Raw genomic sequence first — 72,089 nt, forward strand, 5'->3', positions numbered from 1 at the left:
TGAAATATGTGTAGTATGTACTGTACATACCTATTAATCTATTGCTTCATGAAATGTCTGTGTCTGCTCATTCAGACTCAAGGTTTGATTCACAGAAATACTAAGCATTTGATGAAGTAAAACAGTACATGATCAGTAGTTTCAGTTTGACTGATGCTAATTGAAACAGAATATGTACACAAAAGAAGTTTCGTCTTTCACTACATTCTGATTTCTGTCATCTGAACCACTCAGTCAAGAGGGAGACAATTCCTTATATTACAAGACTGAATTGCCTCAAGCCCAGAAGATTTGATTCTGAATCAAGTTTAGTATCCATACTCACTGAATGGTAATAAATGGAGTACCTCCAGGTTAGGTGCTGGGACCAGTTCTTTTCAATATCTTCGTCAGTAATATTGTGGGTGGGGCTAGAAGGTAAAGTTTGCCTTTTTGCAGATGACATTAAGATTTGTAACAGAGTGAACATGCCTGAAGGAGTAGAGAGAATGAAAAGCAATCTAAAAAAAGTTTGAGGAGTGTTCAAAGATTTGGCAGCTAGGATTCAATGCCAAGATGTGCAGAGTCATGCAGTTGCAGTGCAGTAATCCAAAGAAGCTGCACGTGATGGGGTTGGGGGAAGGCCAAAGATTGATGTTCATGGACTGGGAGAAAGACCTTGGGCTGATAGTCTGATGGTCTGAAAGGAGTGAAGCAATGTGACAAGGGAGAGACATAACAAGCAGGAAAAAGGAGGTGGTGATGCCCCTGTACAGGTCACTGGTGAGGTCCCAAGAAACAAAAAGGTAGGCGATCTAGAAAAGCCATTAGGTCAACAAAGGAGGTAGATGCCAAGATCTTTTTCAATTCTTTATTGAAGTGGAGACATATTTAAAATATTGCAGCCCGACTCTGGCCGAGTTTCGCGGTTCACACAACGGCTGCCTCAGGGGCTTAGATATGTATATTTCGTTTGGACTCAGGGTTGCTGAGCAAGCTGTGGACTTGCATATCAATAAGATCTGTGCATACGTAATCCGCAATGGCATTGAATCTTATCTCTTTTAAAAGTGAATCATAATCTTGTAGATACGATTCTTCTATTGGCTCCTTGAACGTCACTACCGGATCATGGTCTCCACTCCACCCCTTTCAGAAACTATGTTTATTCTTTGCAGTACCAGAGGGGAAGCTCCTGTTTCCTACGTATTGATCTATACACAATCATTTAGAAGTCAGGAATCTACCCATGCAAGACAGTGAAAAAGATATATTTCCTGGCCAACAGTCCTGCTGGATGCAAAAGACGCCTTGATTTCTGCTACCTAGCCACACCTAAGAAGAAGACACAAAGCGCAACAAGACTTAGAGCAAAGTTATAAACTATGTAGTACAGATCAAAAAATGATTAGGGGAGAGGCAACCCAAGATTTGGGGAAGCTCAGATTATTGAAATGAATGAAGGTACCACCTTATGTTCTTAAACTGAAAGAGCTTGCTTAAGGGTTAATCCAAACTTGGAACAATAGAACACATAAGCATCCATCATCGATTTTTTTTTCCAAAACATGAAGGTAAAGCGAAAATATCAACCAAGAATGAAAAGTGAAGATGAGGGTCATTTTTAAGAAAAAAGGAATACAACTTATTTGGAATGCATTTTTCCAGATGAACCTTTTCACCAGAGTTAAGAAATGTTCATGTGGTATTTCTCTTTTTCTATCTCAACATTTAGGTCTGATGTTGGGAAAGATGCAAAGATCCAGCAACCAGCTTCCTGCAATAGATCTTTTTAAATTGTACAGATGAGCATAAAAAAAAAAAAAAGAAACGCTTCCTTTCATGCTCCTCTCCTTAGCCATTCCGTTCCTTGGCTAATGGTCTGCAAACTATCCCAACAAGAAACATTTCAGGAGAGATACACAGTGCAATTCTTTCCACAACAGCCAAGAGAACACAACACATTCCTTAGCAAAGCTCAGGTTTGTTCTCCTTCCAGTTGCCTAGACTGATCCAGGTTTTAATTTATTCCTGCTAAGGTTTCTATAAGGAAAAGGATTAAATGTCTGCTTATTGGTGGCATAGTCTGTTAGGTGTCTGTTAGGTGCTGAGAGCTTGCCCTCTGCTCCTAGGGGAATTCTGCCCCCCAAAAAATAAATTCTGTACATTATATTTTTCACAATATAATCACTGTCTTTGAGTAGTAATTAATTTAAATTCAGGACAGAAAAATGTTGTTACTCAAACACCCAAAATGTTTACATTGTTGATGCAGAATTCCCTCAGGAGGGTGTAGTTTTTCAGACACTCCTGAATAGGAAGGGCCTGAAGTTTGGGTAAAACTCAAAGCACAGATGTTCCTGGGCTCAGTTTGGTACTGACTCTCTGGGATTCATGCATTTAGTCCCTGGATCTCCTGAGATGAAGTAAGTGCTTGGAGCAGATGTGAGGGGTTCTACTTTGGAATCTGGTGTAGATTCCAAATAACAGGTGAATATTTTACAAACTCCTTGTTCCAGTGGATTCTGCTCACCAGTTTGTTTAAGAGGAGTGGAGATTCATTCCACAAGAAGACAAGCTCCAGGGTGTATATCTGCTAGGGATGTGAATCGTTTTTCAACGATTAAAATTATCGTCCGATAATTTTAATATCGTCTTAAATCGTTATAGAACACAATACAATAGAAATTCTAACGATTTATCGTTAAAAATCGTTAAATCGTGTTAGTGCGCACTAACGGGAGTTAGAAAATGATACAAATTGACACTTTCCAGGTCAGTAAAGGTCAGTTAGGAATGAATATGTATTCCTATTGGCTGGCTGCCCTCTTATCTATTGATGTTACCAAGGTTCCCACTGAGGTGATGGTTGGGGGGATGGGAAATGGAAACTGTTGGTAGTTGACAAAAAAAGTAATGTGATCAGTCAATATGACTAGAACTTGAGCCCTATTCCTGATACCAGGGGTGTTGTGATCTTCCTGCACTCAGTGCCCTATCCCTGATACCAGGGGTGTTGTGATCTTCCTGCACACAGTGCCCTAACCCTGACACCAGGGGTGTTGTGATCTTCCTGCACACAGTGCCCTATCCCTATTAATACCAGGAGTGTTGTGATCTTCCTGCACACAGTGCCCTAACCCTGATACCAGGGGTGTTGTGATCTTCCTGCACACAGTGCCCTACCCTGATACCAGGGGTGTTGTGATCTTCCTGCACACAGTGCCCTAACCCTGACACCAGGGGTGTTGTGATCTTCCTGCACACAGTGCCCTAACCCTGACACCAGGGGTGTTGTGATCTTCCTGCACACAGTGCCCTAACCCTATTAATACCAGGAGTGTTGTGATCTTCCTGCACACAGTGCCCTAACCCTGATACCAGGGGTGTTGTGATCTTCCTGCATGCAGTGCCCTATCCCGCCTGCATTACTAGTGAGAGGCTGGCTTCACAGACAGGGGGGAGCTGCCTGACCCTCACTCCTGACTTCCCCCATGTCCCAGCCGGTGAATGGTGTGTGGGTGAGGGGGGGGGGGGGGGAGGATGGTGAAGTCTGAGACAGCTCCCTCCCTGCATTACTAGTGAGAGGCTGGCTTCACAGACAGGGGGGAGCTGCCTGACCCTCACTCCTCCCCTCCCCCATGTCCCAGCCAGTGAATGGTGTGTGGGTGAGGGGGGGGAGGATGGTGAAGGCTGAGACAGCTCCCTCCCTGCATTACTAGTGAGAGGCTGGCTTCACAGACAGGGGGGAGTCAGTACCAGAGAGACAGTCCGAGGGTACTACCTGGGTAGACAGGACAGACAGATGCTGGAACAGAAGGACGCTGGAACAGGAGGACGCTGGGCAAGGCTGGAACAAGACTGTGAACACGGAGGCAAACTAGTACACTTACAGTGCCGACCCGATTGCCAAGGCAATGAAGAGCAGGCAGGAACTTCCTTATATCGTACGTTCAATTAGGACGCGCCGTGGAGCTAGGACCTGCCCCTGGCCCTACAAGAGGCCGGGCGTTCCGTGCATGTGTAGGGGCGTGGCCAACGCCACTAAGACGCCAAACTTCAGCATGAGGCCTGGTGCGCAGTGGAAGGCCCGGCGACCGCTGCCATGGGACGCCGAGGCCTGGAGGAGCTCGCGACTGCTGCTGGGGAGGCCGACCCATGACCTGCAGAGGAGCTAGCGAGGTGAGCAGGCCCATGCGCGGGCCAGGCACAGACGGGGCACACAACAGGAGGGAATTTGTTTTGCTGTTATTGAAGTGACTCCAGAATTTGAATAATTTTTTTGCATGTTGGGTTGTAATATGAACTGTCTTAGTTCTGTTCTGCACATGTTGCAAATCTTAAGTTCTTATTAGAGATGTGAATCGGAACCGGAATCGGTTCGGATTCCGGTTCCAATTCACATGTGGGTTTTTTTTCATCGGGCCCGATCACGGTTTTGTTTATCGGCTGCGCCCGAGCCGATAAACAAAAAACCCACCCCGACCCTTTAAAACTAATACCTTAGCTTTCCCCCTCCCTCCCGACCCCCTAAAAAACTTTTTACAGGTACCTGGTGGTCCAGTGGGGGTCCCTGGAGCGATCTCCGTCTCCCGGGCCATCGGCTGCCACTAATCAAAATAGCGCCGATAGCCTTTGCCCTTACTATGTCACAGGGGCTACCAGTGCCATTGGTCAGCCCCTGTCACATGGTAGGAGCACAAGATGGCGCGGGCCATCTAGTGCTCCTACCATGTGACAGGGTCCGGCCAATGGCATGGATACCCTGTCACATGGTAAGGGCAAAGGGCCATCGGCGCCATTTTGATTAGTGGCAGCCGACGGCCCGAGAGCAGGAGATCGCTCCAGGGACCCCCATTGGACCACCAGGTACCTGTAAAAAGTTTTTCGGTGGGTCGGGAGGGTGGGGGAAGCTAAGGGATTAGTTTTAAAGGGTCAGGGTGGGTTTAGGGGTTATTTTTGTGTGCTGTTTTTCCCGTCCTCCCCCAAAACGATAAGAGAACCCCCACGATCAATATCGTGGGGTTTTCCTATCGTTTTGGGGGAGCCCCCGATTTCTGACGATTTTGAAAATATTGTCTGATATTTTCAATCGTCCGAAGCCCGATTCACATCCCTAGTTCTTATGATTATTATGATTATTGCTATTTTATTGTAGTTATGATGTTCTCTGCCTTTTTGAAAAGAGGATTCATAAAAGAATACATTGATATTTATTTTACTACATGATTGATTGGATCTGATGTTTCTGTTAAATGTTCTTTGCTTACTTTTTGTATGATATTTTGTATTTATAAATTGAAATAACAGAGTTAAAATATTTTAAAGTGTCACTTATAATGCATGACAGCTGATGCAGACTTTTCAAAAATCCATTGTCAGGTGTATTCTAAGGCATTATTTTTTGATAAGAATACAACTAATAGGGCTTAGATGATCAGCAAACTGTCCTTTGGAAGTAGCTGTTCTAGACAGCGGTTGTTTCAAAATGAGATTTGCAACTCTAGTAAGAAGAGAGAATTAAAGAGTCATGCAGCAACTTTGAACTTCACGTTTTGGTGAAAGAATACAGAGGACTCATTACCGCCTCTGGATGTGACTATCTTTGGAGTGCCAGCTTCTAGGGTGCAATGTGTACATTATAATTTTGATGTCTTGACTCTCTTTGCATAAGGAGACTGTAAGTGCTAACAGACACATTCAGCAGAGTGAGGTAAAGGAACAGGGTCTGTGTTCTCCTTCAGCTGGAGCCCCCAGGTGATGGAAGCTATTTGGTGAATGCAGCCTCCAGTAAGGATGGGAGTGGATCCGGCATGAAACTTTCAATTGCCTGCCAGTTTCCATGGAAACTAATTAGGTCTAGGACATAAAGCAGCTGCTGAGACAGAAAAAGAAATCGCTTATAAATCTATACTTGGCAGATAATTTTGTCTTTCTCATCAGGATGGTTTTCTCTCCTTGTGTTCAAGTCAGTGCTAAATTAAAGCAGAGATTTGAGCCCCTGCAGTCAACCAGAACCCCAAAGCAGCATTTCAGCATTCACTCACAAAATAATCAGTCAATATGCTTAATCATGGGTGAATGAAGACCTGCCAAGTGGCTCAGTCTCCTTAAGGAGGCTTTGGGCCAGTTTAGACTTTCTTATGCTCCTTCTGCATATTTTGGTACCTTGAGTGTTGATCTCAAATGGAAGCTGAGACTACAAACATCATGATGTACTGGGATGCGAATTCACAAACTAAACTCTGGGCCACTTGACAGCTTTGTAATGCAGATCACGGCAAGTTCAGGATTGGCACCTGATCTAGGTCAACTCCTTACATGATGATCCAGTTATGGCCATTGTATTTCTGGACCTATAATCTTTCCTTTCCTAGATAAATTGGAACTACAGGTCCATAGAACTTAATCAGCTTGTCAGAGTTGATTTGGGTCAGATGGCAACCTCACTAATATTGGTTTGAAGGTGGGGGGGGGGGGGGGGTGCAGGATGCTCTAGGTCATAGAGCTAGAGTTATGGAAAGATTATAGGGAAGTTCAAAAGGAAGAGAATGACTGGGAACAACGTGGGACCTGGAAACAGCAAAAAGATATATAATGGTTTGAAAAATTGAGAGGGAGAATGGAAAAAGTAAATGAGAGTAAAAAGGGCTACACTGTGTGGCAGGGGCATCATTAACCCTGGGCACATGGGGCCCATGCCCCGATTCCAAACATCAGTGCCCTGAGTCTCAGCTGTGGCTACCACTAATTTTTTTTTTTTCAGGAGACTACTGATTCAACGAGGCTCACATGGCCCTTGGAGGCTGTATCTGTTTTGGCTGGCTCACATGGGAAAGGAGGAGCAGCAGCTGGGTCAGCCGGGCCTGCATGGGGAAAGGAGGAGGCTGCAGCTCTTTCAGCAGGGCCCTCCCAGTGGACAAAAAGTAGGCTCCTGTGTCAGCTGAGCCTGTGTGGCCTGAAGAGGAGTCTGCTGCATCAGTGGAACCACTTGACTGAAGAAAGAAGGCTGCTGCTGTCTGCACCCTTTACGTTCTGGTGAGAGAGAGAGAATGTGTGTATATGAGACAGCATATGTAGGTATGTGTCTATATATGAGACAGCCAGTAAGCACGTATATGTAAGAGTGTGTGTGTGTGTGTACGTGTGAGAGAGAGAGAGAGAGACAGCTATGTGTGTGTGTATGTGAGAGAGCGAGCAAAAACAAAAACAAAGAAGAAGAATGAAGGGGATAACAAAAGTCAGCTGAATAAGGCAAAAACCAAGTCTAAGAAAAGCAGTAAACAGAAGGAATGAAACTGGAGAGCTATGATCACAAATGCTTGTAGTTTGGGCAATAAAATCCCTGACCTGCAAGGCTTAATGGTGAAAGCAGACTTGGATGTTGTTGCTGTTACGGAGACATGGTTCATGGAATCTCATGATTGGGATATGGCCATACCGGGTTATAACTTGTTAAGGAAAAACAGAGAGAACAGAAAAGGGGACAGATTAGCTGTTTATGTCAAAAACAATATCCAAGCAACTGAACTGCAAGGAATAGGGGGTAGAGAAGAAGCATTATGGGCCATCCTAAAAAAAGAGGATGGCGCATCCATTTTTACAGGAGTGGTTTACAGGCCTCCGACTCAAGCGGATAAACTAGACAGAGAGCTAATAGAAGACATACAAAAAGTGGGAAGGAAGGGAGATGTGTTGATTGTAGGAGATTTTAATCTGCCTGATGTAGACTGGAGGATCCCTTCTGCGGAATCTAATAGACGTAGAGAGATAGTGGATGCCCTGTAAGGGGCTCTATTCAAACAAATGGTAATGGAACCCACGAGGGAGGGAACTATTCTCAACAGTGCTCACAACCTTGCCTTGCCAGTTACCGAAGTTGCATATCCTCCCGTTTTACCCGCTTGCCTTCCTAGTTCCCATGCTGTAGTTAATCTATTCTGTCTCCTACCTTTGTAAATACTATTAATGAGCTGTTAGATGTTTGCTGTTCCCTAGTTCATAGTTTACTGTTCCATGTAAAGGCAACGCTAAAGTTTTTAGTTATCTGTAAACCGATACGATGTGCAAACGGTTGTCGGTATATAAAAGTTTCTAAATAAAAATAAATAAATAAATAATGGGGATAGTGTCTCAAATGTCCCGAAGGGGGCCCACCTTAGCACCAGTGATCATCAAATGGTATGATTTAATATTGCAAATAGGATACGGAGAAGTCACATGAAGACCCGAGTTTTGAACTTCAAAACTACGGACTTTGCTGAAATGGGAAAATTCCTGGAGATGGAACTTGCAGACTGGGATAAAATGGGAGTGATGGAACAAATGTGGGCCAAACTAAAAGGAGCGATTACAAAGGCAACTAATCTAAATGTTAGAAAAGTAAACAAAAGCAAGAGAAATAGGAAACCTATCTGGTTCTCAAAGGAGGTGGCAGACAAAATAAAAATAAAAAGAACAGCATTCAAGAAATATAAAGGATCCCAAAAAGAGGATCATAGGGAAGAATATCTGGTTAAACTGAGAGAGACGAAGAAAGTAATCAGGAATGCAAAATGTCTGGCAGAAGAAAGGATTGTCAAAGAGGTAAAGAGAGGTAACAAAACCTTTCAGATACATCAGAGAAAGAAGAAAGGTCCAAAGTGGCATAGTGAAACTGAAAGGTGAAAAGGATCAATGTGTGGAAAGATATCAAGAAAAGGCAGAAATATTAAACAAATACTTCAGTTCAGTGCTCACTAAGGAAAACACTGGGGAAGGACCATTGCCAGTTAATAAGGCTGTCGACGGGGGTGGATTTGATGAAACTCCCTTTACGGAAGAGAATATATGGGAAGAGCTAGGAAAACTGAAAGTGGACAAAGCCATGGGGCCTGATGAGATAGATCTGAAGATACTTAGGGAGCTCAGAGATGTGCTAGGGAGTCCGCTGAGTGACCTGTTCAATAGATCCCTGGAAACGGGAGTGGTTTCGAGTGACTGGAGAAGAGTGGTGGTGGTCCCACTTCACAAGAGTGGGGCAGAGAGGAGGCTGGAAATTACAGGCCGGTTAGCCTCACCTCGGTGGCGGGAAAATTAATGGAGACTCTGATGAAGGAAAGGATAGCAAACTACCTACAATATGGTGGCTTGATTGATCCGCGCTAACACGGATTCATCAGGGGTAGGTTCTGTCAGACAAATCTCATTGATTACTTTGATTGGGTGACTAGAGAACTGGATCAGGGACAAGCGCTTGATGTGATCTACTTGGATTTTAGTAAAGCCTTTGATACGATCCTGCATAGAAGACTCATGAACAAAATGAGAAGCTTGGGAGTGAGTGCTAAAGTGGTGGCGTGGATTACAAACTGGTTGACGGATAGAAGACAGAGTGTGATGGTAAATGGAACCTACTCTGAAGAGAGAACAGTGTTAAGTGGAGTGCCACAGGGATCGGATTTGGGACTGGTTCTGTTCAACGTCTTTGTGAGTAACATTTGCGGATGATACTAAGATCTGCAACACAGAGAGGGTGGTGGACGCTTGGAATGCCCTGCCGGAGGAGGTAGTGAAGACAAAAACGGTGCAAGGCTTCAAAAGGGCATGGGATAAACACTGTGGATCCCTAAAGGCAAGGGGGTGGGGAATGACGTAAGGCATGGGGGGGGGGGGGGTATCTTGCTGGTATGGAAGATACTACCCTTGGCAAATAGATTTCAAAATGTGATGCAACTCCATCATTGCTCGCTGCTTCAATGGCAGGGAGAAAAGAGGAAAGGAGGAATTGGATTCAGACAGCAACCAACAAAGACATGAACTGTAGGGTCTGGGAAAACACATGAGCATAGGGGTAACTTGCTTGATGCGGCAGTTTGCACCCTTAACCAAAAGCCTGATACTATACTACTGATACAACTCCAACAATGCACATTGCTCTCTGATTCAACGGAAGGGGGAGAGGGGAAATTGGTCTCAAACAGTAACCAACAAGAGCCCTGACCTTGGCGGTCTGAGAAACTGATATTTATGGGAAACTGATAACTTTGGGAGCTTGCTGGGCAGACTGGATGGGCTATCGGGTCCTTTTCTGCCATCACTTTCTATGTTTCTAAATTTTTATGTGTGAGAGATGCTACTTGGGCCTAAGTAGGAAGCTGCTATTGCCTGTATGTTCCGGGAAGAGAGAGAGAGAGAGTATGTGTGGATGAGGGCATATGAAGAAGCATATGTATGTGTGTGTATTTGAGGCAGCATATTGAAAGGGCATGTGTGTGTGTTAGCATGTGTGAGTAAGCGAGTGTGTGTAAGAGAAGAAAGTTTGTGCACTCCACTTTCCTCCACTAATCCATGACAATCTCAAGGTGACTGGAAACCAAACGTTCCCAGGTATAGAGAGTGGGAGATTTGTAAAATCCTTATTTGTTTTCATATTTGGGTGTTATTTGTTGTAGATGTATTCTTCAGTCGAATGCGGAAATGCCATGTCAAATGACGGAAGAATACATCTACAACGCTGTTATTGAGCCCTTGAGAAAGAACTGCTCAGTTCAAAACATGGACCCATGTCGGGCTTCTTGAAAATATGAGGCTTCAGAGTCAACTAAGAAAAAAACAGCGTTCATGTTTAAGTTAAGTTGGAATTGCACGTAGCATATATATAAAAAGAAAAAAAATATATGTTAAGAACATAAGAACATGCCATGCTGGGTCAGACCAAGGGTCCATCAAGCCCAGCATCCTGTTTCCAACAGTGGCCAATCCAGGCCATAAGAACCTGGCAAGTACCCAAAAACTAAGTCGATCCCATGTTACTGTTGCTAGTAAACTGACCTATGATTATAAATAAGGCTGAGTCATAAAGCGATACTGCTCCCATGATGAAGCCTATTATGAATGGTCAATCGCATAAGTAAGCATCTTTCACTAGTGTAATGCTGGCACTTTTGACAATCTGTTTGGCACATTAAGTATTGGCCATAGTCCTTGATATTTCTGTATTCTTTGGGATTGTGCTTTGTCATTCTTATGGTACTTCACATAGATTCATCAGTGCATCACTCATTATAGCCCTGCTGGTTCTGTTGATCCATTGGCAGATTGTCCATTGCCACTGCATGGGAATAATAGAATAGAAGGCACAGTGGAACAAGAGAGAGAAGCAGATTCAGGGGCAGTGGTGGCATATTTATACAAATGTATGCAAATAAGGGAAGGATCAGATGTCTTGCCACTCCCCCTGGTCCTCAAGTGTCCAGTCCTAATCTGTAGAAATGTTGGCAACCCTAGGCTGGGGGAGAACAAGGATCTTTGAAGTCCCTAGCAACACCCCTGCTGTGTGGGAAAGAGAATGTGAGGACATGAGGGGATGGGAGAGAGAATAAGAAGCAGTACAGGGAAGGGGAGAATAAGAGGGGGCACAAGAGAGTGAGGGAGATTTTGGACTTAAGCATTATGCCCAGAATCCTCAGGATTCCAGTAATCCAGCTTTCAATCAATAAAGCAGATCAGTATAAATTCCTGCTCCTTAAGTCAGGCTGGGACTCTGAGAAAGACAACATACTAAATGACAGCAGAGAAAAACTAATTGACCAATCCATTCTTGATGCATAGCCCCTAAAAGGAGGGCAGTATAAAAATAGAAACACCATGCAGTGGTGCTTTTCCTAGGATAGCAGTCCTGTGAGCAAGTGAACAGGAAACTCCCTCAAATCACCTTAAGGGACCAACCACAGCTATCTGGCCTGGTCCTCCTTAAGGATCAGTCCTGCAAGGTATTCTGGGTGAAGGGAAGCTCCCCTCACTATTTTATAGGGAATCACAGCCCAGAAGAGTTAGAGGGGCCATGGGGAGCAGGCAAGAACTCAGTATATACGAAGACTTGTTATGTTTAATATTTGAGTGCTACCAGAACTGCAAGGTGAGCTCCATTATTTTCTGTTTTGCTTTTCACTGTAAATAAAATTGCATATAAGGAAACAGCCAGAGTCTGCTTCATTTATGCCACAGGCTGTTTCTCAAGCCACAATTGCCTAAGTTACCACATACGGTGGGAGCAGAAGGATCTTCTTGTGGGAAGCACAGGCAGAAGCCCACAGCCGCAGCAGTTAAAAAAAAACCAAAACAACCCTACAGAATCTTTTTTTTTTCTTTTTTCTGGGATTTCACAGTTCTACTCACTCAGCCTAGGTTACAGGAGGCCAAGGGGGCTAGCCCCACTTGTGCAGTCAGGGTTCAAGCAGTAAGTAAGGGACGGCCAGGCCAACAGGCTTTATTTTTTTCTTCCCCTCTCCTTTCCCTAGAGAGATACATGGTTTGGAGGCAACTCAGGAAGTAGGGAAGATGAAGCAAGAGATATAGCTCCATGCTACAGGGCAGGAGCAACTGCAAAATACCCTACAAATTCAAATAGACTAGCAGCAAGTGCTGTGAAAAAAAGTTATAGAGCAAAACACAGTGCTTACTCAGGTAACTCAGATAACCAGGCCACCTCCCTTGTAACTAGTATTATTTAAGATATCTCCAGGAGAAGACCCCCAACTGTTTCCTGAAAAGTTTTGAACATATAGCTCAACTGACAGGCTAGCCAAAAGATAGGTAGACTACCTAAATGGGGAATCTACTCACCAGGAGTAGTCAAGATGCTTTCCAAACAGCCAATCTGGAAGGGAGGGCCACATACCAGGAATTCAAAACTGCCATTATAGAGAAAGTGAGACTCATCCAGAAGCCTACCAACAGTGATTTCAGCGAGAGTTCTGCAAGCTGGAGAAAACCCAAGGAACCTATTCCATAGGCTCAAAGATGTTGCTTGGAAATAGCTGCATCCGGAAGGGAAGACTGGGGTGGAGGTAGCCAAAGCAGTTCTGCTGGAACAATTTCTAGACAGCCTAGAATGGCCTATGCGGCAGAGGATCTATTGATATTCAAGCCTTACACTTGAAAAGGCACTGGAAGTAGCGAAGGCCTATTATCAGGCTCAGACCATGCCTGAGTCACCAAGGTTCCCAGAGAAGCCACTTGACTCGGGTAAAGGACAACGGAGTCCTAAGAGCCAGAAGCCCCGACAACCAATTGTGCAGATCCAGCAGGACTTTTCACCTCAATCACAAAGCTCAGCCAGACCTCCATGTTTCAGGTGTGGAGGAAGGGGCCATTTTGCCAAAGACTGTCCCCGCAGAGAAGATGATCCAATGGATTTTAATTTCATGGTCCCACATTATTATAATTTTGTGGCTTTACCCAGCCAGGAAGTCTCTATATTTGTGATTCTGGTGCAGTTAGAGGGATCTGCAACCTAGGCAGTGTTAAAACACTAATTCAAAGAGACTTAAGGGAAGCGAATCCAGATCATGGAAAACCATTACCCTGGCATATATTCATGGGAATCAATGACAGTATCCTACAAGCCAAGTACAGCTGAAGACCCAGGTCAGCCAGGAGCAAATAGAAGTGGAAGCTCTTCTTCGGTTTCCCCACCCTTAGCAATAGGACAGGATTGTCTGAATTTCAAAATCCTGTGGAACCAGTTGACGTTGGGTTCGCCTCAGGCCAATAATGAAAAACTGACATTTCCAGAGCTCTTGCCCTTAGAAGATCCAGACCTGTATCATAAAGACTATAAAACTCCTAAATCCTGGAGGTAACGTTGACAGGAAAAATACAGTTATGCGGCTAATTTAGAGGCAACCGACGAAGAGTCTGGTAAGGGCAGCAACTCACCCAGAAAGTCATACCTAGCCCCTTGGACTGGGAAAATGGGGGTGATCTGGGAAGCTTCCAAAGAGACCAGAGTGAGAATGAGTCATTTAAGTGGACCCGGGAGCATATATAGAGGGTGGATGGAAAGCTAGTCCCTGGAGCGCAGGTAATAGAGCCTATTCTTCCTTTTTTTGAAATGAAAGGGACCTACTTTAGCGAGTCTCAAAAGGAAACATGGAAGGGGAATTAATAGAACAACTCCTAGTTCCCAAACCATATTGCCAGAAGGTCATGCATCTAGTGCATAACCACCTTCTAGGGGGTCACCTGGGGGAGGAAAAGACCTGAGAAAAAATATTGCATAGTTCTATTGGCCAGGCCTACTTAAACAGGTCCAGTTGTATTGCCAGTCCTGCTCTACCTGACAACTTACAAAGCCTCCCGGCATATGTGTGGCACCTCTCTTACCCTTGCCTATCACCACGATCTTTATCACCACGATCTCTTTTGAAAGGGTGGACATGGATCTATGGGGCCACTAGAGAGATGTACTCAAGGAAATAAGGCCATGCTAATCAGTCTGAGGAAAGCAGGTCTGACGGCCAACCCTAAGAAGTGCTTGCTGGAAGGGCAAGAAGTTCAGTATCTTGGCTACACCCTGGGAAAGGACAAGGTCCATCTGCAGACCTGGAAGATCAAGGCGATCAACCTGGGTGCCAGTCCCGCACACAAAAGTGAAAGTAAGAGCATTCCTAGGCCTCAGGGGGTATTACAAAAGGTTTATCCACAATAACTCAGAGAAGGCAGAGCTTCTCACAAGGCGTTTGTTGAAGAAAGTCCAGTGGTTAGCTGAAGCAGAGGAAGCCTTCCAAGGTGTGACAAAGGCATTATGCTCTGAACTGGTCCTGATAAGTTCACTGAACCCTTCCCGGTGCAAACCAATGCTTCAGAAGTAGGCTTGGGAGTAGTCTCAGTCCAAGAGCAGGATGGCCAAAAACATCCTGTGGCATACATTAGCCGAAAGCTGATACCATGGAAGAGGCATTACTCCACATTTGAGAAGGAGGCCTTGGCAGTCAAGTGGGCCTTGCAGTACTACATGCTGAAATGGCAGATCACGCTCATAATGGACCACCAACTGCTCCTATAGATAAATAGAAATTAGGGGGTACATATTTAGTAGGATGTTTAGTAGACAAAGTAGCTGGATAACTTGACCTGGATATTCAGTGAAAATAAGAACATAAGAAATTGCTATGCTAGGTCAGACCAAGGGTCCATCAAGCCCAGCATCCTGTTGCCAACAGAGGCCAAAAGCAGGCCACAAGAACCTGGCAATTACCCAAACACTAAGAAGGTCAACAGTGGAATAAAGGTCTCACTGAATATCCCCGATTAAAGTTATCTGACTAACCATAGCCAAATAACTTTAAACATAACTAGATATTCTTTCAAATATTGCTATTTATGTATAAAGTTATTCAGCCATGGTTAGCCATATAACTTTTCACTTAACCAGATATATTCTTTTTTGAATATATCTGGTCAAGTAAGGTTCCATTAAAAAAAAACCAAAAAAAAAAACAACTTGCATCACAGCCTGTCCCCCACCTCCCTCCCATCTGAGTTGCAAAGGTCCTATGGGGCTAAACTTGCCACCCTCCAAAATGGCGCACTTAATGTTAAAAAAAAAATTATTGGGCCCGGGAGTCCATCCTCCCTCAGCCCCTGCTCCTACTTCCCCTTATTCTTAAAAAATTAAATCTCACGGGCTCCAGATCCCCCTCCCCCCCCCCTCAATGCCCACCCCAACCCTTTCCCTTCTACAACCCTCTCCCACCCCATACCTTTATTTGAAGTTGTTCTGCAGGATCGCAGTAGCCTCCTATCGCAATCTGGGATAGGGATGTGAATCGATTTTTGACGATTTAAAATATCGTCCGATATATTTTAAATCGTCAAAAATCGTTAGAGGTGCGATACAATAGGAATTCCCCCGATTTATCGTCAAAAATCGTAAATCGGGGGAGGGGGGAGGGGAAGGGGGAGGGCGGGAAAACCGGCACACTAAAACAACCCTAAAACCCACCCCGACCCTTTAAAATAAATCCCCCACCCTCCCGAACCCCCCCCCAAAATGTCTTAAATTACCTGGGGTCCAGTGGGGGGGTCCCGGTGTGATCTTCCACTCTCGGGCCATGGCTGCGTTAATAGAAATGGCGCCGGCGCTACCTTTGCCCTGTCATATGACAGGGCAAAGGTAGCGCCGGCGCCATTTTGGTTCCTGTCCCCCGACGTCACGAGCGCAGGAGATCGCTCCCGGACCCCCGCTGGACCCCCAGGGACTTTTGACCAGCTTGGGGGGGCCTCCTGACCCCCACAAGACTTGCTAAAAGTCCAGCGGAGGTCCGGGAGCGACCTCCCTGCACTCGGGCCGTATTGCAAAATGGCGCCGGCCGTATGGCCGTATGACCGGTTCTTCAAAGGTAGCGCCGGCGCCATTTCTATTAACGCAGCCATGGCCTGAGAGTGGAAGATCACACCGGGACCCCCCCCCCCACTGGACCCCAGGTAATTTAAAACATTTTGGGGGGGTTCGGGAGGGTGGGGGATTTATTTTAAAGGGTCGGGGTGGGTTTTAGGGTTGTTTTAGTGTGCCGGTTTTCCCGCCCTCCCCTGATTTACGATTTAAACGATTTTAAAAAAAACGAAACCGCGACGATCAGATTCCCTCCCCCCCCCAGCCAAAATCGATCGTTAAGACGATTGATCACACGATTCACATCTCTAATCCGGGACTGGCACCTCTACTGACGCCGCTGCTCTTGCTAGGCAAACCATCTTAAGCAAATGACCTGTTAGCATCTGATGAACTTTACATGTCCATCAACATCAACCAACAAAGGTCTTTAATGATAAACAAAGGGAAGTCTTTAATGATAAAGAAAAGGAAAGAAAGGTCCTTCCCAAATAATACAGGAACAAGCCACTTCTATCAGCTAGATGACAGCCTAGGATTAATGGCCAAGACCCCTAGGGTTATACCACAGGGACATTAACTAGTGTGGAGGGATGAATTAGAATTCATGTCCTGCTTCTTATGAGTACCTGGTTAAGCAGGGTTGGACCTGGCTAGTCCTTAGATGAAAGACTATAGGGAATACCAGGTGACCAGTTGGGGATACTAATAATCCAGCCAAGGAGAATAAATTTACAAAAGTGAATTCCAGTTGCTGGGCTAACCAGCTGAGCATCAATTTAAAACATTGGCCAGTGTACCAAGCAGAAGTGTCTGTGACAACAGATCAGAAAAGAATGAACCAGTAAACTGGCTTTTCATAAGAAGTGCTTTCAACAAGCTTTGTTTTCATTCCAGTTACCTGGACCTGTATCTCAACCGACTACTCGGCTGGCATCAGAAATCCTGGGAGTGTAAATTCCTTGGGGGCGCAGCTTCACTGCACCTTTCCATAGCCAGAGTGCTGCTATTATTTGTACTATATTTCTGGACTTGGGGGGGGGGGGGGGGGGGGGTTTACACTCCCACCGGTTCTTCTAACACACTATCTTTCCAAGTACACAGATTTTAATCCCTGTTGTTAACATTCTCCAAGAGGGGAGGTTATCAAACAAGAACTGCAAAGATCCTCAAGCATAATGTACATTTTTTTTCTCCTCAAGGAGTTTGCATCTTTGAAATATTGACAGTGTTAGAAACTGAAAGCCCCTCTATGAAGCAAGAGAACAGGCAGTGCATGGGGAAAGTCAGCCTCTTAAAGTTACATATTAACCTGGTTGATGAAGCTGGTGATGTGAAAATGCATCTTTGTGGTACATTATTTGGATGAAGTACTATGATATAATGTGCCCCAAAGATTAAAGCGTACATGCTTCTTCAGGAGGGCTCTTTCAGAGGTGTTTAGGGCTCATCTAACAGCACATTGTAGTCAATAAAAGTGATGTAAACCGTTGTGATGGTACATTACTAAACGACGGTATAGAAAAGCTTTTAAATTAAATTAAATTAAATGTAGCGCCATATGAACTGTTTGTAGCACGTACATATTAAAACTGCATCCTGGGGAGATCTTTTTTTTCGTGCATCTCTCCCCACACCACCTCATCTGCTATGTATCTGGCATGGACAAGGGGTAGAGTCTTCTCATTCATATTGGCTTTTGAGAACCAAGTAGCTTTTAAAGTCATGGTTTTAAATGGACTTCTAGAGATTTTAAGCAGTTTAAACTGTTTCTAGATTATTAGGTAATGATATACAATAGAGTTATAAGAAATCCAAAAGCCAAACAGGAGATAAATCAGCACTCCAAAAGCAAATCCACACAAAAGAAGGGAGATGCAGGAAAAGTACAGGCCAATAATTATTTGCATAAAATAAATAAAGATTCATGAAAATAATTATTGGACTTTTCCTGCATCTTCTTTCTTTTGTGTAGGGTTATAAGCAATGACAATGTGGATTTTAGTTTTTAGGCTCAGTGTCTTATTGTATGTTTTTATATTATTTCAGTTTTATCCACTTTTTATTGTATTGATCCTAGTTTTCCTTTATCCTGTTTATGACTGTTTTAAGTATTATGATGCATAATGATATTTTATGTTTTGTACTCCTACCTTGAGCTTTTTGAAAAGGCAGTTTATACATTTGAAAATCATATTATTCTCAGATTTAATCAGCCCAGATTGCTGGAGGGCCAGGTCTAGGCTCTGTATGTCTCCCCCTTATGGTAACTGGTAAGCAAGTACCAGCAGCTAGCAACTGAGGTACGTGGTGCTCTCAAACAAAGAAAATTTAATGATCTGGCCACATCCCAGGATCCCCTTTGACATTTCTTCTAAAAAACAGAGAGATGTACTAATGTACAGCTTTCCTAAGGCATGTTCTCCTCAGACTGTGAAGGCAAATGAACTTGAACTCTCTGGACAGTCAATGCAGCATCTGCATGGACTATACCTAAAAGCCAAGGGGGGTGATGATGGATGGAATGAAACATCTATGTCAAAGTTGCTCTCTATGGGTCAGGATCCACATATTGTTACAACCACCTTCACAATTTGCATGCTGGTGCAAGCTCAGTAGAGGCCAGAGGGCATGAGTCTTGAGGTAGCCCCTGCAGTTTAATCATTTCAACAGTACTGACAAAAACATCTTTGCCATCAATTTTTAAGGAAAGTGGGGGAAAGGGGACGGGGAGCAGTGCTTGTGGGTCCCAGCTCACAGTCCCACCAACCCTGGCTGAAGAACAGATCCCTTTGAGTGACATCTCCTTTCAAAGCCCCTTCAAGAAAATAAGTACTACTGCTGTCCTGTGACTGGCAAAATATGCACACACAAACATAAAAAACACAAGCCTTAAACAAAAAAATATTTATTTGCAATATAAACAAGGTTCCATTATTGGTTCAGTATATATATATGTATGTATAAGGGTCATTTTTTTCTTCATAAATCAAAACTGTTTCATTCTACCAAGCTCAAGTTTGCATTGATCAAAGAATGCATATCTTTGAAGACCACACACAGTTTTTGCCATAATGCAATACCGATGCCATGTCTAAATCCCTGAAAATAAATTCCTCAGTGAGGTAAATTGCAATTATGCCATTTTCTATTGTTTTACTTGATCACTCACTTGCTCTCTCTTGCTGTCCAATGACCCACACTCAAAACATTATTACAAAAGATATAATTCCAACATTCTGGAAAAAATTAAAAAAAAAAAAATTTTGTGACATGTTGCCACACAAACATTCCTCCACATGGAAAGTTTTGAAAAAAATTACAAAATACAAAACTGGATACATAGAAAAATCCGTGGCTTTATTTTAAATTACACAAAAGTCGCTTGGGGAAGGAAGAGGTGGGAGAAGAAAGGGCTACATTGTAGCCAGTATAAGTTCTGGATCCATTTCCCCTGAATAGGTTCAACTTTCTTCATAATACAAATGATCTATTGTCTCTCATCCTTCTTCCAAACTCTCATTAAAAAATATGAGCTTCCATTTCACCTGCTAGACCAGTCCATTACTCTCGGGATATTCCAGCTCATCAGCTGCTGGACACAGAGGGCACACCCCCTTCATGACTTCCCTCTCATATGGTTGCAGGCCCTTGCCAGTAGTCTCTGTCTCCTGCAGCTGTGGACAAGGATAGGTGAATTCATTGAAACCTCCAGAGCCAGGGTGTGGCCCCAGCCAGGTAGAGCTGATGGAGCTCCTGGTCAACAACCCCTTGGAGTTGCTTTCCCCAGCATAGCTGCCTCTCAGGCAATTTGCCCTTTGCAGGAGTGGATTCCTGCTCCCAAGAGACAGACAATCCCCCTAGGAAAACCTCCACTATTTAGGGAGTAGCAGCTGCCAAAGAGGATCTGTCTCCATTAAAAGTCAGAAGAAGATGGAAGGAGGTGATGCAGTGGTATCAGTAATGGCCCACAGAACTACCTTTCCAGTAAAGGAAGATACAGCACTAAGATTCTCAGGATGGAAAGATAGAAACAGAACAAGCTTTCTCCACAATGACCATGACCGACCAGGCCTCAATCTGTGGAGGAGTATGTAATACAGGCAGCCATATGCTAGATTCAACAGTTGCCAGAGAGCCAGGAAATTGCACACTTGGAATAAGCAGTAACTTTCTTAGCAGTTACAATGTACAACCTGCCTGGGCTAGCCTCTAGCTTGCTTGCCTCCAGGGTGGCAACAAAGAGGCTTCTTGGGCCCCATAATTGGATGACTTACTTGGCTTCCAACTCGTACCTATGTAAGCTTCCCTTTGGGGGTGGGGACTATTATGAGAGGACTTAGAGAAACAGGAAAAGGAGTTGGGGGAAACCAAACCCCAAAAGATCCCAAAGGATAGGAGAGCCTAGAAAGCAGCATTTCAAGTACCAATGCAAGGGTAGAGTCTGGGATTTGGCAGTCTCACACACATCAAGATGTAAATCCCAGTCCATTCATGGGGCCAAGGACAGACCTGTCCCCTGTAATATCTGGTGGGCCCCTCCATCAGTAATTCCAGTATGTGAGTGCCTTTCAAGGATTATGCAGTGGGCCTGGATCACAAGGGACCAATGGGTCCTGGATGTAATTTCAAGGGGGCACACACTCGACTACATACCTCCAGTGCAAAACATGTTTACGATTTCCCTCTGCGCATCACAAATGAAGAGAGGCAGTAAAAGCAACTCTGCAAAGGTTACAGGATTTGGAAGCGATAATGCCAGTGCCGTCTCAGGAAAAGGGGCAGGGGACATATTCAATTTATTTTGTAGTACTAAAGGATGGCTCCTTTTGGCCCATCCTAGACCTAAAAGGGGTCAACAGGTGTTTGTGGATATCCCATTTCAGGATGGCAGTTAAAAAAAGGAGAATTTCTGGTATCCCTGGATCTGGTGGACACCTATCTCCACAGTAACATGAGATCTTTGTTTCAAGGTCTCCCTTGTTTTTGTGTTTTAGGTCAGCATTTTCAGTTTCAGGCTCTTCCCTTTGGACTTGCCACAATGCCAAGGACCTTCACCAAGGTGACAGCAGTCATAGCAGCAGCCCTAATCATGCAAGGGTTAATGGTTCATACCTGTCTGGACAAGTGGCTCAGCAAAGTGAAAACTGCCCAGAAGAGCTGGCAGTTATCAGCTATGGTAATTTGGCTCTTAGAAAGGCTGGGCTGGGTTGCGAATTATGCAAAGAGCAACTTGGAACGCTTCCTGTCATTAGAGTTCTTGGGCGTGCTCGTCGACAATAAGAGATCAGGTGTACCTCCACTCAAGAGAATCATCAAATTAATAGAACATGTAAGGGTGTTTTGCACCCTATAGGCACTGAGGGTATGGGACCACTTCAAACTACTGGGGTTAATGACAGCAATAATAGATTTAGTTCCCTGGACCAGGGCACATGCATCCATTGTAGCAGTCCCTACTGGCCTGCTGATTCCCAACCTCTCAGAATTCTGAGCATGCCTGAGAGATTCCCAAGCAGCAAAGGAAAGTTTGGAATGGTGGTTGGACCCTGCAATCTAAGGAGGCAGGGAACTGGGGCCACCCAACTGGATCATACTAACCACAGATGCCAGTCTATTCAGGAGGGGAGCTCATTACATGGGCCATCTAGCCCAAGGGAGTTGATCAAAAGAGGAAACTCCATGGCCAATAAACAGATTGAAGTTGAGGGCTATCAGGTTGGTACATCAGGCCTTCCTGCTAAGGTTAGCAAGGAAAGCAAAGTCTTCTCAGACAGCACCACAGCAGTGGCATATGTGATCAAGAGAGGGGGGTGGGGGGAGGGGCACACACAGCCTCAGGCTTGTAGAGGAGACAATAAATACTTGGTTAGGCAGAGAGAAATATGTCCATTTTCAGCAGATCACATAATAGGAAGGGAAAACATGCAAGCAGATTTTCTCTGCAGGAACAAGCAGGAGCCAGGAGAGGGAACCTGGTCAAGTGGCTTTTCAGATTACAGGGGAGCAATGGGGGGGCGGGCTCTTCAACTGATGAAAAAGGATAGAAGGCAGGGGGATTGATGCCCTATCCATCCATGGCCCAAGGATGAACTTCTGTATGTGTTCCTAACTTGGCCATTGATAAGGAAGGTAATAAAGACAATAGAGGATCATCTCACATGGTGATAGTGGTAGTCCCAGATTGGCCAAGGAGGCAATCATATGCAGACCTGGTAAGACTATAGGTGGGGCCCCTCTGTAGCTACCCATATGTCAGAGCCTGCTCCAGCAAGGCCCAATACCAATGGAAGACCCATCTCTATTCTGTCTTACAGCCAGGTCCTTAAAGGGCATGGCTATGAAGTGGAGGATACTCACAAGTTCAAGGGGCTTAAGAATTCCACTGTGCTGGCCTACATTAGAATCTGGAGGCTATGAGGATTTCTGCCAGGAGAATAGGAATTCTCCATGGAAGCTGGATATTCTGTGAATCCTGGATTTCTTACAAACGGTCCTGGACAAGGGCTTAGCCCTCAACTCATTGAGGGTACAGGTGTCAGTCATATCATTCAACAAAGGTCGCATTAAAGGCACCAAGGTAGCCAAACATGTGGTATGTTTCTTAAAAGGGGTAATGCAGATCCATCCACCCTTCAGTCCTGCCTTTCCCCAGGGGGATCTTAATCTGGTCCTTAGCGCATTAATGAGGGTACCCTTTGAACCCTCAAAACAAGCAACGCTGAAGAATCTGACATTAAAGACTACCTCCATGGTAGCAATTTGCTGCATTTTGGAGTTGCAGGCCCTCTCACATAGGGAACTCTACTCAGTAATTTCAGTTCACTCAAGTCACCTTTAAACTGGCACCCTCATTTCTTCTGAAGATAGTGTCTTACTTCCACCTGAATCAGGCAGTATTTTTGCCTGTGTTCAGGAGTAAGGAATGTAAGCATGTAGGAAGAAGGGTGATAACTTTCACCTACTTGATGTTCGCCATGTGTTATTGAGATACTTGAAAGTAGCAGTCACCTTCCGGAAATCTGAATGCTTGTTTGAGCTCTTCAGCAGACCACAGAAAGCAGTAGCTTCCACAGTAACGATAGCAACATTGATTAAATAGGCCAACTCTTCAGCTTATATTCTCAATGGGAGGCAAGCAGGAGCAGAGCTCCATGCTTATTCCACTTGAGCTCAGGCATTATCCTGGGATGAGGCATCTTCTATTTCCCCAGGTGAAATTTCCAGGACAGCCACCTGGTCATCCCTGCACTTATTTTCCAAGCACTATAGGCTGGGTGTATAAGCAAAGAAACAGCCCTGTCTCCTCCCACCCAGCCTAGGGGGTAGTTTTTGTATCTCCTCAGAGTAATGGACTAGTCTAGCAGATGAAATAGAAAGTAAAATTATTCTTACCTGATAATTTTCTTTCATTGAGTCATAAGAACATAAAAATTTGTCATACAGGGTCAGACCGAGGGTCCATCAAGCCTAGCATACTGTTTCCAACAGTGGCCAATTGAAGTTACAAGTACCCAAACATAAAAAAATAGATCCCATGCTACTAATGCCAATGATAGCAGTGGCTATTCCCTAAGTCAACTTGATTAATAGCAGTTTATGGACTTTGCCTTCAGGAACTTATCCAAATCTTTTTTAAACCAGTTACACTAACTGCCCTAACCATATCCTCCAGCAATAAATTCCAGAGCTTAATTGTGCGTTGAGTGAAAAAGAATTTTCTCCAATTTGTTTTAAATGTGCTACTTGCTAAATTCATGGAGTGCCCCCTAGTCCGTCTATTATCTGAAAGAGTAAATAACCAATTCACATTTACCTGATCTAATCCTCTCATGACTTTATAGACCTCTATCATATCCCTCTTCAGCTGTCTCTTCTCCAAGCTGAGCAGCCCTAACCGCTTTAGACTTTCCTCATAGGGGAGCTGTTTCATGCCACTTATTTTGGTCACCCTTCTCTGTATCTTCTCCAGTGCAACTATATCTTTTTTGAGATGCTGTGACCAGAATTACACACAGTACTCAAGGTCTGACCAGGGAGCGATACAGAGGCATTATGACATTCTCCGTTTTATTCACCATTCCCATCTTAATAATTCGTAACATTCTGTTTGCTTTTTTGTCTGCCGCAACAGACTAAGGCAACGATTTTTCCTGGGTGGTAACACCTAATATGGTACCTAACATTGTATTAACTATAGCATGAGTTATTTTTCCCTATATACATCACCTTGCACTTGTCCACATTATATTTCATCTGCCATTTGGGCACCCAACCTTCCAGTCTCACAAGGGTCTCCTGCAATTTATCACAATCCGCATGTGATTTAACTACTTTGAATAAACTTTGTGTCATCTGCAACTTTGATCACCTCACTTGTTGTATACCTTTCCAGATCATTTATAAATATATTGAAAAGCACCAGTCCAAGAACAGATCCTTGAGTCCTGGTAGACCAGTCCAAGATCTACCCAGAAATACAGGGGCCACAAGTAGAGCCACACAAGCCAAGCTCGCACTCTCTTTTATTCTCTTCCCTTGCTTCATCCTCCCTTTTGGGTGGGTGTGTCAGAGAAAGGGGGCAGAGAAGGAAGGAACCAAAAAATAAATTATAGGTATGGAGGGATACAGAAAGGGGATCCTTGACTGGTTGCTTTGGCAGGAGGCAATTGACAAGGGCCAAAAACCACTCTCCCTTTTATGACAGCGTGACATTATGAAAGGGGTGTGGCTCCTGCCTCCAGCAGCTGAGGAAATCCTGAGAATATTGGACTGGTCAAGCAGGACTCAAGGAGAAGAAATTATCAGGTAAGAATTATTTTATCATTTCTTCTTCCCTTAAAGTATGGCAAGAAACTTACAATGCACCCAAATCTTACTGAAGCATATAGAAGGTCCTGACTAGGCTTCAGGTCACTAGTAGGTGTCATATTCAACCCTACACTGAGTCATTCTGTGACCAGGCCTTTCCACTCTCTCTCCTGCTTTGCCAGAGTCCTTAAGTGTAAAAGTTATAAAAAATCAAGTGTCCGATATAAACACCAATATGGCAATTATCGTTCCTCAGTTCAGAAGCTGGAACTGTTTCGCCATAGCTGGCTGATCTTAATCCTCACGCAACAGGCACTGAAGACTAGGTTTAAGCACCCCCTACCAGCAACAGCAGACCACCCACTGCTCTCCATTTGGCAAAATGGAGCAATTCAGAAACAAAATTGTAAAAAAAAAAAACATGCACCTAAAAAACTTTCAGTTGATTAAGGGTGGAGGAGTGGTAGGTATGGGTAGTGAGATTTGAGACTGTGAACAGGAAGGGGATAAGAATAGGCTTTGGTAAGGAAGGAGGGAAACATGAACAAAACCTTCTACTGGATGCTATTAATAACAGCAGCATCTATCTCCTGGTCGCTGGAGTACCAAGATTATGCCTGGACATATCAAGGCTTCACAAGTGTGCAAAATGCATTTGGTCAATAGAGACATTTGATTACAAATATTGGTTTTGCAACCTTTTTGTCTGTACAAACAGTCTGCAACTTTTTTGTTTAAAAAAAGTCAAGAGTATGAACTCTATACTCAGTAGAGTAACTTTACCCTAAGTAGTAAACTTGGTTTTAAACAGTCTTAGGCCATGACCTTACTCAACGTTGCCAGATGCATTAGTCTCCTTTCCACAACAAGCTAACAGATTGATAGCTTATGTGCGAGTGTGTATATGCTTGTGTGTACGCGTATGTCTACCGTCTCTACACAGGAAAGCATTTATTGCCACTAACAACGCACACCTTTACAAACCCACATATTAAATAACCCCTGTTTTTTTTCTTTGATCCATATTAAACTAGCATCAAGATGCTAGCAAATGGCATCAGCCATTAAAGCAGCAAATTAGACACCTCTACTCGGAGAAACCAGTTCTTTCAAGGCTGCCTGGCAAGATTGTTTTCCTTTGAAATGCTTGAGGGAAACCACTCCTGACTGTGGAAGGGAAGTCTTCTTCATGTGGACTCCAAGGTATCAAGCTGGAATAAGTGGTGGTTGGTGGGGGTTGTGAAGTACAACTGCTCAGCCGGTGACCGGTTATCACAAGGGCTGTTGAGTCCTAGAGTCCTCTCAAAGTCCAGCAGCTGGCCCATGAAGTTAAAGTTGGGAGAGATATTGGACTTTTTTCTCTTCACAAAGTCATAGGCATCATTCAGAGACAAGTTCAGTTTCTGCATCAGGTATGCAACTGTGACGGTCACAGACCTGCTGATCCCAGCCAAGCAGTGAACAAGGATGCCACATTTCTTGGAACGAGCCTCATCTGCAAGAAGAGTAAATATATAAAAGTGATTCACTTTAACTTTTGCTCACTCCACACACATATGGTATTGAGAACCACTGTCTTATTTAGACCTCAAGAGGTGGGGGGGGGGGGGGGGGGGGGGGAGGGGTACACACACATCTCATGCTAAATATGGTAAGATTCTGCAGTATCGATAATGGAGTGATTCTCAACACCAGTCTTCATGAGGCATCAAACAAGTCTGCTTTTCCTTCTTTTATTTTCACACATTTGGGTCAAGAATCAAGTTAAATTTGCAAGTTTTTTTGTTTTTTTTACTTAAAACAAGGAGCACCAGTGCACTACTACAGCCTTACTACTAACCCTATTTCATATTTTCCTCTCATACTGGCTAATTTTAAAAAGAATGCATGGGCACCCATAAAAACACACATATCGGCACCCGAGCAGAGAGACACTGCAATTTTATATATAATGTACACACATACGCATGTAAAATTTAAAATACCTCTATCCCACATATGTGAGGGCGTGATCTTAAGTGGTTCGAGTAACTGTCCCATCTGTATTGCCACCAGGGCTTTAGGAGCTTTTATGCACATACGCGCACACAAAGGGGAAAAGAAGTGTTTTAATGTGCTTACCGGGAATGGGGGTGGGGAGAGGAAGAGTGAGAGAGAACTGTAGGATAGACAATATATATATATATGGGGGAGGGATAGAAGGACTTGAACAGGTAAATGTAAAGTCAGTTATTTACTCCCGCAGACAACAGAAGGACTAGGGGGCACTCCATGAAAGTTAGCAAGTAGCTCATTTAAAACAAATTGGAGAAAAATTCTCTCTCCCTCAATGCATTATTAAGCACTGGAAGTCATTGGCAGAGGATGTGGTTATGGCATTTAGTGTAACTGAGTTTAAAAAAAAAGGTTTGGATAAAGTTCTTATGATTCAAACCCACCCTAAGCTGATACATATACAGTTGTAGATACATATAGTGTCATAGTGTCTCTCTCAGTATATATGGTAGCTCAGCAGCCTTGAAAATCCCTAAAACTCGAGATTCCAAACTTGCTCCTCATCAGGACTAGCAGTAAAATTACGCGGATAACTCACCGACCTGCGCCACGGTCAGCTTTTCTAAAATTTGGAGTTATGCGCATAACTCCTGGCCCCTTTTCCACTCCTTTGTTCTTGACGCGCACACAGGTAAGTACGCAACTACTTCGGGGCTTCTTAAAGTTCACGTTGCTCGCGCGCAATACACACATGGGGCCGTTTTTTGTGTGAGCAACACTTTTAAAATCTACCCGATAATGTTACAGTAACAAAAGACCACCACCACCACTGGTTACTGTAAGGAACATACTAAAACCGCACACACCTACAGCTGTCCTATACAATAGGTTACAGATTATGTATCATCCTCTGGTTACCCAAGGAGCAGCTAATGTTCAAAACGTTCCATGTGTTGGTGGATGTTTTTAACAAATTGTTACTGCATTGACAAGCACTAGAAAAAAGTATTAGATGAGTGTTCATAACAGCAGGCAAGCTAAGATTTAAATCGAGTTTTTTCCCCCCACTGTCACTCCTTGTGACCTGGGGTAAGTCACTTCACCCTCAAGTACAAAAAAAAACAAACAAACTTATATAGGGCTAGGGAATTACCCAATTGTAACTTACCTTGAGCTCCAATTTGGAAAGGCAAACAATCAAACCTAAAATCTAAATTGTCCCCATTTCCAGTTGGCATAGTCCTATCAGCACGAGAAGAAAACAAAGGCAGCAGCCCAACACTCAAGCCAGCTACAGTTGACAGCAGCCTACATGCTCGTCAGTCATCCTGCAACTGCCTTTTCTTTAAAAGCAAACTGTGTCAGCTAACTGAAAAATTAGGAAGCACTTGGCTACACAATTTTATTTTATTTTTTAATAAAGAGGCAGTCACTACAATTTCTTAACGGGGGGAGGGCATGTCAAGACAACACGCCGCTATTAAGTGGAAACATATTTATGGATGTAGTACTGGTCATGTGAGCTGAGATTTAATTACTAAGGATTTCTCCCAGTGCCACACAATAAAAAAAAAAAAAAAAAAAAAAGGGAATCTGGGTCATCATCAAGTGACATTAAGATTCTAATTTCAGACATTATGGAAGCCTCACTGTCTGCATTAGTCATGACTGGCGGAACCACCACCAGTAGGTATTACAATTATCCTTCATAACAATCCCAAATTGCATTTTGTTAAAGCCGTACACATACATTTAAGTCTGTTGTTCTGAAAAACTCAACTGTGATTAGAAACTGCATTACATAAAAGAAATTTTACAATTTGCAAAACATTTTCAGGAAATGTTTTTACCATGAATGTGGCAAAGCTATAAAACTTGCTGGTGTGTGTGTGTGGGGGGGGGGGGGGGGGATAATCTTTCACTAGCTGCATGTTATTATGTAACCCATGCCTACAAATCAGGCAAACACAAGTTAATGCCATTTGCATGCCTGTAGACGCCATTAAGGAAGACTCCCCCTCCCACCCAGAACTTTCCATCTGCATCCCATTACACTCCAGGCTACATATTAATGGAATCTGCAACACTTATTTGCTTATAAGAAGCACGAGGTGAAAGTATACTACAGGTTTATAGTAATTCAGTCTAATGCACATCCTGTCATGTGCTATTGCTTAAATAGCCCTGACACATACACACACACACATGCGGATCACTGGGGTATAATCAAAAATCAACACAGCATTCTAAGCACCTCATAAAAAGATGCCTTTCTTCTTTTATATTCATCCTCTCTATGTTTCCTTTCATGCAAGAAAGGAGTGCAAAAGCAAAAGCTATAAAACACATAATAAAGCGCCAACCAACTAGATCACTAGATGAACTACCACAGCCCCCTGCTTATTACTGCACACGCTCGTGCTCTGTAGGAGGTAGTGGCATCAACTGGACTATTACACTGCACCAGATAAGAGTGTCTTTTCACCACCTTTATATTCTAAAATTCACAGCTGCATCACATCCCATGCAGTGACAACCCTCTTCAAAGATCAGCTATGTATAGGTCCATCTGGATCTAAACATTTGCTCCAGCCAGGAAAGTATTCACTTACTTCGGCATTAAGCTAACTGGAGTTTGCAAAACAGTTTCCCTTAAAGCCAAAATGAGAGCTGCCAGCTCATAAGTTAGGTAATACTCATATGTAGATTGGAGAACAGAGTCAGGGTTCATAAAGAAATGCAAGAAACTTAGAAAACAGTTGTTAAATATTAAAAGAAGGTCATTGTTAAATTGTGTCAATCCTTAAACCAAAGTGACAAGCTGTACCAGTGCGTACAGTGGCTTTCACTCTACCAGCTCTCTTAACTAGGTTTCATCAGCATTCCCCATGTCAACAGCAATGGAAGTGTGGTAGAGTACAGTAACAACATGTGTTGCCTGAAAAAAAAAGAGTAGAGGAAAATGTGGCAAAGAAGAACAGAAAGGAACACACACATTACAATACAGTACTGGTGTGGGATAGCTTGCATAAGTCAAGAGGAGGGAGCAAGCATGCATACATGCAATACATGGCTCATTTTGTAAATTGTTGTTGCGCTAAAACCTCAGTATCACCAGACGAGCAATCATTGCTCCCTATAAAAAATAGAGGCTTCCTTTACATTCAGTTTACTATGGTATGCCACAAGGGGCAACTGGTCACGGAACCGACACATGAGGGAGCGATACTGGACCTGGTGCTTACAAATGGGAAGAAAATGTTTCTGAAGTCACAGTGGGGGAGGGGATCATAGTTCAGTAACAGCACAGGCAGTGGTGATTTACTCAAGCTTTAAAGCATTTTGGGTGTCATGAAAACTAAACTTTGTTAAAATGAGGGAAGTTCCTCAAGTCGTCATTGATGACTGGATAAGCTACAGGAAGGACAGTAGGTAAAACTAAAAAGGAGATATTGTAAGGACAGCAAACCTTTTTGAAGTAAATAAAGACAAGAGGAAAAAAAAAACCACAGTGGTTTTATAGAGGTGGCTGAAAAAATAAGAGGAAAAAAAAAGTTAGAATTCATAGTCTACAAGAAATGGAAGAAGACAGATAAAATCTGGAAAGGCTGAAAGAAGCTGGCAAAGAAGACAGTAGAGTGAAGGAACAACTGGAAGAAAAAATAGCCAATTTGGTAAGTGCGCAACAAGACTTTTAGTATATTAGTGGCAGGATTAATTGCAAAATTAGGATTGTAAGACTCAAAAGGTGAAGGGGCAGGGGGCATATGTATGCAGAGGATGAGGAGGAGAAAGCAGAATTGCTTAACAAATATTTCTGTTCAGTGTTCCCGAAGGAAGGGCTTGAAACAGGACCACAGAGAACTGCCACAGAAATGGAAGGGAGGTGGACCTGAATCAATTTTTAGAAGAATCTTTGCGAGGACCTAGCAAAACTAAAATTAGATAAAGCAAAGTGGCTGGATGGGAGGCATCCAAGGGTTATATTAAGGGAACCTAGGGAAGTTCTGGCAGCTCTGCTAGCTGATCTTTTCAACATTTCTTTAGATTTAGGAGTGTTTCCAAAAGAGTGGAGACCGGAAGAGGTGGAACCTCTGCACTACAATGGAAGTAAGGAGTCATCTGGGAACTCAAGCCAGTTAAATCGGACCTTTGTGGTGTGTAAATTAATGGAACTGCTGCTAAATCAGGACAGTACAGTTTAGGGAATCCAATGGATTACAAGATACGAGACAGTAAGGTTTCACCAAAGGGAGGTCTTGTCGGGCAAATCTAATCTAACTCTCCGGGCACCCAAAGAAATTGATCAAGGGAGAGTGCTAGATGTAGTGTACTTGGATTCAGCAAGGCCTCTGACACAGTTCCACACAGGCAACTTATAAAGAAACTGAGCATCCTCTGTATGGGGCCCTAAAGTAGCTGATGAGATCAGAAACTTGTTGACTGAGAAGTGACAAAAGATAGTGGCAAAAATGGAGTCCAATGCAAGAAAAGGGGCATTACTAGTGGTGTGCTGCAGGTACATGGACTGATCCCTGCAACAGGATTGCCAAAAAGCAGAATAAAAATAAATAAATCCTGGAAGGTGTGGAAACAGGTGGTATGTAGTGAAGCTTGTAGAATCGTCTTGAGATGGGCAACTAATTTTAACTGCTAAAAAAAAAAAAAAAAAAAATGCAGAGATCATCAGTTGAGTGCAAAAAGCCAAGGGACATTCAAGGGGGAAAGAGGGTGACATTCTTCCATGCACAAAAGAACAGGATCTGGGGGTGATCATCTCTGGTAATCTCAAGCCATAAGGTTTCTTGGGTGCATAGGGAAGGAATAACCAGAATGAGAAAAAGCAAGTTTTCTTATTGTAAAATGGTGTTTTACATAAATAGCAGGATGAATTAGCCATGACATGTGGGTGATGTCATCCGGCAGCACCTAACAGACTCGTCTCTTCTAGCTAGTAGAGCTTTTAGCTCTATTGAGCATATGCGGAGTTCCCAAATGAGCATTGTCTCGTGAGCTCTTCAGTCAATTGTAAAGCTAAATCTAGCTAGGTAGTCAACTCTTCAGAGATGCGGCTGAGTATTAAGCATGGCAAATTCATCCTGCTATCTATGGAAAACTCCATTAAGCACATGTTCTTTTTCATTAATAAGAAGGGCTCAATTAGCCATGACATGTGGGGAGTCCCAAGCTGAGGGTTGCAGCGGTGCATTTACTGAGTAAGCAATCCAGACCCCACCGTGGAGAGTAGTCTACTGGGTGAAAAAGCTATGCAAAACTGATTGTCCAAATTTACTGTCACTCACTGAGAGGATGTCTAGACAGTAATGAGATGTAAAGATATATACTGATGAGCAAGTTGCAGCTGTCAAGAGATACCACTTGCAGATAAGCAATGGAAGAGGCCATAGCACTAACTGATGAACTTTGACAGAATCATTCATTTGTAAGCTTGAAGCTGTGTAGCAGTGCTGGATGCAGACCACTATCCAGTTAGACAAAGTATGTTCAGTGGATGCTAAGCCAAGTCTGTTAGGATAGTAAGATACAAAGCTGCAAAGCTTGGTGATATGGCTGCATTTTTCTCTCGTAGTATGCAAAGGCCTGTTTGCAACCCAGAGTATGAAGAGCTTTCTCCCCTTCATGTCCACTTGGCCTCAGAAAGAAGGTAGGCAATATGATGGACTGATTAATACGGAAAGCTGAGATTTGACTTTGGTAGAAAGTTTGAGTGGGTGTGGAATACCACTCTATTGTGGTAAAATTGATAGTGGATAGTGACCCAGTGGTTGACGTTCACTGACTATTCTAGCTGATATTACTGCTATAAGAAACACTACCTTCCACATCAAGAAATTAAGAGGAGCCAAATTTAATGGTTCAAAGGATGGCTTCATCAACTCAGACAAGACAACATCCAGGCCCCATGGTACCAGAGGTTTAACCTGCCATAATCTTTTCATAAATCTCGATACCGATGGATGACTTGAGCTGTTTACTGTCAACATGAATTTGGTAAACCACTATGGAGCTGAGATGTATTCTTACTGAGAATGTGGCAAGGCCAGAGTCAGAAAGGGAGAGCAAGTGGTTTAACAAATGTATGGGCTCATAAGAAAATGGGTCCCAGGCATTATATGTTGATTGTGGTAACTTGGGCTATAGCGGCTTGGGAAATAGGAGAAATAAGGACTCTGGCTGTTTCCTTTATGTGCAATTTATTTATAGTGCAAAACAAAGCAAAACAAATGATGCAGCTCACCTTAAGTTCAGGTAGGAAACACATCAAACATAGCAGGTTTTAGTGTAGACTAGCTCCCTGCTTGTTCCCCAGGGTCTGTTTAACCCTTCTAGGCCCTGAATTCTTGTACTCTGGTGAGGGGCTCCTCCCTTCGCTCAGGACTCCTTCTGGATCTCAAGGAAGACCACGCGAGACAGCTGTGCCTGGTCCCTTAAGGTGGTCTGAGGGCGTTTCCTATAGACTCCCTCACATTCCCTCCCCCTCAGCTCACCCCTATTTGAGAGAGCATGTGCCTCTCCCAGGGACACCTCTGAAGGGCATTGGCATATTCCTTTCCTGCCCTATGTTGTATTTTGCAGTTGAAGGGCTGTAGGGCCAGGAGCCAACTCATCACCCTCACATTCGACTTCTTATTTCTGTTTATGCAAAGGAGTGGTTGGTGGTTCATTATGAGTGTGAACTGCCATCCCAGCAGGTAGTAGCAGAAGGCTTCTAAGGCTCACTTGACTGCTAAGGCCTCCTTCTCGACTGCTGAATAATGCCTTGCCCAAGGCATCAGCTTCGGGCTAATGTATGCCACAGGATGTTCTTGGCCATCCTACTCTTGTACTAAGACTCCTCCCACCCCTCTAGGGTAATTGTAGTGACCCTCCTGCTGTAGTGGCCGAGTACTGTTGTATAACTAAGGTGTTTCAGAGGAATCACCAAGAGGGGGGAGGATAGAAAAGGAATTCTCCTTTCTATTGGGTCTCCCCAGAACAGGAACAGGGTTCTGAAACCCACCTAGCAAGGCTCCCAAGGGAAGTGAGGAAAGGCAGAACCCAAATAAAACAAACTTCAAAGGGCAAGAGATGAAATCTGTATAAATTCTGAACTAAATCTCAGGTTTATTAAAACAAGTTTAAATAGTGAAAAGCAAGCAGTGAAAACTATATAAATGCACTGTGAAATTTTTTTCTTCACCCTTAACAATTCTTTTTCTTTTAGTTCACAGCTAACAATTACCCTAAAAGAGAACCGGTTCTCTCAACTGGTATATGAACAATCCGATAAATATTATTATTTTCTAATATCCTCTTATATTTCCCCCTGAAACGGCAACAAAAAAAAACAAACCCCACCAACTATTATTTCTCGATAAGAAAGATGAGTCTTGGGGACGCCACGGAGGAAGAGAGGGAGTCCATCGAGGAGTGGAGCTGGCAAGAGAGATCCTCCTCTCCCCCACCCAACATCTGAAGGTATCTACTGAGCTCTCTTTGGAGGATACCAGAAGCTTAATCTCAACTCCACATGCTGATGTCAACCTACCACTGGTATCAGATAGCGAGGTGAAAAAGGGGGGTGACACCAGAGGCGTTTATATCTGCTAGTTGCTTGGATCCTGAGAATATTTCTTTACTAGACATTTGGAAGGTTGTTTCTAGAGCTGAAAGATCATTATTTCAGCTAAATGAACGCGTGGGAAGGCTGTCTGAGGATTTCCATTCAAAATATCAAGATTATGAGACAAGGATCGGAGAAGTGGAGAAAGAACCTTTCGAAGTTAAAATAGTCTATTATCGCTGATCAAGATAGGAGGCCAAATCTTGATATAAATAATCTGACTATTATGAATTGCTTAGAAAAGACTGAATTTGTATTGTAGGAAAAATCTCAGGTTTTTAAATTTTGAAGTTACTCGCTTCTAACCACCAACTGAGTTCTTAAAGTACTTCAGGTCGATGCAATATTCACGGGGAGGGGGGGGGGGGGGGGGGAAGACAGGCACTCATGATTTAGCGTCCACCCACCTCTCCCAAGCGTGCAATGCAGTAGGCAAAGAGCCGCTGGGGAAATTGTGCATCCCTATCACCTCAATTTTAAGAGTGTCTGTTTTCCTAACCCACGCACAGCCACTTCTCTTGGGTGCTCCATTTAGGAGCGTCCATTTTCCTAAACTGACCATCATGACACTTTTTTTCCACATTGCTGCTTTTTGTGGTTCCTCAGACTTAATATCGCCACGATATTAAGTCGGAAGAGCTACAGAAAAGCAGTATTTTCTGCTTTTCACTTCAACTTTTGGGGTTCCTCAAAACTTAATGCCAACTCTGGGGCTGGTGTTAATTTTTGAGGGTTAAAATGTATGTGTTCAGCGCACGGTTATTTTTACATCATAGGGTAATAGCTAATAGTCTCATCATTTACATGTGATGAGAGCGCTATTAACTATGCCCTGGTCTGGTCGCACTGATCCCCTTATTGCATCAGGGATTATGGACGCGCATCCAAAACACACTATTGCATTGGCCTATTTGTGTGAGGGTTTAGGTTATACAGAAGATAAATTACCCCTGATTTGTAATATATTTTATATACCTAATGTTATTAATGTTAATAAGTTTGAGGGGCTCTTGATTAGTTGACCGTTAGTGAATTTAGTATCTCAACATTATTGGAAGCTTCAGTAGATATCACAGTTAGAGCCACTTTGTTAGTTTCTTTTGGCTTGGAAAAAGATAAAATGTTCAATATTTCCTGCAAAACTTTTCAGTTTTGTGGACAAAAGAGATCTATTTTCCCTGATATCCCGGCTAGGAGGAGACAATTTCTGCTTTTTCTGAAAACCTTAGCTTTTAAACCCAAATTTTCTTTTCCAAATTATTTTGTGAGGGTGCTAAAGTAATCCAAAGCAATTTTCCAGTGTTTCAGATTTTATACTGTACAAACTATTTCATATGACACTATATATGTACCCATCCTTCTCCTCACCCCCCCCCCCCACTACCCAAGTTCTATAACTTCCTCAAGCCACTCCTTTCAATCGCCCAATGTAATTCAAATGAAGTTCCAAATTGTTAATTAAGGTTCTCTGTTACTATGTAATGATAATAAGACACCGTTGTCATATTATTCCATGAGTTAATCTGTAAACCAATGTGATCTGCCATAATCGAATGTCGGTATATAAAAAAAAAAATTATATATATATATATAACAGTTTGATATACATTGAAACAGTAACTTAATTAAATTGGAACTTCATTTGAATTACGTTGGGCAATTGAAAGGAGTGGCTTGAGGAAGTTGTAGAACTTGGGTAGTGGGGGGGGGGGGAAGGAGAAGGGTGGGTACATATATAGTGTCATATGAAATAGTTTTTACATATAACCTACTTAAAGTTTCCCATTCAGATTTCCATTAAAATAAAATATGTAGAGGATCCTACAAGTTCTTCCTTAGGGTTTGCTAGTATTTTAATCTCAGATTTTCTACCCTTTTATACAGTTTTGGGTCCCCATTCCCCATTTCTGCTCCTCTCCAGAACAAAGCCCCTGAAACCCCAACCTTTTCAGAAACCAGGAGGAGGGTAATTGGGCTTCTCAGACCTGGCCACTATGGCTAATCAGGTTCATTATAGGCACTTCCAATAGGTCTCAGCACTTGTTTAAAACAGGATATTTTTGGCACATTTTGAGAGCCTAAACCACCTTTGGCTGCCAGATGAGGTCCCCTCCAACATATCCCAAGGGCTTGTTTTAGCTCAGCTTTACTTGATAAACAAGTTCTGAGCATTGACAGCAGTTCTCTGCAGAATCTCCCTCAGCTCTCACCACACTGGGCTCATAAGCTATAACAGCCCTTAAGCAGTAGCCTTTCTACAAACTTCGGGGAACAGGTAGGCTTTATTTTAAAAATATATATTAATTTTGTACCCCCCCCCCCCCTTCCTGTATTAATTTTTTTGTTTAACCCGGGGGTTTCACAAGCCTACTTCTGAGGCATTGGTCTGCATTTGAAGAGTTTGGTGAAGTCTGGACTCATCAGAGCATACCACCTCTTTCAGAGCCTGGAAGGTCTTCTCTGCTTCAGCTGACCACTGGATCTTTTCTGGTGCTTTCGTCAGCAATAGCCTTATGAGAGTCTCCACCTTCTCTGAATAATTTGGAATAAATCTTCTATAGTAATCCATGATGCCTAGGAACTCTTTTGCTTTTGTTGAGGGACTGGTACCTGGGTTATTGCCTCGATCTTCCAGGTCTGCGGATGAACTTTACCCTTCCCCAAGGCTACAGCCAAGATATCAGACTTCTGCTTTCCTTGAACTGGTTAGTACAGCCTGGAGTTGGCTTAGGTGTGCCTTCCAATCTGGGCTACACACCACAATGTCATCCAAATAGGCAGCTGCGTACCCTTGATGTGGGCAAAGCAGGTGGTCGACTAACTGCTACAACGTTGTGGGGGTGCCATGGAGTCCAAAAGAAGATGGTGAACTGGAAAAGTTTCTCCAGTGTCGAAAACGCAGTCTTCTTCACCGCTGGCATGAGGCGCACCTGCCAATATGCTTTTCTAAAGGTCCAGGGTAGAAATGAACTGGGTTGATCCCAGGCACTCAATCGGCTAATCCACTCGAGGCACTGAGTATGCACCAAGTTTTGAGACCTTGTTGAACTTTTTAAAGTCAATGCAGATCATTATGCTGCCATCTGGCTTTGGCACCAACACTATGATTGAGGACCATTCACCGTTAGACTCTTCTATAACACCGAGTCGGAACATCTCTTTCACTTCAGTGTCAAAGACATGGTATCTGGCCTCGGGAATCTGATAGGGTCGTTACGGCTCCTGGAATTTTGTGGCAATGTCATGCTGCACCAGGTGTATATGACCTGGTAGGTTTGAGAAGATCTCCTTGTTTTGCTTCATCAGCAGCTTTAAGGCAGCTGTCTGCAGTGGACAGCTGCTCTCCAAAATAAGTCTGGGTTTGGTCCACTTCAAGTCCAAACTCTAGACCAAATTCTTCTCCTTGTAACACTCCACACACCTGTAGAACCCACTTCAGAAGGTTTAAGTCGTAGATCTGAGTTTTCTTTCGTTTATCAGGCTGGGCTATTTTGTAATCCATGGGCCCTATTTTTTCCAAAATATCATAGGGTGCTTGCTTTCCACAGAGGAGGAAAAGGACGCGGTCCCCTGGCTGGAATACTCTTTGGACCATGGGGCAAATATAAGCTTGGGCTCGGGTAGCCTGAGCCTTCTCTAGGCATAGGTGGGCCACCTCTCCAGCTTTTTGTAGGCGATCCTGCACTTGGTGAACGTAGTCCTTGAGGTTCTGCTCAGGGTTTTCTTCGTGTTCATGTTTTCTGAGTTATGTCCAAATTCCTCTCTGCCTCTTCCCATACAATAGTTCAAAAGGGAAAACCCCATCAAGCTCTGGGACACTTTGAAGATTGCAAATAGCATATAGGGCAGCAAGGAGTCCCAGTTCTTGCCATCTTTATCCACAGATTTCCTCAGCATTTGCTTGAGCGTTTGGGTTGATGCCATCAATCTGTGGGTGATATACAGAGCTGCACAGAGTCTTTACTTTAAGCAAAGTGCAGAGTTGTTTCATTACCTTGGACACGAAAGGGGTCCCCTGATCCATCAGGATTGCCATGGGCAGCCCAAGTTGTGAAAAAACTTCCTTTAGGGTGGTCACCACCATTAGGGTCTTCATGTTCAGTAGCAGTACTGCCTCTGGATATCTTATGGCATAGTCAAGAATGAGGATGTACTTATTTCCTTGAGTATCTCTCTCTAGTGGCCCCACAAGGTTCATGCCCACCCTTTCTAAAGGGATCTCGATTATGGGCATTGGTATGAGAGGCGTTGCCTGTACACCGGCAGGCTTTGTGAGTTGGCAGGTAGAGCAGGACCGGCAATACAACTGAACCTATTTATGTAAGCCTGGCCAATAGAACTGTGCCAATATGTTCTCTCAGGTCTTTTCCTCCCTTAGGTAACCCCCTTAAAGGTGGCTGTGAGCTATTTGCATAACCTTCTGGTGATATGGTTGGGAACCAGGACTTTTTCTTTCCATTCCCTCTCCACACTTCCCTTTGTAACATGGTAAAGTAAGTCCCCTTTTATTCCGAAATAAGGAGGAATAGGCTCTTCAAGCTGTGACCTAGGGACTGGCTTTCCATTCACCCTTTGCATATACTCCCAGGCCCACTTAAAAGACTCATCCTCCCTCTGGGCCCGTCTGAAGCTCCCCAGGTCACCCCTCTTGCCCTTGAAGGAAAGGTTTTAGCTTTTGTATGCAGTTGTGTAGGTACTGCACCATGTAACACTGCTGAGCAGAGATCCATGCAGTTAGCATGCAGCTCTGAAAAACTCCTTTTGAAATGGTCAAGCAGCCTGGGATCTTTCACTGGAGGTATATTGGACTAAAAATGTATTTATAACAATTTTTTGTCTGCACATATCCATAATAGACTGTGGCGGATTACATCAAACATACATAGTTAAAAACAAAAGAGAAAAGAAAACAGATACTGATAAAATGGCCGTTTTATTATACATTTTGCTACAAAGTCCTTTTAAACACCCCTCATTTTCAGAAACGCCGCACGAACTCCTCCCTTTTGACTAAATTTTTTAGAATTTGCATACACATCTCATGATGCGTTATTGAACGCTTTATGGCGTTATCGCCAGTGTTAGGGCCCTAACGCCCGCGATAAGGCCCTAACGCAATTTGATGAATGACTTGTTAGCCTTATAAATTGACCTATGTCACTGCTGTATATTTTTGGGGGTGGGGTGGAGGGGGTCACTTACAATGATACAGTTTATGCTTGCCAAGTATGGGGAATTGAAGGCCTGAGCACCAGTATATGCCCCATGCAGAAGGATCAATTAATAAGATATGAATGAGAGATTTTCCACAATTAATAAATAAACAAAGAATTTGACAGGAGAAAAACAAAATCACAATGCTAATGTACTCTGTTCAATTTTCCATTCTTGTTGCCATATTGCATATTCTACTTGTTCTAAGGCTTTACCTTTGCACCCTTGGGAGGAACAAAACAAAACAAAACACAATCCACACAAATCCTACAGTTTCTTAAATTCAGTTACTGCTTTTGCCTCCATCAAAACTAGAAGATCATTCTTTGGCCACTCTATGCACCCACGAGCCATTTAGTGAAGAAATATTTCAAAGACCAGGCTACGCCACCACCTCAGCTGGCCGCTGTGGCCACCAAGCAAGGCAGCATCAAACCCAGGCCCCCTGCCTCGTCCCCAAGCAAGGGAGGCCCCTGACCTGCGGTGTACAGAACGTCACGCCCTGCACTGCCCGAGGCACCAGTCCACTGCTCACCTTCATGCTAGTCCTCAGACTATCACTTTTGAGCCCCATATCTTCGAATATGTGAAGGCAAACAACATCTGCTAAATTTTCATTGTTGAACATCCTGAAAACCAGTCCAGTTTGCAGCTTTCATGAAGAACTCCTGTTCTAGGACTTCCTTTCCAATAAAAGATGCTTGCCTCTACATTATTTATACTGTTGAGATTATGACTAATCTCTATCATATTCTCCCCTCTCTCACCTAGGACATACATTTTTTACAGTCATTAAAGCTGATTTCAGAGGGTTTATGGTACAGATTCTGCATTAGTTTGGTAGCCCTTCGCCTGCCTCTATCCATGTGGAGAAGAGGACAATTCTCCACATGTTCTCTCTACTGGTAACTGTTCTCTCTAAGCAGGTCAAGAAAGAATGAGGAGCGACTGCCAAACAGACAAAAGAAACTTGCAAGAGAATCATTTGGGGCAGGAGATGACCACAGGTGGTGAGGGGAAGGAGGTAAAAGGCGTGCTTGGGAAGGATAAAGCCATTCCAGAAAAAATGAAATTCAATTATTTGCTTCACACCTGATGTCTCAGAGGAAATTAATTTTCGCTTAGTGTCAATCTGGAAGTGATGCTAGAGCAATCTGATCAACTAAACAGTACCTAAATCACTGGGTCCTTCTGGTATTCACCCCCAGTATTTTAAAGGAAAGATATGAAATTTCAGACCTACTACTGCTAATCTGTAACCTATCATTAAAATCTGCCTTTATACCAGAGGACTGGATGGCAGTAATGTAAATGCCAATTTTCAAAAAGAACTCAAGACCTGTGCCAGGTAAAATGGTAGAAGCTATTGTTAAGAACTAAAATGACCACTCATATGTCTAAACATGGCTTAACGGGGAAGAGCCAGCACAGATTTAACAAAGGGAGGTCATGCCTTGCTAACCTATCAGAATTCTTTGAAGGTGTGAACAAACGTAGATAAAGATGAACCAACTGATATAGTGTATATGGATTTTCACATAGTGTTTGATAAAATTCCTTAGGAGACACAGTCAGAAAACTAAAAAAAATGGTCATGGGTTAGGAGGCTGTCTTACCGTGGATTGGTAAGTGGTTAAAAGATAGGAAACAGCAGGACTAAATGGTCAGCTTTCCCTAATGGAGAAAAGTAAATAGTGGCGTGCCCCGGGGTATGAACTGGGACCAGTTTAACTTATTCATTAACAATCTGAAAAAGGAAGAACAAGAGATAGGATCAAGTTTGCAGCTAACACAAATTTTCAAAGCAGTTAAACCACAAGCTGACTGAGGAACTGCAGGACTCTTGCAAGACAGGGAAACCAGGTATCTAAAGGGTAAATTAAATTTAACATGGGTAAGTGCAAAGAATATAGTCTATAGGTACCCAATACTGGGTTCCATATTAGCAGTAACCAACCAGGAAAAGAATCTTGGAATCATTCTGGACAATATACATTAAAATCCTCAGGCTCAGTGAGCTGTGGCAGGTAAAAAAAAAAAAACAAACCCAAAAAACAAATAAACAAACCAGAATGTTAGGAATTTGGAAAGAAATTAATAAAGCCTGTATTGATCTATGGTGCAGATATAGTGGAACTAGAAAATGCACAAAGAAAGGATGACCAAGAGGGATATGATAAAGGTTTATAAAATCAAGAGTAGGGAGGAACAGGTAAATAGGGAACAGTTATTTACCCTTTCAAATAGTACTAGGATTAGGGAGACTCCATAAAAATTAGCAAGTAGCAGATTTAAAAACAAACTAGAGAAAGTATTTAGCACAATGTACTATTAAGCTATGGGGCTTGGACAAGTTCTTGGAGAAAAAGTCCATAATCAATTAGCAGCCGGGTAGACTTGGGAAAGGCACCACTTGACCCTGGGAGTGAGCAGCAAAGAACTGATCTACTCTTTGGGATCTACCGGGTAACAGACCCAGATCGGCCACTATTTGGATACTGAATGCTGGGCTCGATGGACTTTTGCTTTGACCCAGCAAGGCTCATCTTATGTTCTTATGCACAACAACATTCCTCCTGCTCTTATTCTCGTCTTGTTGCAAGGTTTTGCAACCTTGAGTCAGACATGATCATACCAAGATCTTTCCTTTTGACTGGTACACATCAGTACCGTTCTCCTCCCCCTGATCCCTTCCTTTCTAGGATGTTAGAAATGATCTGAACAGGAATGGAGAATAAACTGTAAACATCATACTACCTATGTATTGTGTGCGGCTCTGGTAACGATACATACACACGTTGAACTAGGAAAGGAGGGCAACACAAATGATAAAGGGAATGGAACAGCTCCACTGTAATTGAAGGTTACACAGATTAGGGACCTTCAGCCTGGAAAAGAGGCAAAAAATGAGAGAGGAGATATGGAAGAGGTTTATAAAATCATGAGTTGGGTGGAATGGGAACACAGGAGATGGTTATTTACCCTTTCAAATAATACAAAAACAAGGGGACACTCTTAGCAGCCAGCAGATTTAAAATAAACCGTAGAACACACTTTTTCACTCAGCGGATAATTAAGCTGTGAAATCTGTTGCCAGAGGACATGGTCAAGGAGACTTGCATGATGGAGTTTGAAAGATGTTTGGATGAGTTCCTAAAAGAATCCAGAAAAGATGATAAGCAGGTAGACTAAAGAAAGCTGTTGCTATCCCCGAGAGTGAGTAACAAGAAATAGATATACGGTACTTTTATGGGACCTGCCAGCTATTTTTGACTCAGACTGATCCCTTGTCAGAGACAGAATGCTGGGCTCAACTGACCTGGGTCAGACCCAGCATGGCATTTCTTATGTACTGGTTTCTTACATCTCTACACACCAAAAAAGCATAACTGCACTTTTTTGCATTACATCTAAAGTTGCCAAACTCTTGGCTACTCTTCAAGCTTTCTTAGCTCACTTATTTTTTTATACTCCCTCTGGAGAATCATCTGCAAAAAGACAAAAAGTATTTCCTACTAACTCCTACACAATGTCATAGAGTCCCTGCTGGCTCTAGTCTTCCTCTATGTGTTATACAGCCATCTTTCTCCCACTTCTAGCCACTGGCCCTCCAACTAGGCTCTCTTTGGTCCAGACAATAAACCTTTAACCTCAAGCAAAAAAGGGGACTTTAAACTCAAGCCAAAAAGAGGCAAGTAAGCAAGGCTGCTGCTTGCTTACTTGCCTCACCAAGTCCATTTGCAGGAGCTTAAAGGCCTAGCAGCACCTTCTCCCAACATCAGCCTTATTTTTGTATCCATGGCAATGCTCCAGCTTAATTTATTTGTGCCCTTCTGGGATTCTCCCCAGGAGCACTCTTTTTTTTTTGGCCCAACTTTGTTTCACCTACATCCCGGGGCTATTCTCTACTTGAATTTTCTCCCCATTTTCTTTCTGATGCTTTAATACAGACCCCATCACAGTCATCAATGAAAATATTGGAGAACAGGATACAGCTGCACAGCATTAAGGCACTCTTATAAAAAACTTTTTTCTTTGGGGTGAACTTCATTTTCCACTACCCTCTCTGCTGATTTTTGAATTTTTTATTTTTTTTTTAGCTTTTCCTCTCTTCCAGCTCAAGCTAGACCAATGCTGGGGTTCTGACACCATGATCCTTCACTCGCAACTACCAGGGGATTTTTACCCTATTTTAATAGGCCCACCCTCCCACTGATCCTAGTCTGATCATTGCAGGGTTAGTCCTGAGGCCAGGAGCCATGCACCAGGCCTCCTTCCAGAATCTTTATCATAAGCTCTACATCTGACCACCAGGTGTCACCTTTTAAATGATGGACTACAGCAGGGGATGCACACTGTACCATCTGCAGGAGCCAGAGAATGTTGGCAGGCTGGAGGTTATCATGGATGTTTACAAAGCACGACATCGGCAAACCTGTTGAGCTCCGTCTCCATCTGCTGCTTGGTGCACATAACCCACTCGGCTGGACAGGTCTGACTGGATGAGGAGGAAATCAACATTTGTTTCCCTTACAGTAGCTCCTTTAAGATTAGTCTACTGTTATATTTGAAGTCTATGATCCTGCCTTGTCTGTGGCCCATCTCTGCCTTTACTTGCATTTTAAGCCACTGTGTTTGGCAATCGCTAGAACTACTGTGACATCAGAAACACGTCCTCCATTTGCAAGTGCCTCCTGCGCTGTGGGATTGGTTACCAGTCACCCGAGGAGCATCTCCTCTTAAAGTCCTCCCCACTTCTATGACTGCAGCAGGAATGTCCCTACCAACATCTGGCAGATTAAAAATCTCCCACCAAGCAACACCTCTTTCATTACAATTGTATGGATGTCTGACTATTCAACTCCTCTGATTGGGTTTGTTTACATAAATATTTAAACATTTCTCAAAAACTACGACCATCAAGCCCATGGCAAATTACAGCAGATAGAAACAGCATTTAAAAAAAATATATCAATTTACAAATTCTAAAAACAAATGTAAATATAATATGAACCTGTCACCCTACTCCTTCAGCCTATAACCGACCTCACTCAATATATATCTACAAATATATACTTGAGTCTGTAGTTCACACTTTTGTAAATGCAATTTCCCTCCAATGCCTCCTCCCTTCTCCATAACCCCCAATCTTAAAAAAAAAAAAAAGTAAAAAAAAAACCCAAAAAGCGAGAGATACCAACATATAAATGCTGGCGTCAATGACATGGGGCCTTTCTGGATAATCAATACCTTCAGTTCCAAAGTACTTGTAATGAAACTGAACATTTTAGCTAACTTCATCATTTTTGGTCTAAGTTGCCTGAAAAAAAGCCTCTGGGAACCCAAACAAACTGCCACATCACTTGTGTGAAAGATTATCTACCAGAATGACTGAACACACCCCGAAGAGGAGGGCCCTACTGGACATCTAATAAAGGTGTGTTCTTGGTTTAAAAACATCCTGTCTGAATTGCCCAAAGGCTGTCAAAACACAGGACTCAACGACTCCCTTGTCTGCCAGGAGCCTCACTCTTCAAGTTTCCCTGCTGTTTTGTGCCTAAGGCCAAGACCTTATCAAAGTTGCTACGTTGGGCCCAGTTTATGTACCAGCAGCAGCATAAATGTTTCCTCCTTCAACAAGAATCAGAAAGAGTTACACCACTTTTCAGTGCCCCTGAAAAATATAATACATCACTAACAGACTTGGTTTTGAGAAGCAGCAGTTTGTGTCAAAAAACTGTGTTCAAGGTTTCCAATTACATAGTATTTATTTTTTATGCTTTCAGTCTCTTATCTTTCCTTTTTACTTAAATTTTACATTCATGTTGTGTTTTAGGAGTGGGGAAACTAGTATATATATTTTATCTGATTTTTATATTCTTTTTTTGGTACTTCAAAGCATATTACATTCAGGTACCATAGCTATTTTTCTGTCCCTAGAGGGCTTACAATCTAAGCTTGCACCTAAGGCAATGTGACGTGACCAAGGAGCAGCAGTGGGCTTTGAAACCCTAGTCTCCCTGTTTTAAAGTCCGCTGCTTTAACCACCAGGTCACTCCTCCACACACTAATATGCTTCCCTACCTAAAATAAGAATATTTCTCTCTGACTCTACATTTAGTTTTCTTAACTCGTATCCTGTTTTGTTTCCTGTTCATAAATTGTACACTGGGTTCCCTCAAGCACTTTTCAGCTCAAATCATGCGTATTCATTTTTCCCCCTAGAAAAAATTAAATACAGATGAAAGTGAAATCAATTCCACCTGTTCAAAATGGAAAACTGGGAGCCCCCATTATGCTGATAAGAGTAACATTTACCAAACTCTGACCAGAAAAGATTCAAAGTTAGTGTTGCCGCTAGCAGAGAGATAAAAAAAAAAAAATAGAGAAAAAAAATAGAATCTCTATCTCTCTCCTCCCACAAACCTTTTTTTTTTTCTACTCCCACCATATTTAATGTTGTAATGTTTCTTCTTTTCCTCTTCAGTCTTGCTGATGTCTGGGGCTACCAGGCTGCTTTCTCTGCATCCCTCCAGTGAATCTGCAAAAAGCTGGATCTCTCTCATCTTTGATGTCTAGAGAATAAAAACTTATCTCCCATAATTCACGACAAAACGTTCAGCTACAACTTGGAAAAAAAACAAACCTTCTCAGCCCGCATATTTAGCTTGAATCCCTAATGTAATCAAACTTATTTTTTCTACAGATTACATAGTCAAAAGCACGACTCTAAAACATTAATTCGTCCGACTGCCCAACGGCCTAGCAAGGGTACTACTCAGGTTGAATTCCTGGATCCAGGCTTTGCTCATGTGGCTAGCAGGGCCTGGGGATGTTTTGGAGGCAGTACTCACCCAATGTTCTAATTTTTTGCAGGCTGTGTGCAAAAACATCTCATGCACAAATGTAGTGTACAGATTTTTGTGCAGTGTTTTTGAGACACCATTCTGTTTTCCTTTTCTTGTGCACAGGGTCATTGCTCACAACTTGATTGCAGCACCCAAACTATTGTACAAAGATACCCGGTGTGTGTGGGATTCAAGCCACGCGTATACTGGGTTCCAAAATCACGGAGGCACAGCCTATGATCCCCTGTGAAGGGCTATTCAAATCTCTAGGCTATTTAAAAAAAAAAAAAAGAAGGAGGTAGAACACGAAGAGAGAAATATTGTGAGTACTGGTGCCAGAATCCTACCTAGGTGGGACTGTTTCTCTTACGTCCTCTGCTGTCACTGCAACTGTGATCCAAAAGGCTCCAATTAACAGCTCTGTGGAGTGTGGAAGAACAGCACTTAAACGTACTGCTGACTGAGCCCCGTGCAATCCTGCCCAGAAGCAATTCTGAAAATGCTTCTGGTTACCTGAAACCATCATGGGCCTATGCCAGGGACACTTTATCCTCCCACTGTTCAGGCCCCACAGGAAAGGAAGCCTGCAGCCTAACCACATTCCTTCACTCAGCTCCATTTGGCCTGAGAGAGCTCTTCTGTGAGCTTTAGTGGAATAAAAAATGGAAACCATTGTGCTGTTTCCTAAGTCCTCCTCGCTTTATGAAAAGGGATTTTTATCCTTTTGAAAAAAAAAAAAAAAAAAAGTAATTTATCCCTCCCCTTCCCTAAGCTGCCGACAGATGCTGCTCAGACTTTTGTCTGACCTAGCCACATTCTAAAAAGTCAGTTTCTCGTGGTAAGTGGGCAAAGTAATCCTTCGTTTCCTGTCATTAAAGTGACCAAACCAGAGTGCACACACCACAAGTAGTTATGAGCGAGTGCCTTAAAAACAGAAGGCAGGAAACCTGAAGAACTAAAGAACATGAAGCAGAAACTTGTTAACCCCCCACTTGCAAGAGTACTTTGCACTCCTGTGCACCCCATGTTCACTGGCCCCTTTTTTGTTGCTACTTGAAACACACGGGTATTCCGCTTATCGGGAAGGCAGCAGCTGAAGTCAAAATATGCCAGGCACTGAAACCAAGCTGCTTCTCCTGGAGATCTAAACAACAGGTATAGAGAGAGAGACCTGACCTAATGATCATTGACAATATCCAGGGCTATATCCATTTTACTGAAATCTCAGTACCATCAACTGTACATGTCCTGCAGAAGGGAGAAATCTGTGACAGCACGTTTGCAGATGGGAAGAATGGTGGGGAACTGAAGAGCCTAGGACTCCTCCCCCCCCCCCCCCCCCCCCCCCAAAATGGAAGCAGTAACCCCACATGTGCCATCAGGACACCCAACCCAAGAGGCAAACTTCCCAAGAATCTGGAGAGATCAGTGACACGAACTGACGAAGGGAGGTAGCCATTTCTATAGGTTGGAATAAGTCTCAGACTATTGACAACAACTATGCACTGAAATGATTATATATAACTGCTTTAGGGGCCTTTTTGGACGCAGTTCCTCCTTTCTTCTTTGTACCCTCACTTCGTTGGCACCAGTCCTGGGATCCTGGCACCATAGGCCTTCATGCACAAGTACCTGGGGATTTTTCCCCTATTTCAATAGGTCCTCCCTCTCACTGTTCCCAGTCTGATCATTACAGCAGTGGCCTTAAGGTCAGTAGCCATGCATCAGGAATCCTTCCAGGCTCTAAATCTCGCCACCATATGTCAAGCCTTGTTGAGGTCCATGGCTCTTCCCCTCCCCTGCTCCTTGAGGCATCTCCCAACCAACCTGGGGTGCAGAAAATCTGATCCAAGAATCAAACTAGAGAACGCCTGCACGGCAGCACACAGCAAAGCTACTGAACAACTAAACCAGCCCAATGGTTTTAAAGACAAATATTTGAAAATCAGTTACTGCTTCCTCACGCCATCCATTATTGTAGAACTGGTGGAGCAAAGGCGTGAGGAAGGAATGAATATTATTATTATTTTTTTTTTTAAACGTAACCGAGATTCCAAATTGAGGTCCTACCTATGTGGACAAAACATGAACTGCTCATGGTATTCAGTTTCCAGCACTGAATAGCTGCTAAATCAGTGTGATGTTCTCATGCTGCATCACGGCAGAGAAGCTAATTAGCCTCAATTTGTTTCTCTAGAGCCCAGAGCCACCTCCATATCTGCTAGTGATTAGAGAAAATTAAATAAATGACTCACAAAATGATATCATGACAGTATGCAAGAGCTTAATTCTGCACATTCAACGGACTAGAAAAAAAAAAAAATGTTCACAAGATGCCACTGCTCTGCAACAATACAAATATAAGCTCTTTAGGGAAGAGCCACAACAGCCATGTGACTTGTGCGCATTGATGATACTAGAGAAATGTTACATGTACATGGAGTTTCCAAAGGAGAGCTAGCACGCGGTATTCAAACATACCAAATACTAAGGTGCTAGTAAGAGGTTGCCTCTGAAGGATACATTTGTGCTGAACTTGCAAAAGAGCTGACCAGCCTTCTCTAGTGCCTTGTTTAGATCAGATGCGACAGTGCTTGCACCAATTCTGTGTCACGTTTTATTTTTGTGCTTTGATCAGTATAGATTGATTAAGTATTGGTACTTCTGGTGTAACCTGCTGCAAACGTTGTAGCTAGCAGGTAATAGGTTTTAATAATAATGCTATTCTGTTTCAATGGAGTATTAACACTTTTGCTGCAGAACACCTCGTGTGGGCCTATGTACACTGACACAGGCATATTTTGTTTTTTCAAGCTTTGCAAGTTGACAGGATCCAACCAAATTGCAGGAGAGGAAAAAAAGAGAAAGGGTACACTAGAAAAGGAGAAAACAGCCAAATTAAGAGAGCAAAATGGGGCCAGCCTAGCAGCTCAGTGGCCATGCAAGGATCAGAGTTTAATTCCCAGGCCAGGCCTTCCACTCCCCAGGCAGATGTGGGCAGGGGATGCTGCAGAGGCAGCACTCTCAATCCCTGGTAATGTAGAAGTCCTACATCATCATGCAACAGTGGCACCTAGTGGTCAGATTTAGGGCCCAGGGCTATCACTGCAATGACTAGGCTAGGTAAGCTGGGAGGGGGAAGATACAAAATAGGGGAAAAGCATCCCCACGTAATTGCTAATGAAGCCATAGGAATCTGCCAGGTCCCAAAAAGAGGGCAGAACATATAGGACAGCCTAAGCCGGCTAATCAAGCACAAGCACTTCTTATGAGGAATATAAGCAGGTTTCACCTCGTTATTAATATCTGCCCAGCTCCATTTACAACCAAGACTCTGTTATAAAGCAACGAGAGTCTATGTTCACTGTACCGCTCGTCTTCAGATAACCAAAATGGGAATATGTGCTAAAAGCAGCAGTACTAGCCAGAGTCTTATCACCTGCCTTCCTTGCACCACTTAATCCTAAGGCTTTTTTGTCCTTACAGGATGTCACATTCATGATCACAGGCGCTACTGTAGGTGAGATTAGTTAACCAGCGTATCCCTACCTGTACAGATTTATAAAGAACCTTCCATGCACAGATCAGAGCTCAGTCAAGGGTCCTGTTAGATATTTCATATCTTTTTGGGGGGGAGTAAAAATATGGTATTTAGGTATTCAGTCTTGAAACTGATATGCCGCCTTTTCCAAAGGCACTTTTCCCCACCCATTTAAAGTGTTTCTTTTCCCAAGTCCATTCTTCAGTTGTTATGCATGGTTTCTGGGTCCAGATAATGTTCAGCACAGCAGCCTCTCAATTACATCTAGGCATATAATGGTCATGGCCAGGCAGAAGCAGCTTTCACACAAATACTTACATGTCCTCTGGGATCAAATTTTAAAAAATACAAAAAAAAAAAGATGAGAAAAAAGGCCCCTAAGCACTAGGTTGCATTGAGCATTAACACTAAAATGCATGTTATTTACCGCAGGTCCCATTATTTTCAATGGAGCCTATTCACAAATAGCACATTTTGGTGCATTATTGCACCCTCATGAATAGAGACCTTAATGGTTGAATCTATTGACTTTACCTGCCACCTGCATAACCTAAAACAAAAAGCAAACCCAACCAACAACTTTGTTAGTTTCACAGCTTTAACCTAAATTTGTTTTTAAAAAATTTAAGCCAGCTACATGACACTGATGTGAAGACTGTTGCATCCATGTGAGATTTCGATCTTTATAAAGAGCTACTTTTCATAAATATAAAAGAACAACCACCCTACTGGCTTGCTCTTGTTCAACATTTTCTTGAGGGTGTTGTGGAACAGCTATCAGAAAAGGTTTGCCTTTTTTGCAGATTATATCACAACGTACCACAGCATACACCCTGGAAGCTGTAGAAAACATGAGGCGAGATCTAATTAACCTTGAAGAATGGTCTAGAGTTTGGCAGCTACAATTTAATGCTAAAAATGCAGTCATGCATTTGGGTTGTAAAAGCCCCAAGAGAGCAATAAAATATGGGGGTGAAATTCACTTGTGTGCACAAGAGCAAGATTTGGGGGATGACCACATCTGATCTTAAAGGTGGCCAAACAGGTAGATGATGGAGCAAATAAGGAGAACAGCCAGCAGGAAAAAAAGGAGAAGATACTACCGCTATGTAAGTCTTCGGTGAAATCTAATTTGGAGTAGTGTGTACACTTCAGAAACTGCATCTTCAAAAGGATATAAACTGGATGGAAACAGACCAGACAGCAGCTACTAGAATGCTCTTCATGATAAAGCACATGGGAACAGACAAATTTCTAAACATGTATACATGAAGGAAAGATGATGAGAAGAAGAAGATATGAGAGAGACATTTAAAGGAAGGTGTTTTTTTTTGTGAAGGTGGTAGATAAAGGGAACACCCTCCTGGTGAGATACTGGAGACAGGGACTAATAGTGTCTGAGTTCAAGAAAGCATAGGACAAGCACAGAGGATCTCCAAGAGAGGAAGTGATTGTAAAGCTAAGTGGGAGGTGTGGATAGACAGATTGGATGGGCCATATGGTCTATCTGCTGTCATGAGCTATGTTTCTATGAGTCCTGGTTTTAACAAGCTGTTATGTTATTGAAATAATCAGTACAAAAAAAAATGTAATGGAAAACAATTTGTTGTTCATGCCATTTTAGGTCTATTATCATCTATGGCCAAGACCAAGAAAAGCATGCACTATTAGGAGAATCTTCCAGTTTAGCACACAGCTTCTCAGCCAATAAAAAGTCTCCAAGCAGCAAATATGCTGAGGTAGACTTTTAAATAGCTTTGTTCAATTGAAAGCAGTAATTCCCTCAAATTTGCTAAAGTACAGTAACAAATTGTATAGGATAAACAATTTATTACAAATCTGAAACAACCAACAGAAGAAAGAAATGCTCTATGCCCAGTACCTACCAATGAAAGTAATGGCCTCCGGAAAGAACTGGGAAAGATTTTGACTCCAGTGATCAGAAATGGGGATCTGCTTGTATTTGAATTCTCCATCATGCTCAAACATGTTTGGCAGGTTGGGAGTCACGTTCAGGATGTATTTGATACCATACTTGCCCAGCACATCCAAATTGGTTGAATCTTTGGCACAGCCCAGATACAAGTAGGGTAGGATCTGGACAGGGAAGGCAGGCTGGTTGTTGGGAATTGGGCTCCCTTCTGACTCTGTGGCACTGCTTGGTTCCCTGTCAGACTCCCCATCAGAACAATCCGAGCTTATCCTGAGCCCTCCAAGCCCAAGAACAGAGGCTGGAGGGGAGTTGCTGGGACACGAGCAATCAAGGTTGGTCTCGCAATGTTCAGGATATTCGGTCTGAAACTTGTTAAAACCACCTACAAAAATGAACAAACATACAAAATCAAACTTACATACTGTTATTTTACAGTAAAAAATTGCCAAGATATTTAAAAGGCTGTTTACAAGTTAATGCTTTACTCAGGTGACTGTGTTTTGTTTTCCAATGTATACATCAGCAGGGTCTGCTGATAAAGCAAACATGTTCAAACCCTGTGCAAAGTCAAACCGAAAATTCAAGTTTCTGAATCCACAAGTGCAGGCATAACAAAAGCACTGCAAATTATCGCCCCCTGACATATTACATTCAGAATGCTTAAGTAAAAATGCATGGCACTGTTCAGTAAGGTTTCACCCTCCCCCTCTCAAGCTTATAGAAAAAAAAAAAAGGCCATTTATACACAGAAAAATGTATTGCAGTGGGTTTGCCTCTGGGAATCCTGCACTGATGGCACGCTACACAGCACCAATGAATAAAAAGGAGGAGGAGGAGGAGGTGGTGGTGGAATGGAAAGAACATCTAACAAAGCCATTCATGCTCTAACAGCCTCCAAATAAAAATGACCAGCATGTTTGCACATAAAACAAAACAAATAAAAGCACTTTACAAATGCATGCATTTACGGATGGGTCTGGTGGAACACACAATTCCTCCTGTGTATTCTTCACCCTTTTTTCTGTCTCTGCACGGACGGTTTGAGGAGTGAAATAAAAATAAAAACCCCTCTAAAAATAATCAGTTTTTAAGAAAAGAAATTCCGGAGGGGGGGGGGTTGTGCCGTTGTGATTAGCAGCGCAGGCAGAGAGGCACAAGCTGCGCCTTCCATCCATTCATGAAAAACAGGCCTCTTTTTTTTTTTTTTCCCCTCAAAGACAACACACCGCAGCCATTTTGGAATTTTAATTGGAAACATTTTCTGGTCGTTGCTCATAACTTCCCTCCACTTCTGGCTTAGAAAATAAAATAAGCCTACAGTGTGTATATCCCTCGAAAATAGAGCCAAAACAAAAAAAAAAAAAAAGGACAACTGAAGATTTAACTTTTTCGACTATGAATAAAAGGAAAGTGATGTCATCACTAACCTACAGGTTTCGAAATATGGAATTTAAAAAGAAAAAAAAAAGCTAGTCAAATATTGAGACACGTGTGTTCATAATATTGGGATTTTAGCATTTTTTTTTTTTTTAACAAAAAGGGCAAAAAAAAGTTAAAACGATTTGATTTATAAAGCAGAAAAGCTGAGACTTCTGGATTCTATCCTTTTATTTTACAAATGCACTTCCTAAGCTCGGGGCCCGTGCTGCGCTTCCTCAGCTCGCAGAACATCGGAGAGGCGGCCAGCGCTGCAGTTTATCTGTAGCGTTTCATTTGCGGAAAGTGACAATTTGGTTTCTGTCTGGGGGCTCGGCTGAGTGGCGTCTGCCTTCCGCTGCAGACACGGAATCCCCGGCCACGCCGGGCTTCCGCACTGAACTGCTCGCCCATCTTTCGAGAAGAAATGTAAGAGGAAGTGCAACTGGGAACAAAGGTTATAAAATAAACAAGGCCAGTGAGATACATTTTCTGACTGAACTGCTCGCCTCTACCCCTCGGGTTTTCTCCCATTGCTTTGTTTTGGTTTTGTTGCCCCCCCCCCCCTCCCGAAAGCTTCCAGAGCAAACAGAACCCTTGCAAGAGAGAGGGTTTCCAGAGCGTGCTCAACTATTCAGCTTTCAAAAAAGCAACAGAAGTAAAGCCCGACGAGTTAAGCATCCCTCTAATGCGTGCCAGGCTTTCCGACATTTCTGAGAACTTTCTATCGCGGATGCAAAGGCTGCCGAGTGCGCCTGGGATCATCCTCTACCTTCCACTGGTACAAAGAACAGCTTTCTACAACGAGAAGGATTTTATACTTTAATATATCCCCGCTTAAGGGTTAACAGTTGTTCATAGAAACACACCTTCTAAATAAATAAAAAATATATGGAGTGCGATGCTAGTGAATTCAAACTGCAACTATATCAAGAATGTGTTCCTGGTTTAGTAGGACAAAAAGACAAAACGTTTCCTACATATTTCCTAGGTATGTTCCTGAGTGCTCAAATTTCTTTCAAGCCGGAAAAAAAACCCCAGGAAACCAAACAAACAATGTTTTTTTTTTCTCATCTTAAGTTTTAAAACACTCTTCCCTCCAAACAGACAGGACTTGACAAGTTGAGGAAAGCAGTTGTTAAAATACTTCTGCCTAAGTATTTTCCTGTCAGCTCCTCCCACTGGCTGGTAGGGAGCGCAGCTTTCTGCCTCGGAAAGAAAAAAAAAAAAGTTTGCCTCCCACACAAGTCGTGAAGCCCAAGGCTCCCCTGAGGAGGCAGCGATTAACCAGCCAAATCCTGTCTGTCTCTCTCCCACTGCTCGGAGGAAGCGTGCAGTGGCTCCTCTCTGCCATGAAAACACTGCCAATGTAACGTGCAGCCCGGGCTTCTCCAAAACCAGCTGGAGCTGCTGGTTGCGGTGGGTGGCTCCCGACCAGCTTCCAAATAAAGCTGTCTTGGGGGAAGTGGGGCCAATTTAAAAAAAAGAAAAAGGGTATTTTATCATCTATTCCGAGCAAAGAAACTACGATACATGTTAGAAAAAAAAAAAAGGGGGCATAACCCTTCGCTCCGCGTTAAAAAAAAAAAAAAAGACTCATTAAGGCTTTCAAACGGTTAAGTCTATTTAGGGATTAGGAATTTTCGTGATTTTTAAAATAAACTCTTATTTGAGTGTACAATGGAGAAAGAACTATATAACAATTTGTATAACCACTTCGCATCAAATCCCATGTATTTCAATGAAGTATTAAGATATCTTCACACACTGGACTTGTCCCTAAACGGCCCTCACGGCAGCCTCTGGAAGTTGTCCCTCAGTGGGATAGTGACAGCGTCAAACGAAAAGAAAAAGTTCAGGCTCTCGTTTTCTCTCCCAAAGCGGAGGTCTATAAACCAAATAAATAATCGCAACGGGGGGGGGGGGAATAGAGTAATCATAGAACCTTGCACGTCCTGTTTCCCCCCACCAGCCCATTCACCTTTCAGGTAATAGGCTTTGCAGCCATCGTCCCGGAGCTTCTGCAGCAGCAGCCCGAGCACGGAGCTGGCGGCGCCGCTCTCCTGCCACTCGGCCGTGGCCTCGTCGTAGAGCAGCACCGTGTCGGTCTTGCAGCGCTTGACGAAGCGCTCCTTGTCCTCGTTGTTGGGGATGATAGAGCGGATGGGCAGGTTGCCCTTCTTGAGCCGCCGCAGCATGAGGCTGGGGATGGCCAGGTTGATGGCCGTCTCGATATGCGAGGACTCGAAGAGCTCATGCGGGCGGCAGTCCAGGAGCAGCAGCAGCGGCGAGCCGCTGCCCGACTCCAGCTCCTCCTGCAGCCACTCCACGCTTTTACTCGGCATCGCAACAGCCATGGCCGGGGAGCAGCCCCAGATGTTATTTTTCATGAGGATCGGAGGGCGGAAGGAAAAGGGGGGTGGAGGAAAATGTTAAAGGGGGTAAAGAGGTGGGGGGAGGGGGCAAAAATATCAACAGCTGGATGGTGATGACCCCTCTCCGCCTCCAGAAAAAAAAAAATTCTCCCCCAAAGCAAAACATACACCAACAAGAATAAAAGAAGTCCAAAAATATCCCCCTCCCCCCGTCCTCTGCAGACCAAAAAAAATGTTTAGGATTTGTTAGCACCACGAAAAGCGGCAAGAATCTGACGGGAAGGAACGAAACCCCAGCTCAGCCTGCGCTCCCCGAACACGGTAATCCCTGTTAGGAAGAAGCGGGAGCAGCATCTGGATTCTTGCTTCGGAGGATCCCGAGGGCGGGAGGGGGGAGACGCTGCAGGAACTACCGGCCCCCAGTGCAGACTGGAGCAGCTCCCGGAGGCGTCGATGACAGCGTCAGGCGGCGGCTGTTGCTGCAGGGTAAGCAGCACTCCAGCAGTGCCTTCCTGTATGTGCCTTCCTCTCCCGCTCACTTAATTCTTCGCTGCCGATGCTGTTTTCTAGCTGCTTCAATTAATGTTCTTTTGCCATCCTGTCGTCTTCCAGGAGGCGGGGGAAGTGAAGAGGCGGAGCTTCAAGCGGCCACGGTTCTCGGTCTATCCATTGAGAAAGCACATGTAGGTCCCACCTCCTTCGGAGTTCATTGTTCCTCCTCTGGGACTCGCATATACTTCCACAGGTCAGGCCTTGCTATCCCTTGGTTTAAAACTGTGAAGGAAAGGAGAACCGTATGCTTAAAATAAATGGGTTGTTATAATAGTACACTGCTAGCTTCACATCATTTGTATTAATTTCTTAACTTATGGTGTGGGATTTAACTCATTCAATTTATTAACTGTGACACCCCCACACCCCCGAGGTATTGTATTTTACCATGTGCCAAGGGAGGGGAAGTCACTGTAGAAGAAAAATAGTTTTGTTACATTTATGGGTTCGCAGACTTTGGGGGGGGGGGGGGGGGGGGTGGCAGGGGTTAATACAGCATTCCCCCAATTCCATATCCTGGACCCCTACTCCAGGGTTTCTGGTCAGCAGTGTACCCCTCTTCCTCATCAACAACCAAATCAAGATGATCACCCAGAACAACAATTTAGAATTTGAACTGGTCAATATTGATAAAATGCAGCTAGTAAGTAAGAAAAGGGAAGAAAGGGAGATCAAACACTTTGGCATAGGTTAGACCATACTGAATCACAATATTCAAATAATTTTCCTGCACAAAAACCTTAACAACATTTGGAAATTAAGCTGAGCAAAATTAAGCTGAGCAAATATTTCAACACAGCACTGCATACTTCAAATAGCGCTATAGAAATGTTAAGTAATAGTAGTACTTTTAACAGTAACCCCGTATATATCAAATACTGGGTTTTCAGAATTCAGACTGAAGCCACTGAATGTGCAGGAAAAAACAAGCAAAACTACCCACTGGGGCCCATGCTGTGTTATATGCAGGCAACACACAACAAGCTGAGGCACTGCACTGAACACTTGAGGCTCCTTTTGCTCAAGCTTAGAGTCCTTACAACTCAATAGACCTCCCTCTGAAAATGCAAGACAGTCAGCAGGGCAGGCAGGCTGCTGTAAACCAAAGAGTGTTGTTTTTCCCTATGGGGAGACCTCTACCCCAGTAGGCATGGGGAAAAAAATCATAAGCAAATTTTCCCTTCTCCCAGCCCACCTTTAGGAAGTCTTGGTGTACTTATCTCGATTCCAGTGCTGGCAGATATCAGAACTCAGCAATCCTCTCCAGCTGCTGCAGCTTCAGGCCACTCAGTCTCTTGTCTCCGGATCCCTGGAAACTGCAAAGAACTGCCTCTCACAGTTCTCTTATTCTCTATCAAACAGTGTTGCCAGATTTTAAAATGTTATTAGCCCAAACTAAGATAAACTGTAGCCCAAAAGTAGTCCAAGTAACCTGGGAAACAGGGGTCCTCAGCCCAAAAGTAATCCAAAAGACCAAAAATTGCTAATATTAATGGTATGGTTTCAATAATTATTTTATTTTTGATGGTGTATTAATCCATACAAACTTGCAGTGCAACATCCAAATAAACAGTGCATCTAGCACAAATTAAATTGAATTTTGTAATATAACAATTTATAGTAAGGGTAGCTTTCAATCCATTTCTGTGGGTAAAACAGTGCTTTAATTGTAGAAATGGGATTTTGCAAAATTGCCTTACAATATGTGAGTAAAAATACATACATAGCGCCTGTATGTGCAGGGATGGAGTTGGGGACATTAGCAGGTGTGTAATTGTGTAAAAGTATCAAGTCTACAAGAAATTGATTCAGTTTATGCATGCAGTTGTAATCTTACCTCCAAAGCTTTTAGATACATCTGTACATTTAGGGCTTGATTTTCAAAGCAATGTGTGCTCATAAAACCCTGTATAAAAGTATACAACCCCATTTCAGCCACACTAGCAAGAGGTGTTCTTGGGGTGGTGAAGTCGGAGCAGGGAAAGCATTCACATACTTACTTGTGATTTTGAAATGGATGCACATACTGTAGATGCACTTGCAGAAAGTTACCTCTGGGTAACTCCCCATGTCTTTGCATACTGGGATAACCTGCAAATTTTTAAAGTGGATTTATGTTCAAAAGTCCCCTTTGAAAAATTGGGCTAAAGTCTGTGGGTACTTTGTACTTATATTCAGTCCTCTATGGGCTGTTTGAAAATTACCCCATAGGAGGTGATTTTAAGACAGTATCAAGTATGGATAGTTTTTTGGGGAAAAAAATTACACACATGCTTTGAAAAATGCAAAAGTATAAGCATGAGTGCTGATCCCACCCAATCCCACCCACAAGAACTCCTCTTTGCACATAAAGGGTGAGACATTTTCAAAACTCTTCCCCTGCGCAGCCCTAAACTGACTGCTTAAGGGCAAGGCTTGTTTAAGTAGGTGCTGTAGTACAGACAATGCCACCTTCATCCACTATTCCCCCGTTTATAATCCTGTCTGCTCTTTACCCCACACTCCTCTCTCTGTCTCACACCCCTTCATCCAACCCTCCAGTTCCCCAACCATCCCCTCTCCACCAGCCACCATCCAATACCCTTTGTCTTTTCCCTCCTTGTCCCCTATCCCCTCTCTCTTCCCTCCTCCTTTCCCACGGTACTGCTCTGTCTTTCTTCCCCCTTCTCCCAGCCAGCTAAACCTCAGGCCTAACCAGCTGAGAAAAAAAAAAAAATCCTTCCTTAGTCCCTCTATTTGCAGCTGTCGCTGACTCTCCCTCTCCGGTGTGAATTGTGGGTTAGGGAGCTACAGCAGGTTTACAAGTTGAGAGAACAGGGAAGTTTAGCAGCAGTGGCAAGAATAATAATAATAATAATTATTATTATTATTTGATTTATGTTCCACTTTTCAGGATTCCCAGGATGGAGCAAATCAACTGTAGCTCTAATGCAAGTGGAGGTGGAGGCAATGAAACAAACCCCTCCTCTATGTGCTTCCTGTGGTCCTGCAGAACGTGTGCCTGCCCTGATACTACTGATTGGCTGCTCACTGCAGGCTGTTGTGGGGCAAGCCCAGAATTCACGAGAAAAGACACCAGTAGCAGGGGAAGAGGAACGCTGGCGCGTGTTATGAGTTGCGTAGCCCAAAAGTAGCCCAACTTGCTCACACAATATTTTCTATCCCAACAGGAAAGAAAATAGTCCAATATGGCAACATTGATAATGCATCACCAAACCCCAGGTAAACTGATAGCCACAAGTCCATCTTTCTCCTCCTGTCTGCCTTCTGGCTGGTCAGCAGCTTCCCCGGCCCTTCCTGGGTGATTTCTTAGTCCTCATTGGCTCCTGAGGTGAGTCCTGTCTACTCGTTAACCCTTTCAGCTGCTGGCTCCTGCAGAGGCTGCCTCTCCGTTACAGTTTGGAGAAGACTACGCCTGCTAAGCTCCTATCCTCCTCCTCCTCCTTCTTCTGTAGCTTCTTGCCCCCAGGCTTTTCTTCTGCCACCACCTTCCACCCAGGGGCGACTCAAGGCAATCTGCTGCCTGAGGCGAAGGATGAAATGGCGACCCCCCCCCCCCCCCCCCCCCCACCACCACCACCATGGCCCGGAGCAGGTGAAATCACCCAAGGGCCAGGGCAGGGGGAAGGCAATGGAGGGTGAAGTGACTTGCCCAAGGTCACGAGGAATGGCAATAGGATTTGAACCCTGGCTTCCCTTGTTTGCAGCCCACTGCTCTAACCACTGAGTTTTTGGGCCTGTTATTTTCTTGCTCTCAGTCTTTGGCATCCGCACTAGGGGGCGCCGGAGATACGTTTAATGGGGCAGGGAGGCTTTGGCCTCCCCCACCTCCTGGGTGTAGAAATAGGACTCCTCCATTCCCTATTGCCTGCCTCCCACCCTTCTCCAGGATCTGCCCCTGGGGGTGTGAGAGGTTGGTGAATGGTGGGAGTCTGTGTGTGTGAGACACACTCTCTCTTAGGGCTGATACAAAGCTATTAGATGCCCTAGACAAACCTTACAGCCTTTCATTCCCCCCTTCCCTCCCCACATAATTAAAACTTATGCATTCTTTTCCATTTTAAAATGGAACCTAAAAAGGCAGATTGCATATGGAAAATATGCATTCAAAGTACAATCTTCTAAAGTAAAAATATCACAACAACATATATATTATATTGGCATACAATGCAAAAAACACACACTTTCAATAATAATAGTTTAATAGACTTAATAAACATCCTTTCTCATAGTATTCAAGGTGGTTTACTGGATCCCATATGATATCAGGCCTATGGTAAAATGCACTGGGTGTGGAATTGGCCCACAGAAAGCCAGGAAAAAACTGAACTACAATTCCAATATAGTAAGCCTTCCATATAATTGCCAGCACTCAACCTATGAAAAAGCCATACTGCAAATATCACATCAGGCCCTAAACACTAATACACCTCCTATTAGGAAAATAGATTAAAGCCAGGTTGTTGTAAACACTACACAGAAACTACATACTAGCAGAATACCTAAAGCCTCAGTCACACAAGCAGAACACAGATAAACTCTCACCAAATACAGAATAAAGAGATCATAAAATATAAATTGAAGCGTGCAGACAAAAATTGAACTGGAAATCACAAGAAGCTAAACTCTGTAAGCAATGCAAACACAATCAATAAATATAAAACATTAAACATACCAATAAAAAGAATGTTAAATCTGATGATCAATTCAGCCAATTAAAAAAACATATAAAAATGATTAAAATATTACCAAACACAAATAAAACATTTCAAAACAGCAGATACATCACATCCAATAATTAAAACTAACAAGCATAAAAAAAAAATCTCCCACTGTCTATTCCTGGGAAGTTTAGATTTCCAGTCTTCTTGAGATTGTCGTAGAGATTGAAGGAGGGTGCACAAACTTTAACCTCTCTCACACACATATGTACAGGCACTTTCCCTCATAGGCACACACACATACAAACACACATGCATACATACACCCTTCTCATATATACACACACCTCACCACCTCTCATACACAGCACATACAAGCAGGCTGCATCACACACAACATATACGCACAAAAGCAGGCTTCCTCACACACAACACACACACATACAAGCAGGCTTCTTCACATACAGCACACACACACACAAGCAGGCTGCCTCGCACACAACACACACACACACAAATTGCGCTTTTTCCCATTCTTCTGCCACCACTGACCTGGCCTCTGGCGGTCTGTGGCATTCTTTCTTTTTCTTTGACGGCCACTGGCTTGGGTTCCGGTGGTGGTTTGCGGCCTCTTTTTTCCTCATGACCATCACTTGGGCTTCTCTTCACTTTCTTCAGCCGCCGCCACCTCGGGCTCCGGTGGCGGCTCGCGCTCCCTCTTCATTTCTTCAGCCCTCAATGGCTCGGCTCCGGCAGCGGCTCATGGCCCCCTCTATCTTTTCTTCAGCCACCGCCAGCTTGGGCTCCGGCGGTGGCTCATGGCCCTGCACGGATTTCTTCTAGCCGAGGCAAGATGGGGCTCTGCCACGGCCCCACAGGTTTCTCATCGGGCCTCAGTGCCAGCAGTCCCTCTTCTCTTCAGCCGGGAATGACCAGCTCACCTGGGGAAAGCCTGATCCCCCGATAGGGCAATCCACCCCCCCCCCCCCCCCCCATTTCCAAATTCCTAGAGCAGGCATAATAAAGTTAGGGTGAGGAGGCTGTCACTTACTGCTATCTTCCCTCTCTATCAGGCCGATTCTAGCCCCCGTCTAGACGCACGTTTTCCACATGCTAATATTACCCCTTATACAGTAAGGGGTAATAGCGTGAGGAAAATGCGCGTCCAACCCCCCCAAAAACTAATAGCGCCCGCAACATGCAAATGCATGTTGATGAGCCTATTAGTTAGTCCCACGTGATACAGAAAGTAAAATGTGCAGCCAAGCTGCACATTTTACTTTCAGAAATTAACGCCTACCTGAAGGCAGGAGTTAATTTCGGCCGGCACCGGGAAAGTGTACAGAAAAGTAGAAAAAACTGCTTTTCTGTACACCCTCCGACTTAATATCATAGCGATATTAAGTCAGAGGCCCCAAAACAAAAAAAATTAAAAATCTGCCCGCGGGTTGGAAGACGGATGCTCAATTTTGCCAGCGTCCGTTTTCCGAACCCATGGCTGTCAGCGGGTTCGAGAACTGACGGCGGTAAATAGGGATGTAAATCGTTTTTTGACAATTAAAAAAATCGTCTGATATTTTTTAAATCGTTAAAAATCATTAGAGTGCGCGATACAATAGCAATTCCCCTGATTTATTGTGAAAAATCGTAAATCCTTACCTTCCCCCACCCTCCCGAACCCCCCAAAACCTTTTACGAGTACCTGGTGGTCCAGTGGAAGCCCCGGGACCGATCTCCCGCTCTCGGGCCATCGGCGCCATTTTGATGCCACTAATAAAAATGGCGCCGATGGCCCGATAAAAAAAAAACCCCACCGACCCTTTAAAAATCGACCCTTTAGCTTCCCCCACCCTCCCGACCCCCCCAAAAATGTTTTAAAATTACCTGGTGGTCCAGTGGGGGCGCGGGGAGCGATCTCCTGCTCTCAGGCCATCGACTGCCACTAATAAAAATGGCGCCGATGGCCCTTTGCCCTTACCATGTGACAGGGTATCCGTGCCATTGGCCGGCCCCTGTCACATGGTAGGAGCACTGGATGGCCGGCCATGGCCCACGCCATTTTTAAAGATGCATAATCTCACGTACATATATTTTTGTGCTGGACAGTAGTTTTTATAATTTTTAAAATTCATGTCCTATTTTTGATGGCCATAAGCAACGTAACATGTAACAGAGATTAACTTTCTTTAAAATACAGCAAGAAACTCTGCCTGATCATGCCAGAACTTGCTCGGGCAAGCCCCAGCTCGGCTGCAAGATTCCAACTTGTTTCCATGATGACACAGCCTTATATAAGCAGCAGCAATGAGTAGTCTCCTATGCAACATCTGTGAGAATTAGAGAATCGTATTGCTAAAACTGTTGAGTTTAAAACTTGTGGATTTAATTTCATATACTTTATGAAATGTAACGCCAATGTCGTAATAGCCGTGACACGTTTTGTTACATCTGTGGTGAGTTTATTCTGAAAGCACAGAAAAGGAGTATGACTGCACTCATTAAGAAGGCATACAGTTGTACTTCGGGTGCAAAATTGGTGAGCAGGACAGAGCATGGGCTCCTCCTATTTGTTGTGCATCTTGCACCAGTAGTCTGTGAGCTTGGCTGAAAAGTGTGCGACCATCCATGCCATTTGCCATCCCAATGATATGGAGGGAACAGAAAGATCATATAACTGACTGTTACTTCTGCATGATGAATGTGTCAGGATACTCATCAAAGAACAGGAAGTTTATGGAGTATCCTAACCTTGCATCGGCAATGAGACCAGTGCCACATGACGATAGTCTTCCTGTTCCAAAACTGCCAGAGGTGTGGACACTTGATGACGAGGATGAGGAGGTAAGCGATGATGGCGAGCCATCGCAGATGGAAGCTGTGGCTGATCCTTACTTTCTTCCATCAATATCCAGCGATCCTCATTTAATATCTCAGTCAGAGCTAAACGATCTCGTCAGAGATTTGGCTTTATCGAAGAGTCAGGCGGAGCTGCTTGGGTCAAGGCTGCAAGGATGGAATCTTTTGTCAGCTGATACGAAAATTTCAGTATTTCACAGCCGTTATGAAGATTTGATGAGGTGATCTCAAGGTAGTTGCAATTCTACTGGGTCTGCAGCTTGGTTGCACCAAGTTTTGTTGCTTCCTTTGTGAGTGGGACAGTTGAGCAAGAGATTCGCATTACATCAGAAAAGTCTGACCTCTCTGCAAGAAGTTGGTTCCAGGGCAGAAGAATGTTACGCATGACCCATTGGTGGATCCAAGTAAGATATTTCTTCCACCTTTGCATATCAAACTTGGGCTGATGAAAAACTTCATTAAGGCAATGAACAAGCAAAGTAAAGCCTTTGATTATTTGCGGCAAATGTTTCCACGCATAAGTGACGCCAAGATAAAAGAAGGTGTTTTCGTTGGCCCACAAATCCGAGCTGAGATGAAGAACAGCCACTTTGATGGTCTTCAGCAAGGTACAGAACGTGTTGCGTGAACAGCCTTCAAGAATGTCATTTGTAACATTTTAGGCAACTATAAGGCAGCAGACTATGTCGAACAGGTTGAAACTCTGCTTCAGGCATACAAATTGATGAAGTGCAACATGTCATTGAAGATACATTTTCTTCATTCCCACTTGTACTTCTTCCCAGACAACCTTGGCGCTGTGAGAGACAAACATGGTGAAAGGTTTCATCAAGATGTCAAAATAAAGAAATAGTATCAAGGCAAGTGGAACCCCTCCATGCTGGGTGATATTGTTGGTCTCTCATCCGTGAAGCATCGGACAGTGATTACAAATGAAAATCTGCAGCAAAACATTTTTAGTTTTGTTTTCTGGTGCCAACATTGCCATTATAGGTTATGCTGCTACAGACACGTAACAATGCTTAATGTATATCACACTTTTCTGGCAAACGGTACGTGATACAGACATAATAAATGCATATTTGTGTTCAGCTTGTTAAAATCTACTTGTTTCACTGAAGGTTGTGGAGGAAACAAAATGTTCCCAGAAATGTGTTTACCAGTGATATTAGTGTAATGTGCCTCTACATCCAAAGTGACCAAGCAGGTAACATCCATGAAGCCAGAAAAATCATCTTACAAATTGATAAGATGTTGTGAGTCCCTAACAAAAGATGGCAACAGTGGGATCATTGGTGCCAAAAACTTATCCATGAATTGTGATAATGGTTGCAGTAAAGAGACATGTCCTGAGACTATAGGTCTTCTGTGGAGGTTATCAAGCCTTTTATGAATCTTGGGCAGAATATAGAACACTGGTGTTACTGGATGACTGGTCTTCAAGAATGAAGCTTCTTTAGTGGTAAGAAAACCTGCTGCTGAAGCCACATCTACTTCGGTGTCGGTAATGCATTTAAGATTAGGAGTAGGGTTTTCTTGTAGTAGCATGTAGGAAGTCCTATCTGACAATTGTCGATGGACCTCTCTTAGATACATGGCCTGATCCATAACTACAATTCAGCTGCCTTTATCGGCTGCTGTGATGAGCAAATCTTTGTGTTTCTCCAGTGATAGTAATGCCTGGTGTTCCTCTCTGAAAAGGTTGTAAGATCCTTGTTGTCTGGTCCAGCCCATTTGTCAAATGTCTTGAATGACTAAAGAGTGAAAAGTTTTAATAAAAGGATCTTCTGGACCCAGTGGTAACCAAAAGGAAGTCTTTTTACTATAGATGTATCACAAGTCTGGGGAGTATCCCATAAAAAATGTTTCAAACCTAATGTTCTAATGAACTAGAACATACGTACTTCCAAAGAGAACAAATCATGTGAAGGAGTAGGAACAAAAGAGAGGCCTCTCAAGAGGACTGAATGTTGTAGTGTAGTCAGAGTCACTGAGGACTGGGGATTCTGTGTCAATTGTCACCGAGTGAATCGTCTTGGTCCCAAGTCCCCTAACATGTCTGACCACTGTTCTCTGTTGGTCCTATAGGAATTATGACTGACCCTCCCCCATGAGGCTCTGTTGTTGAAAAAAAAATGGGACGGACCATGCGAAACACTGGAACGTTCAAAAGAGGCAACCGGATGGGTCTCGCCCTGCCCTGATGAATCATCACCAGAGGAATCAAAAGTGACACGTTTCTTTTTAGTGATTACAGAGCCTGTGGCAGTCCAAGGATATACAGATCCATGAGCATAATCACTTCCGTCCCATCTAAATTTCGATAGTTTTCAGTTCATTTCTATATTGCTGCAAATTGTCTACCAAAATTTGATGTTGTTTTGAAAAAACCTCAATGGTAATATGTGGTCTGTAATTGAGATGAAGCTTCCTCAATTTCTGTTTTCAAAGTTTCCATATTGGTCTGAGCAGTCTTAATAATTATCAGGATCATCAGATCTAGACTACACGTCTTAAGAATCATATTCCATTGTTTTACAAATTCTTTTGATTCTGAGTAAAGCCTGGGCTCTTTCATAACCTGTAGTCCTCTTGGAATCCTGTGCGCCTGGCAGTACTTAATCAGAGTGTCAGCATGTAATTCAGTGCAAATTTGACATTGACTAAGATGCTGTATGGTGTCCCATGAAAGGTCAGATGTCGTTACCCCAGATTCAGAAAAGATAGAAGGTTGAAGAAGCAGTTTCTGTAATTCTGCTTCACAGATGCTCAGGTATCAGGTCAGTCAGCAGCAATTAACAGGTACGAATATAGATCAATCTAAATCAATAGACCTGCAAAAACTTTCTCCAAATGAAATTCAACCACCAAATGAGGCACAGTATAAACCTAATTTTAAAAAAGGTGATCAAAATAATGCAACCATTCAAAAAATAATTTTTGTCTTAAAAGTGGGGTGTCAGCAGACAGCAAGCTGGGTGTGAGCGTAAGACCTTCTTAGAAATGGAGGTTACCCGGATGACTCGATCATCCACCCCCAGCCTATGCAAAGTGTTGTACTTTTGATGTCACCTGGCGTTTTGAAACTCCTGCATCAGGGGGACTTATCTTATCTTATCCAACGGATCTTCAGCTAGAGCCAAGTACACAAACATTAAAAAAAAACCTCAAGACTTGGCTATTCAAACAAGCCTTCCCTGAATAGTACCACCCCCCTCCCCCCTGCCCCCTCCTACCGCTTTACTGGACTCTTGCAGAAGCCCTGAAATACCTACAGTACCTGAATGTAATCCACTTTGAAGCGCTGTGAAAAGTGGAATATAAATCTAAATAAATCAATAAATAAAATAAAAAACCTTTCCTACTATAATGTTCCTGCCCACTACCTCCTAAACACTTATTTTATTCTCCCCCTAAAGCGCTCCTCCTTTTTCTTACCCCTTACACGAATATCACTGTACCTTTGTATATAACATGACTGTACCCTTGTATATATTACCGTACCCTTGTATCTACTGTATATACCTGATCCCGTTAATACTGTACAAGTTATACCCCCCAAGTTCCGATCTCCCCTGTTTTTTGTACTTTCACTGTTCAGTTCCATGTAAACCGATATGATGTTTCGACGAATACCGGTCTATAAAAACGTTTAAATAAATAAATGTCATCTGGAACAATTGCTCCAACTGGATCAGCTGATTTTTATCTTGCCATCAATTTTCTTCTCGATGCTCTGCGCTATCTCCTACTTTTTTATTATTGTTGGTTTGTTCAGCATGTTATTGCTCTTTTTGTTTCTGCCTTTCTTGCCTTTTTTCCTTTCTGTTCTTGTCTTTGTTCTTGCTGCTCTCCGGCGTCTACTTGCTTGAGTCTTCCTATCCGCATTTTTCTAGCTGCTTCTTCTGGATTTTTGCATTCTTGCAGGTTTCAGCTGTTGTACCACGTACTAGAGACATTGATTGTTGCTCTTTGCATCTTTCATTATCTCTGCTTTTTCTTCTATAATATCTTCCATAGCTGTGGTAGCTATCTTGATCCTGATGTCTGCTGTAGCTGTGGCTGCTGTGACTTTGATGTCTTCTCTGGAATCGCTGACAGCTGAGGCTTCGCCTTCTGAAGTAGTCCTTACTGCTATGGTGTCATCTGGCATAACCATGGAGCTATCTGCTGTTGATATGGCTCTTACTGCATCTATTGGCAGCAGTGGCATGAAGCGTAGCTGCTAGATCTGCTGTGGTTTTTTAGTGGCAAGGAGCCAGTAGTTGGCCCTTTCACTGCCACAACTTTAGATGCTGATGCCCCAATGTGGCTATCCCAGTCATAACCACTGCATTCCACTGAAACAGCGATGCCCTCATCCTGGCTGGATTCATGCTGTTCATTGCCCCATGATGATTCTGGTGGGGCCATGCTAGCTGCTGTTTGTGGTTCCTGTCCTGCTTCTGCCTTGCTTCTGGCTGTTTTCTTATGATGGCTTCTAGAATTCTTGGGCTTCCTCCTATCAAAATTTCTTTGCCCCATCCCCCCAGGTGTAGAGTGCAGCTGCGCCAGGCTATCCTCTTCTGACTGCTCATGCTGGCTTCCCGCTGTCAGATGGCTCACAAACAGTGAGTGCACACAGAGTCTGTTTTCTACTCCATCACCACTATTGGATTCGTCTATAGGGCACCCTTACTAAGTTGACCTCTGCAATATGGGCACAGGGCTTCTATACCTCGATGGCCATCTTGTGTCAATCCTCAAGATTGCTGCCCGCAAATGAAGGTAAGGGGCCAACCATAAAATTACCATTGTTTTCAGAAAACCAAGATGACTGCCAGAAGCATTGTAAAGTGAGGCAGTTAGAAAAAGGAGGAAACAGAGGAGGGAATGGGATGAATTCCAAAATGGCCTCTAGTAGTCTTCATAATGCCAGAGCTGCATGCAAACAGGCTGGGGAGATGGGCCAGCTAAAACAAAAGGTAGCGGCAGCCTCATGTGCCTAGCCAAAGAGTAGAGAATGATGCTGGTATATAAGGCATCTCCTTGGAGGTCATGATTACTGCCTGCAGAGGTAGAGTGACATAGACGAGGGCAGAAAAGTACTCTGAGTTTGGGGGGAGGGGGGCTGAGTTTAAATTGCCGTGTATAATTGGACTAGCTCTGCAGAACATGCAGTTTGGGCTTCAAGAGGTGAAAAATGGAACCTAGAGCTTCTTCCCACTGTTTGTGACAGCGCAGGCAGGCTCATACCCTGAATCTGTATATTCAGTAACCACCTCGGGAATACATATATTTATGGGATAGGAGGTAGATAGGCAGTTGTCCGGACAGATCTCAGGGCTTGGTTACTAAATATATCCTCTTGGCTGCTGCAACTGTGCTTGAGTTTGCTGTCTCTGTTCTTCTTCCCTGCTCTTGCCGCTACAAACTACTCGCCCTCCCCTTGCCTGCTCTTTTTTGTCCACCTCCACTCCCTACCTATCCTGACCAACTGGCCCTGTCATACTAATTGCTATCCCCTCTCCTGTACCAGTGCCTTGGGACTTTGTTCCACCCTCTGCTGTTCTCCTTAAGGAGTCCCAACAGTAAAAATCTGGGACCCCCTTATCTAATCAATCGTGAGCTAAAAGGAGAGAGGACAAAAGCATTAGCCCCTCTTCTGTGCCCCAGGCCACCAAAGTGGGGCAGCCATAGTATCTGAGGTCAGCTCAAATTCTGTGCGGTATGTTTGGGTGGATGTGCAATGAGCTGTGCCGATAATAACAATAATATAGTTTTAGGTACATGTGACTCGACAGGTTTGTCGACAGGTGTTTCAGCTGCTGATGATTGCACAAATTCAAACAGATCTGTAGCATATAGTGCTCCTTAGGGCTCCACAGCCGGAGCAGGAGGCACAGCTGCTCAGGGAAGACCTGTAGCTTGTTTGCTATCTGCTGTGGTCAGAAAACACCTTGAAGAGGGGAAAGCTAGCTGTAGCTAACCTCTGCCTATTCTAGAGTTAGAATCCCCACTGCTACCGTGCTTCCTGCCCCTATCCTTCCTTCACTCATTACTGTCTTAAGCACCAGTTACCCCCTATTCATTTACAGCTGGGTTTTTTTGTTGTTTGTTGTTGTTTTTTTCTGTATGTTTAGCAATTTTTATTTGGAGCAGGTTCTACATAAGGACTGCTAGGTTCTCCCATTCTCCCTGCTGACAGTCCAATGTTTTATTTGGAATGAGTGTAGCAAGGGGGTTACCAAACCCCATAAGGGAAACCCTCATTAATAAAATAAATCATTGGTTGACTCTTCAACCAATAGGAAGAAAAAGCATCACACTCAGGAGTGATCTTAGTCCTGACTTTGCTATTCACACTCTCAACCAAGGCAGGCAGAGAATGGACTGCACACATTTCTTTTTTTCCCTTAGGCAAGGAAAAGGGAACCCAACCCTGACAAGGAAGAGTCCTATGATGAAAGGCCACTAAAGGAAAGTTAAAGAGCTCTGTATCTCACTGGAAAACACTTAAAATAACACCTTTGGTCAATTTCCAGGCCAAAGGGGAAAAAAAAACCACCATTCTTTGTTACAAGACAATTTTATATATTCACTTACCCACCTGAAGAAGGGAGAAGGGAGTGCTCTCAGTGTTTAATCAACTCTATAGCTGAAAGGTTATAATGGGAAGGGAGTTAGGGGAAGAAGGGTGGGGAAAAGCCATAAACTTGGCCAGGGAGGCTAAGGGATTGCTCATGCTTACCCAAGATGTGAACCTGAGACTCACGGTATTGGGACAGGAATGCCTTACTGACCCCTTACAGCCCCAGTGGAGCTGCCCTTGATCTCTTGGAGTATGCACAGGACAAAAGAGCACTTCATGCCAATACTCCAAGTCAGCACATATGGATGTGCTTATTGTCCTCCGCTATCCTCCAGGAGATTGCCAACCATAGTGGTTCCAGCTGAGAGGAGCCTGCCACCTACCACAGAGTGGTAATCTCCATATTAAGAGGGTGATAGTGGAGAAGGTGCTGATCCGAGGACACATATAGGCAACTTGCTTCCTCAATGCAGAAACCGTGCTCCAAGCTTTAAAAAATCTGGTAGAAGGCCAGCAGCATCAAGAAGGTGCTTGGTTCACAAAAAGCTGCAAGATGTAACCACAGACTGGATATCTGTTGTGAGAAAAAACAGTGTTCAGGATTGCAAAGGAAGGTCTACATCCAGGAATCACTGCAGGCTGAGGGTGTGTACCTGAATTCTCAGACACATAATGTCTTACTCACCTTCTCGCAATGGAATGCTCAGAACATCTGCATCTAATCCAGAAGTAGTCCTGGAATTTCCCCTGGATCCAAGCAGTGAACTCTGAGGTCAGGCTCAGGGTGATCTGCCAGTGCCACAACATACTAGACACCAACAAATTTGCCACTAAGACTCTTCCCTGGAAAGACATCAGGCTCCAAAGCTCATTCCATGACATCAGGCAAATCTCTACCTTCTCCTCCAGTTTTTTCCAGTTGACTGAGGCCTTGGTCTCCATAACAGATAGATGGACATCCAGATATGTTAGGGTCTTCATGAAAGTTGACAAACTTGCTTGGGACTTTGTCCACCTACTGTGGTCATATAAAAAATCCAGAGTATTTGGCCCAGTTGATCTTAGCAGAGGATGTGGATGTATAGACCTGCTGGCAGGGCCACACCCTCTCTAGATCAAGTAGGTCCTGGAGCACATTGTTGACATAGGATGACATCAAGTTGCTCCTGCAGCACTAGACCAGAATGCCTCTATAATGGGATTGCTTGGCCTAAGTCTGACAAGCTTGACTTAGGATGAATTCAAAAGGGAGGCTTCATTGGACTCTGCATTCTCACCGCTGACCCTTGACACCTGTATCATATGACTGTAAAACCGCTGTGAAAATAGAAGTAAACAAAAGATGTGGCGAGGGAGTTAAAGTCACAAGAGAAAGTGAGTTCTTTTGCACTTTGGGCTATGTTTTGGGAAAACTGTATATGTTTCTCACCAAATACTTTCAGATGTATGCAGATGAAATGGGTATAATTAACAGAGGTATGGGAGGGATAGGGACAGACAGAGAATCCCCAAACTTCAGCCACCTTCCTAATAATCATAAGAAAAATATTTGTA

The 72,089-nt window shown here is 43.5% G+C and overlaps 1 protein-coding gene across 1 annotated transcript; it reads right to left on the bottom strand.

The window, feature by feature from the left end:
* Positions 1–24,457: 24,457 nt before the first annotated feature.
* DUSP7 (dual specificity phosphatase 7) lies at positions 24,458–56,499 on the bottom strand. Its single transcript, XM_029599468.1, has 3 exons — positions 55,502–56,499; positions 52,058–52,486; positions 24,458–26,444 (listed from the first exon to the last, which is right to left on the bottom strand). Exons 1-3 carry the CDS (start codon positions 55,908–55,910, stop codon positions 26,137–26,139), a joined length of 1,146 nt encoding a protein of 381 aa, XP_029455328.1. The 5' UTR covers positions 55,911–56,499; the 3' UTR covers positions 24,458–26,136.
* Between the last annotated feature and the right edge of the window lie 15,590 nt (positions 56,500–72,089).

This window comes from Rhinatrema bivittatum, chromosome 4 (genome assembly GCF_901001135.1).
Source record: "Rhinatrema bivittatum chromosome 4, aRhiBiv1.1, whole genome shotgun sequence".
Lineage (NCBI taxonomy): Eukaryota > Metazoa > Chordata > Amphibia > Gymnophiona > Rhinatrematidae > Rhinatrema > Rhinatrema bivittatum.

Bases quoted from the DNA above. Each gene is read 5' to 3' on its own strand.
- DUSP7 (XM_029599468.1), bottom strand. From the start codon at position 55,910: ATGAAAAATAACATCTGGGGCTGCTCCCCGGCCATGGCTGTTGCGATG. The intron at 52,487-55,501 runs GTGAATGGGCTG...TCATTTTTGTAG, and splicing joins CAAAGCCTATTACCTGAAAG to GTGGTTTTAACAAGTTTCAG. The intron at 26,445-52,057 runs GTAGGTACTGGG...CTCTTCTTGCAG, and splicing joins GGAGGCCATTACTTTCATTG to ATGAGGCTCGTTCCAAGAAA.